At 38.2% G+C, this 72,089-nt stretch overlaps 1 protein-coding gene and 1 pseudogene across 1 annotated transcript; one reads left to right on the top strand and one right to left on the bottom strand.

Annotated features, from left to right (window-relative positions):
* Positions 1-28,661: 28,661 nt before the first annotated feature.
* Positions 28,662-29,650, bottom strand: LOC147918261 (uncharacterized; annotated as a pseudogene).
* Positions 28,877-46,664, top strand: GPR37 (G protein-coupled receptor 37). Its single transcript, XM_004418736.3, has 2 exons — positions 28,877-30,994; positions 45,390-46,664. Exons 1-2 carry the CDS (start codon positions 29,969-29,971, stop codon positions 46,206-46,208), a joined length of 1,845 nt encoding a protein of 614 aa, XP_004418793.1. The 5' UTR covers positions 28,877-29,968; the 3' UTR covers positions 46,209-46,664.
* Positions 46,665-72,089: the final 25,425 nt, after the last annotated feature.

Genomic DNA, 72,089 nt, shown 5'->3' with positions numbered 1-72,089 from the left:
GGTCAGGAAGACCACTGTGGATATTGTGAGGTAATCCCCGTGAGAGGTAATGGTGGTGTGAGCTGGGGTGATGACCACAGGATAGAGAGAAGAGTGCAGATTCCTAAAACACTTAAATGGTAGAATTGCAGGACTTGGAAGCTAAGAGAAGGGTCATTGGGATCTAAACTGAGTTATAAAGGATGTGACTATCAAAAGGAGTTCAGAGGAGTGGTTTCAAGAGAACTGAGATCACTATGAAGTAAAACATAATGTTTAACGGAAGTAACAGAGTGAGGGACCTGGAAGAGTGAGAATTTGTGCACAGAGTGGGACTTTCAAGTTAAGGTTTCAGAGGTGGAGAAATGTCAGATGATGATAAAGCCTAGGATGTGGTATTGGGAGAGTGTGACTGAAGTTGAGGAGGGGGAGGTGAAGCTCACGGGAGAGAGAAAGCCAAGGAGGCAGCAGGCAGCGCACTGCATAAGAGTTCCACATTGTTTTGAATTTTGAGATGAAACTTGAGGCTGAGATGAAAACCGTGAGTCAGACACTAAGGTGTCAGTGAATGAGCAGGAGTCACCAGGAAGTCAGTAGATGACGGAGGTAAGGAGAGTAGAGGTTAGTCTATACCAAATGACATCACGGTAAATGAACCTGTCTGTATTACTCAGAAGAAACAGGCAGAGAAAAATTTCCTTCAGTGACATGTTTCTCTAGCTTGCCAAGTCTCCCAGACGGAAGCTGATGGGCGCAGTAACTTAAATTTCTGACATCTCTACCTCAGTTAACCTCTGCTGATTCACCATCTTATGATCCCTTTGAATCCCAGTTCTCCTGCTGTCTTACTCCTGTGGTTTCCCTGATTCTAACATTTACAGCTCCTCGGACCAAGCATGTGTGCCTCTGTGTGTGTGTGTTGCGGGCAGGTGATGGTCATTCTCCTGTAGTTCTTGTGTCCCATTTTTGGCTCATATAAATGATGATCCTTTGGGTCCAGAAGAGAAAAAAAAAGTCACGTGCTGAGACGTCAGCTACATATACAAACATAGTCAGGAGTATACAAGGGACATAGACAAGCACTAAAGACTGAGAATGTGAGAAGTTAGAGAATCGCAAAGAGCATCGCGGAGAAGAGAGACATTCAGTGTCTACCGTTTTATTTAGGCGGCTGTGCTTGAGGTTCTGGATTCATAGGATTTCACCGGAACCAGAATGAAATAGGTCTGCAGGAATCAATCTTTCTGTTAATGGGGAGGTGGGAAAAATGAAAGTGGGATGGAGGGACAAAAAGGGTTTATAGAAACAATTTTCATGAAGGCCTCTTGTTCCAAAAGTAGCTGCTGTAAAACGGGGAAGGTAAGGCCCTTTACATGTCTCCAGACAGACCGTTGAGAACAACAGCTGTGGCTTATTAGCTCTTCTTTGCCTTTAGGGGTCCCTACAATTTTATTATAATGTTTTGAGGTGTGAATTTATTTATTGTTTTCTGCTTGAGATTCATTGAGCTTCCTGAATTTATAGTGACGTCGTTTAACGGTTCTGGAAAATCTTTAGCCATCATTTCTTCAAATATCTCTGATATTTATTCTTTCTGGAATTTGAACGGCTGCATATTCCTTTTACTCTGTCTTTCCCTCTTCTTACTCTTGCTTGCACTTTCTGGATAATTTCTTTTCCCTACAGATGCAATCATTCTCTCTTCAGCTATGCAAGTCGGCTGTATAATCCTTTCATTGGGTTTCTCAACTTTAATGTTTGTCTTTTCAGTTTCTTTAAGTTCTATTTTTTAAAAAAATTAAAGCCAGGACTACTTTAAATTAAAATTTCTACTCTTTCTTCAGACCACAAAAGTGGTGATAATTTGGACTAGAGACTCAGGTGAAAGAGTGCTAATGGTTACAAATCCTCAGAGGAGGCATCAAGTTCTAGACAGATGAGGTTCTTCGTTATTCTCTTCTAAAGAGAGGATTCATTTCTCATTCACCTTCACTCTGAGGGTTTCATGTACTGGGTCCAAGCTGTATTCAGGCTTTTGGCTTTATCTCCTGCCTCCTTCCACCCAGTCCTGCCGTGGGGTTGTCAGAAACCAGTGATATTAAGGCTAATTTTGTCACTTACCTCCCCATGTTCTTGCTTTCTCTTCAGATTAGGACTCTCTATTCCTCAATTTTGTGCCAGATCAGCTAGGCATTTTAAAAGATTTTTTGATGTTACATGTAGCATGTTTGTTGTTTCAGAAGAAGGAGATTTCAGGATGTCTAACTTGAAAGCTATTTAGCTTACCATGAAGCAGGAGAAAGTCAACTTCTGAGAGAGAAAAGATACGAGGACTTCCTCGTGGATGGTGAAAGTTACTGGTAGTAATGGGAACAGAGTGTTACCTAGTCCACTGAAGTCCCACAGGATGAGGCAGAATCTAGTCTTTGCTGAGCATGGAGGTTTGATCAAGAACTAAGACAATGGTGCTAAGAGAAGACTGGCTTGTGTTAAGGAAGCATGAAATGTGCCTCAGAGGAAGAGTGCATTTTATATTATAATGGAGAAAAAAATTGCTTCTCATTAGCAATTGATTGGAAGAGCTATTCTAGAACATATGAATTGAATGCATTTTACATGGTTAAATAAAATATCCTTCTTTTATTAAAAAATCATAAAAATATGCCAAGCATTATTAATATGAAAACAAATGATAAACTTGAATCTTGTCTATGAGTTCAATGTGTGTTCTTTTTTATTCTTTGGAAAGGAAAAAAGAACTATAAAAGCAAAAGAGTGGAAATGAAACTTATCATGGGAGGCAAAGTAAAATGACAGTACTACTTCATCTTTGTGGGAAAAAAGGAGAGGAATAAAGAGAGCGGTTGAGGTTATAGAGGAGAAATGGGGAATGTGGATGATAAGGATAGAAGACAGAAACGGCAGGTGATATCACGAGCAAGAAAAAAAACAAAAGGATAAACGTCAGATCATATAAAAGGGAAGGAAGACTAGGAGAAAAACACACAATGAAAATGCTTGAAAAACTGAGCGACTACCTGAAGAAAAAAACTGAATACACCAAAGAAATATATAGAGACGAGGAGCAGAAAATTCAAAAAGGAAAAGAGTTCCAAGGAGACATGAAAGATGGAAATCCTGAGAAGTGAAAGAAAGTGAATCAGTGAGTGTGTGTCCGTGTCTTTGGATTAGCTGTGAGAATTTTTATGCACTTCTCCAAAAAACATGATTTCCAGCCTTTGGAGGAATGTACTGTGGATTATATCCATCCAGAGGGAGCATAAGTGTTTCTTTCTTAGGAGGATACAACAAAAGGATAGAAAAGGAATAGTAACTTTCCTGTGAGCAGTGAAACCAACTTGCATAAATATTTGCTGGAACTTTTTAGTTTTTATAGGATTTGACTTCCTTCTTAAAATAAATGATTTTTTAAAAAGAATCCTTTAAGTAACACGTAATTTGAATAAATATCTAAAGGAAAAAATATTTTTCATACTCTTTCATAGACACTCCAACCAGATATTGAGGACCCGCTATGTTTAGATCCCTACTTAGGCAGACCCCATAAGATTTTAGTCCAATTTGACACATAATTATAAGCCAGACAAAAACATTAGATCCATTTATTTGAAGGCAAATAAAACATTTACAATTTAATTCTTGCATTAGTACAATGCACTTAAAAGTACTTTGAGATATACTCCAGGTTTGCAAATATGCAAAAAAATAATTTATTGGAGGAATTCCCACATACATCTGTTAGTTTTTTGAATTCCACTTCAAAACTTTCACTTTAAAATTTCACTTCATTAAAAGTGTATGAAGATGGTCCCTTCAAAAGGGATTTATATTTCTAAGATGGCAACATTACCACATGTCCAACTCCCTGTATGCAAATTACCATTAAATGACTAATAGATTATTTAACAACAAAAAAAGAAACTAAAGAAAAAAAATTAAAGAAAAAAAAGAAAGAAACCCTTCACCTGTGCAGTTAAATACAAAATAGTGTTTTGTATTTAACAGAAACTGAGAGATTTCTACTCCATGTGGAGCAGGCAGAAGAAAAATGAAGGGCAAACTTAAGCTGCCCTCTCATAGCAAAGCGTACCTGTGAATAAGTGGAGATCTCAAAGAAACCCTTGGTGCTCACCATCTGGAGGATCTGGGACCTTATTTGGTGTTAAAGCCACAATGAGTATGATGCATTCTCCCGATTTAACGTGTCCTGACTTATCATACACACAAAGATAGTGCCCTATCCTAGTTAATTTCCTATTGCCAATCAAAACAAAGAAAATAATATCTTCAAAGAAAAAGTATGCTCCTCTTCACTTCTTCTAGTCTGTTGGATCTCTTAGCCGGTCAGGTAAATGTACAGCCCAGATTTATCCCTTTCCTCTTCCTCTGGACCCAAAAGATTCAGACAGGGGTCTATACTGATGTCTGATAGAGTCCATTTCAAGTATAGACCTTCCTTTAAAAGATCAAGTAAACGAAAGCAAAAAAGGTCATTATCAGACATAAAAATACATTCCAATTCACAACAAGAAAAGCACAAATATTTTCTTCTTAAAAAGAATGCAACAAACAGAAAATTTTCAAAAATGCTTTTTTCCATTTCTTTCAATAAAGATGTACAATTGTTACAATTAGAAATAACATGCAGGGCCGGCCCTGTGGCTTAGCGGTTAAGTGCTCGCGCTCGGCTACCGGCGGCCCGGGTTCTGATCCCGGGAGCTCACCGACACACCGCTTCTCCGGCCATGCTGAGGCCGTGTCCCACATACAGCAACTAGAAGGATGTGCAACTATGACATACAACTATCTACTGGGGCTTTGGGGAAAAAAAAGGGGGAGGATTGGCAATAGATGTTAGCTCAGAGCCAGTCTTCCTCAGCAAAAAGAAGAGGATTAGCATGGATGTTAGCTCAGGGCTGATCTTCCTCAAAAAAAAAAAAAAAGAAATAACATGCAGAAGATTTCCAATTTAGCAATCAAATGATATCTATTCAAAATCATGTAAAACATCTCTCTTTATTAACTCTCTTCCTCCTCGTGCTTGAACATATGTCGGCATTTGGAATCAAAGGGCATGGGTTCAAATCTTGGCTCTTTAAATTCTGTCAGCTAAGTGTTCTCTCTCTCAACATTGTCTCGAAGTGTTGTTTAGTACTTTCATCTATAAAAAAGAGGAAAAAATATTCTAAGGTATTTTGTGCTTGGAGCAGTTAATATGAAAATTAAATGGAGTGAAACATATAAAAAATGCCTATTCTGTGGGGGATTCTAAATAGATTTTAGTTTCTTTTCCTTCATCTCACTGTCTCCTTTCTATCTTCCTTCCTTGCATCAACTCTTTCCAATTACAGGTTCATTTTTCTTCTCCACTTCATAACGACATTTCTTTAATATACATTTTACATTTGTCCTTCTGCATTTTCTTACACCCATTCGGTTCTTGACTTTATACCTTGCTATCTCACTGAAGCCCTATCATCTGTTAAATTAATCTCTACCCAGATCCTGACCAAAGCCACTTTTCTTCTTTCTCGTTATCCTCTTTTGACTTCCTGTTGTCTCTCACACCAAAAGCTAGTGTTACTCCTTCCTGAACACTTTCTTGGCATTGTAGGTGCCATCTTAGATTTTTTAACTCTAACTTCCGTTCCACACCAAACTCATTAGCCCATACTGTACCCAGGAAATGGCAAAGCATTGTGGGAGAAAACATAGTTGTTAGTAAATTATTTAGTCTGAAATGTACAATGTAGTGGTTAAGCACGTGGAGTCTGGAACCAGACCTTGGTTGAAAACACAGCTCCACCACTTCCTGGCAGTGTGAGCTTGGTTAAGTTATTTAATTCCCTTGGCCTCAGTTTGCTTGAATTTCCTTGAATTCTCGAGGTTTAAAGGGGATGGTGAATGTAATGCAATTAGCACAATGCCTAGTACATAATAGTAGCTAACATTTATAGAACACTCAGTAAGTATTAATTCATGCTAATTTAAGGATCTTCCAAATGAGTGGTGAGAATTAAGTAAAGCACAGATGTGTGACATTACTTAAAATTTATTACTTTTGTGTTTATCTTTTAATCTCATACTTTTTCATAGCAATTCCTTTTATTTTTTGTGAGGAAGACTGGCTCTGAGCTAACATCCATTGCCAATCCTCCTCTTTTTGCTGAGGAATATTAGTTCTGAGCTAACATCTGTGGCCATCTTCCTCTATTTTGTCTATGGGATGCCACCACAGCATGGCTTGATGAGTGGTGCATGGGTCCACACCTGGGATTCAAACCTGTGAACCCCGGGCGGCCGAAGGGGAGCACCCGAACTTAACCACTACACCACCGGGCCGGGCCCATCAATTCCTTTCTTTTATTTAGAATCTTGTAAAGTTTCTAACAAAAGTTGAACTTTTGTGATTGAGATTCAGAAACCGTAGTACATTTTCAAATATTTACGAACAGAGAAAAAGAATTCTATCTCAGAATGGTCGCTTAAATGTATTATTTTAATTGTGAAGATATCTAAAAACTCAACTTACTGGAGTGAATATTATAACAATGTGTTGTGATGGAGGTGATGGGTGAGGTTTTGAGTACATTCAAGAATTTTTTCTTACTGCCAGCATTTTGAGTGTTTATATTTCATATTTTACTTGCCATCAGCAAGTGAAAAATTACCTGGAAAATATTAATTAAAACTCTCTTGACCTTCAGTACTTCTGTAGGTAAGGCAGATCTTTCTGTGGTTTGTGTCATTTTCATTACAAACCTAAAGATTTAAATTTTAATATTTGGCATTTGTACATCTGTCAAAATTCATTTTAACTCGTTTATAAACATGTCATTTGCATGTTGATTAACTGCCACGATCTCAGATTGAAACTGCACATAAATCACGACTGAACAGATTTCTGTTAATTCCAAAACCTCATATGAAATAATTGTTGTTTTTCTGATGAAAATCTGTAGCCAATGTGCAAATTATACATTTTGTTTATACAGGCTATCTATAGTTGATGTTTTAATTATACATTTGTTTATGCATAAAACTTTGATTTCCAAATCAAGGACTATAAATATAGAAAAGATCTAGCCAAACTAAAGTGCAAACTTTGCATGATCAGATTAAACAGTTTGGCTGTGGGAGGCTGTCAAGGAACCCACCCTGGCAATCGCCCGCAGTGGCATTATCTTCTGCAAGCCAGGCGAGGGAGCTCTTCCCCACAGTATTCCGGTCTAATCCTCCAGGAGAGGATCAGGTGTGGGAAGGCAGCCCAGTCAGAGGAAACACCCCACAAGTTTAAGGAGCATCATGGCTTGGTTGGAGACCTTGAGAAACATAATTAGACCTATCATGGCTGGGGGCAGGAGGATCTTTCTCAATTCTGTTGACGTTCTCACAGATTCCGAATGGTTTTGGAGGAATACTGAAGTTACAGTGTCCACTCAGAACTAAAAAAGGAGGGCTTTCAACCCACTAAGCTCGTCCAAGTGTAATCCTTGTCTACAATCTTGGGTGTACTAGAACTATGCTAACTGGGCAAGTGCCTTCTGACCAGATTTCCCTGGTAATTAAGGCTGCCGGGTTAGAGCAGTCTTTACTCCTGGGTAAGGTTCTAGAAGGTGGAGGATGCCACAACTCTGAATATGCAGTGCACCTTGCCTTTGGATTCTGGATCCTTCCTTCACATATCCTTTAAGAGTTCTGAAATACAAACTAGAAGTTCATGATCTTTGGAAGGCTGAAGCTTTGAATTGCCTCTGCCCTCTTTAAAGAATGGTTTTGACTACATATTTTGGGAACTCAACAGTTAAAATCCTCCTGCCTTCTTTTTATTCTGCTTTACAATGTGCCATGATTGTCATGAGCCTCATTTCTTTACTTAAAATATTATTGCTAGCATGGAAACATTTATTTATTCCAGTTAACAGTGAGAGGGAGCATTGCATACTTCCCAGCCTTAAGACTGAGTATCTACAGAGTGACTATATAGATAAAATCTATTTTTAATAAAACTATTTTCTTTAATTCTGTCTTTCTGGGTTAGTGTGTACATTATAGAGGATTTGAGGTGCTCATCTTATTATCCCAGTCACTGTCATTAATGCCCAAAGTAGAAACATTATGTTCTTGATTTTAGCAAATCAATGAGCATTTGTTAGTTTTAGCAATAGGCTGAAAATAAAAACAGGGTTGATACTGAATTGTAATAGGATTAATTAAATAGTTCACATTAAATTTGTTCTCAGAAATAAATAACAAACTTCACCTGTAAACATAGGTTATCATGTTGAAATGATGGCACCTTTCAATAGGTTTCTAGCATTCAGAAAATAATGGGGGGGGGGCGGTATGTGTGTATTTTAGGAAAAGTGAGAAAAATGGAACCCAAATGGCATTTGATTGGCAAATTGACATCTAGCTATTCTTCAACTAAAGTCTTCAGCTAGGGAGGCAATTTGGGGCCTAGAGGAAAAAGCAGGAGAGTGAGAACATCTGGGTCCTGGGTCTACTATTAACTAGATGTATCATTGCAGTGTTTACTTCCTACTCAGCGTCTCAAGCTACAGAGTTGTCAGATGAGCAGGATGGGGCCTAGCAGACGGAAAAGTCATGTGAGGAGTTAAAATTATTCCCAGTGATATGGTATTTATTAGAAAAAAATAAAAGCATATATTTTATATATATGTATCTATATCTATAAATATAGGTATAAAGAAATGAATACCTATATGATAGACATAGATATGGATATAGCTAGATATAGACATGCACACACACAGCCAGTAAGGCACTGTGGTGAACTAGGAAGTAAAGGGGAAGAAAGGAAGGAGAAAAACAGTTTGTGGGTGATGGGCCAGTAACACTTCTATTTTTCTCATGGCAAAGTTGCTTCCAAGTTTCTTGAGTTAAAAGGAAAAAAAATTATGTAAGAAATACTTCTGTCTCATGGAAATAAGTTTTGTTTCATTTCCAAATTGAATGAATTACTTTGACTTAATTGCTTAAGCCAAAATGTCAAGGATTGTTTTTCAAAAACTAATACATTAAATTTTACTAAGCATTTTTTTCCCCAATATCTTTTTGAGTTTAACGTGCTGCAGCTTTGCCTACGGTCCAGCTTTGCACAGCTCCTAACAACTGGCCCATTTACTCCTCAAGTCCAAGGATGTCTTATGCCTCTCCCTCCCGACCTCCTTCCCCCTCCCCATCCTTTCCCCTCCCCTCCCCTCCCCCTTAGCCTCCCCTTCCACTCTCCCTCATCCTCCAGCTCTCATTGCCACACTCGCTCCCCCCACCAACCATCTCTCCCTAGGCCTGCACTGTTCTTTCTTGCCTGGAAGTTAGTGCCTTGATCCATTAATCTCCTCTATCCTCTTTCTTAAGCTGCTTCTTGGTTTGTCTCTCTTCCTTTCATATCCCTTTTTTTTTTTCCTCTCACTTATCCTTTGTCTATCTCCTTTCTTCCTTTTTCATTGAGGGAAATATAAAATGGACCTATAGATTTAAAATATTTGGTGTATAAATTAATAAAAATTTGTGTTTCCTGTTCTCATTCCAAAATAGGGTAATTTAAACTGTTTCTATGTTTCTTTTAAAACAACAAACTACAGTAATTAAAGTCAGGAGACGTGTGATGTGTGGATGCGCACGCATATGTGGAGGTGTGAGTGTACACTGCACGTGTGTGTTGTTAATCAGTTAGCTGCTCAGGAGATCAGTGTCCGGCTAAGACAACGATGCCAGCTGGCTCTGTTTGCCCTTTCGGATCCTCTCTCCACCCTTCCCTCCACTGGTCACTGCCCCTTGAAGCTAATCTGAATTCCATCAACAGAGATCCTGCGCCCTCAAGTCTGCATGTAGTAAAAGGGGGTGCTGGGCGGATGCAGGAGGAGGACCACTGCTCTCAGCAGGTTCACCCACTCTTTCTGAGTTTCTGTAACCTCTACTCCCAATAACCCTTTAGGGTGGGTCCCTGAACTGTCACTTTCACTTCCCCAACGTCTCACTTATACCTTCTAATTAGATTTTTGGTAAATAAATCCTCCTCAAATTATCCTAGTTCAGGTATGTCAAATGTAGCCTATTGGAAACCTGGTGGAGACAGCAGCATTCATTCATTTATTCATTCGTTTCACAAGTATTTCTTCAGTGCCCACTAAGTGCCAGACATGGAACGAGGCTTCAGGGATATGTGTAGTTGTCAAAAAACAATCACAGCCTCTGACCACACGGAGATTAAAATTCAGTAGGGAAAATCTTCTCCATCTCTGTGTGTGGCCAAAATTGATTGAATTTATCATTTTTTAATTTGCCATTTGACATCATCTAGTTCAAATTCAATATAAATGTCACACTCCAAGCATTGTAAGCCGTTGCTGTTTCTCCTTAGCATCCTTCCTAATAGATACTCTGCTGGAGAACATGTGGGAGGAGCAGGCGCAGGTGTTTCCAGACAGAAGTTTACTAATTAGCTGCCAGTATGTTCCACCTGGCTAGAGGCACTGACATGGCTGCGTGTGTCCATTCCTCTAAAAGCCTTTCCTAGATAGGCAAGTCCAAGTATGAATAAACATCATCCCGTGGACTGAGAGAGCACTTTTTCTTGGTGGAGGTATTGTGTTTAACTTGGTCACTTTACTCCACAGAGAGTAATCTAAAATGATCATAATTTATTTGCAGGGAGTTTGTGTCATTTCAGTGTGTGGACACCTAATAGAATGGTGTCATCAGAGAATAAAATCCATGTGAATATTTTTTTTAACTTAGAGAGCACTATTTATCTATGCTGTGGCTTTAAAATCATCCTACCCACAGCCTTCATGATGGCTCTCTACCAAGATTGCTTTTCAAGGTCTCTTTTTGTTGCTGTTTAGTACAGCGAATGCCTTTCTATATACATGATATAATAATTCTTCCTTCACATGTAATGTCTTACCTCACACCATCAGGATGGCTACTATCAAAAAATAATAATAATAACATGTCTTGGCTAGAATGTGGAGAAATTGGAACACTTATGTACGGTTGGTGAGTGGTAATCATTTCTTAATATAGATGTGCATTAAACCATCATGTTATATGCCTTTAACTTACACAATATGTTAATTATATCTTATATAAAGCTGGAAAAAAACCCAAATGTCCCTGTAAATTATTTCTCTATGCTCTTCTACTCCTAGGTTAAATTATCCCTCCTTCTACTGTATTCCCTTAATAACTATCATTTCTGAAGTGTCTATTACATGTCACAATTGTGCTTCTGACCTTATAAACATTAATTCTAACAACAACCCTTTGAGGATATCTCATCACCCTTATTTTATAGATTAGAACACCGTGGCTCAGAGAGGCCAAGTAATTTGTCCAAGGTCTCCTGGGCAAGTCTCTCCTGCCTCAGGGCCTTTGCACTTGCTGTTTCCTCTGTCTGAGATGCTCTGCCTCCAGATCTTGGCATGGCAGCTCTTTATTTCCGTAGTTTTCCACTCAAAAGTTACCTCCTCAGAGAAGCCTTTCATAATCACCCAATCTAAAGAACTCTCTATCATATCTGCCCATTTTGTTTTCCCTTAATATTGTTGTTATTTTTTGAAAGTAGCTTTGATCATTTACTTATTTACTTAAATATGTCCATCTGTTCTACTAGAATGGAAGGTCAAAAGTGGAAGGAGCTTGTCAACCCCATGCTCCTGGAACAGTGCCTGGGTGGTTATCATAGATGCTCAGGAAGTATTTGATGAATGAATGAATAAAGGGAAAAATCTTAGACATGACACCATAACTTTTCTACTCGATGTTCTGTCCAACCCACTGTAACAGTCTGTGCACAATTCGAGATTATATGTACTGAAACATTTATATGCTAACAAAGTTATGCTAATACTGACTGTATTAGTTAGGGTTCTTTAGAGAAACAGAACCAATAGAATGTGTGTGTGTGTGTATGGGTGTGTGTGTGTGTATATATATATATATATACACGAAGAGATTTATTGGTGAATTGGTTCACACAATTATAGAGGCTGGCAAGTTCAAAATTTGCAGGGTGGGCTGAGGCTCACAGGCTGGAGACAGAAAAGAGCTGATATCGCAGTTGAAATCTGAAGGCAGTCTGCTAGCAAAATTCTCTCTTCTCAGGGGAGGTCAGTCTTTTGTTCTATTCAGGCCTTCAACTGATTGAATGGGACCCACCCGCACTATGGAGGGCAATCTGCTTTACTCAAAGTCTACCAATTTAAATGTAAATCTCATCCAAAAACACCCTCACAGAAACATCACTTATAATAAATCCCCACAATAACCAAACTGCATCTTTTCACTTTAATTCAATAATGAAATAATTCAGATCAAAGGCATTTTGAATATTTAAAAATTTAAGTATTTACGAAGAGGCTATTCCATGCATGGCTCTTTGCTTGATGCTGGCCTTACAGAGGTGAATGAAATAGATAGATTTCCCATATTCATAAAACTTACAGTTTGATGGTAAAACAAACACATTCATAATGTCAGATTATGATTTTCATGTTTGACATGAAAAGAAACAACCTAAACTTTCTGCACTCAGTGACACAGTTACACATCTATGGAACTGGTTTCTTTTTCTCTTCACGGTGCTCACCCTGTAACTGTTCCGTCAGCCTCCCTGACCTTTCCTAACAGCTCCATCCACAGAGGCTGCCGCTGTGTTGATCAGGACCTCAACACTCTTGCTTGTTAATTTGTCTGAGTTACTGTAAAGCTCAGAGCCTCAGTGTCTTTGTTTCTAAAATGAGCCTAATAATTTCTACATTGTCACACTGGGATGGTCATGCAGCTGACAGAAAGATATAAGGTTGTAGCGGTCAATGATTAGGAAGTTTACGGAGACAGGAAAAACAGAGAACAGTTACATTAACACAGTGAGGTCTCAGAGGCTGGCCTGGCTTCTCCTATGCCCCCCGCATTCCAGTGGAATTACGAAGCTTCGGATGATACTGTCTGAATGGAGTGAGCATCTTGCTAGGTGGGAGAATCTTCATTTGCCGTTTTCAAGGTTTTTTTTTAATACCCTACTTCTGGTATCAGCCAGGCTGTTCTGGAGACTCTGGTGCAAATAACTAGTGCAAAACAAAATTAGCACCTTCCTGAGTGTTTCCATAGAGGTGGGACGAAGCAATGTTCCATTATCCACGATCAGGCTTCAGCAGGCCTGGGCTTCAAGCTCTGAGGGTCCCTCCTGCAAACAACTAGCTCACAAAGATTCGCTATGGAAGTGTTTAAAGCACCTGGCCCCTAACAGGCACTCAATCAATTAAAAACTAGGATTCTGTGACATGTATAATATTGTCCATAATTCTTTAGGTACATTACTATATTACTAAATTGACTAGAAAAGATAATATTCTATGAGCTGGGTTCTCTTTATTGCTAAAGTCACTCATAATAGCAAGTTATTATTATTCTGTATATTATCATTCTGTATACTATCCTTGAGTACATACAGACTTTTCATATTCCCAACCTCTTGTGCATTTACTATATCCTAAGTTTCCAAAAAAAAAAAGGAACACTATTCACCTTTGAATGTAACCAATACCAGTGATTCTATAATATTTTATTCATTATTTTGCTCAGGAATAACAGTGTATATACTTAAAGGTGATTATTCAAATATTTAATTGTTTTACGAAGAAACTGTTAACAAGGACAATCATCTGTTGGTAAAAGTAAGAGGTGATTATAGAGTGTAAAAGCAAACTTGATCATGCCACGCCACTCAAATAGCATGACACCCTGACCACCAGCAGACACACGCCATGCAGGTACATGCACGCACACACACATACACACACCTGAAATACTCCATTGACTTTATCTCTCTCAGGATAGAGGCAAAACCCTTTACCAGGCCTGAGAGGTCCTTCACAATCAGGCTCTCTCTTCAGCCCCATCACGTGTCACAGAGCCTCTGTAATCTCTGCTTTACCCACAATGACATCCTTTCAGTCCATCAACAGGTCACACCCTCTCCTGCCACCATGCCTTAGGACTTGGATGTTTTCTCTGCCTGTCCAGTAGTTAACATCTAAGAATCCTTCAGAACTTCTTTATAGTCTCGCCGTTGTCCAGTTAACATCTGAGAATCTTTCAGAACTTCTTTATAGAAGTCATCTTTGACCTGGATTAGATTAAGTTACTCCAATCATAGATTCTAAGCATCCCATAGCTCTCCATCAAATTTGCTCCACTGCTATTTCACATTTGCTGTGTGAACACTTAATTACTAGGCCTGCCTCCCCATCCCCATTTAACTGTGGGCTTGTTGAGGGAGAGTCCTTGTTGGTTTCTTCTCACCATTACAATCCTCTAATGCCCAGCACTGTGCCTTGGAGTAGTAGAAGCTTGATAAATACTTGTAGAAAGAGTGAAACATGAGTATGGGCAGTATTGGAAAGCATGTAATGTTGGCCAAGTTTCAAGCTCATATGTTTGTGCAATTGAATATCAGAAGACATAATAGATGGTCTAATTTATCTCTTTGGAATACTGAAATCAAAAGATTTCAGTGAATGAAGTGCTATTTGTTTCTGCCCTTGCTTTTGATTCCTTACGGCACCCACTAATTTGCCAAATGCCTTTGATGAAAGTGTTTGCATTTTGTTTAATTTTTATTTGTTTTCTTGTCATCCTCAGCAAGCAGAATGCCTGTCTGACTCACCCTGACACATCAGATCAGCTATGGGAGGTCTGCTGCTATAGAAAATTCTCCACCCCAAAGGCTGTAGCTCTCCTGCAGGGAAGGCTCATGAGCAAATGCTGTCATTAGCAACCATGCATTGCTGAAGACATACAGTGAGAAAATATGTCAGGCATTGCTTCAGTGTGCAGGTTTTAGAAGAAAACTATGAAGAATTTTCCGGATATTGAATACAGATTAAAACAACAATAATCTTTAACCTAAATCCTGAGAGTTTCTCTTGTCATTTTTTCTTATTTTTCTTGCCCATCTTTTTAAAATTAATTCATTTGCTCTCATATTTTTCAGAGAAAGATGCTTTCATTAGAGAACTTTTTAGCTGTACTATTGGATTTCACCCCACTTTTTACATAGTCTATTTCATACTTGGTTTAAAATCAACAAAAGAAAGCTTCTCTAAAGCTAGGAAAATAGGCATATCAAGCTTCCTTATAAAAGACTTTTTTCCTTTTTTTTGTATACATACACTACACTGCACACTACACTGTCTTGTGAATAACAGATAGTAAGTGAATATTTGTTGAATTAATAAGTACTTAGCATAGTTATGTATCTGTATATTTCTCCCTTCACAAATCACTCTGGGAAAAAGTAACACTTCATCTCATTTGGTCAAGACAAACTGTTTGTTTTTTAACATTCAAAACTATTAATCCCGGGCCGGCCCGTGGCTTAGCGGTTAAGTGCTCGCACTCCGCTATTGGCGGCCCAGGTTCCGGTCCGGGCGACTGACGCACCGCTTGTCCCGCCATGCTGAGGCAGCATCCCACACACAGCAACTAGAAGGATGTGCAACTATGACATACAACTATCTACTGGGGCTTTGGGTGGGGGGGAAGGAGGAGGCTTGGCAATAGATGTTAGCTCAGGGCCAGTCTTCCTCAGCAAAAAGAGGAGGATTAGCACGGATGTTAGCTCAAGGCTGATCTTCCTCACAAAAACAAACAAAAAAAACTATTAATCCTTTGCTCTTCAGGGGACGACAAAGTTGGGTGAAAGGACTGGTTTGACCAAAAAGTGAATTCCCTTAAAAAGAGCAGTGAGTAGAATAATAGTCAGGATTAAAAGCAGATTGTTAATGGGTGCTTCTGAGATCATTGTGTTCAGGCTGTTTTCTTTCATGTTGTTATAGTTCAGAGTGTATCGACGCTTTGTTGATAATTAAAAGATTTGAAAAGAAACGAAGGGTCTGAGGTTCACGTGTAAGGCATAGTAGGAAAGCAGCCACAAAATGATTATTTAACATACAGGTGTTTAATGAATAGTTATAATAGGAATTCTCTTATCTATCTCAAGTAGAACCTATAACTGGTTACATCATTAAAAAGCAGTGAATGTGAGGAACCGTTAAAAAGGGATTAACACACACCTTAACTATTTCCTTTTAATCTAAAACATATAAATTTATTGTTTTTCCACCAATTTATGAGATGAGGCCAAAAATTTGAGTGTGTCTTCTGATGGAAGGTCCTCATCTTTTTTCTTACACAAACTACATCCATTACGCATCATTTACATTTCCAGTTTGAGTTTCCTTAAAGTAGAAAAAGAATTTAACACTCGTAAAGCAATCTAAAAGTATAAACGTTTTAAGTTTTTATCGTAATATTTTACAGTTGTCTCACTCGCCCCTAATTTAACAGCATTTTAATCAATTTTTTATAAGATAGTCAAAGAAACAACTCTTTATTTTCATAATCATCTCATTAGTTTTTATATAATGTTAATTGATTTACATAATTACAGTGACAAGTACAACTGGCTTTCACAGGTAAACAAACAAACACAATTGATTTTGACTTTGGTAAACAACACAGTTCAAGGAGCAGGGAGGGAGCAGAAGTGTCCGGGTCTGCTGAAGAACAGTCATCAGTGATCCGACAGGCCGTTGGCAGTCCGTGTTGTACAGGTGGAAGGTCAGTTTGACAATTTGGTTAATTCTAACCGAACAGTTTTCTTTTAGAAATTTAATTTTTCCTTATTTTAAGGATAACATGTTTATTATAGAAATTTGAAAAAATATATACATAAAGATAAAAACCATACACATACAATGTACCATCTGGAAAATCACTATACATACATTGCAATTCCAAAATGGCACCTGAAGTTAAAAGAATTTCAGAACTTGTTGGAAATAAAAATGCTGTGCTATTGCCTCCAAAGTCCTGCATGTACATAATTTTGAAGCCCAGTTTTAGGTTGTAAACAGCTGAAAATTAAGAATTGCCTTGGCTTGGTTCACTTTCTCAGGCACCTAGCACAGTGCCACGTAAAGACGGTGCATAATGGATACTTGTTGGTTAACTTACTGCCTCCAATCATTTTTCTTTCTTTACTATGATCTCCAGATCTTTTTCTCTTTTCCCACATCTTTCATGAATATTGTAGTTGCTTCTTTTCACCTTGACTCTGGAGAAGAGAAATGCTTTCTCCACCCACCTCTTGTATTCTGTGCTCGAGTCAGGTAAAACTGATCTCCTGAGCTAAAGGCCTAGGTTACAGGCCCCCCTCATTTTGTGTGTGTCCTCAAGGGCACCCAGGGAAGAAAAGGGGCGAATATGAGTCAGCTTTTCCTCACAGCTTCACAGCAGGGCTGTGCTTCAAGCCGACCTCTGATAATTAGCGGGTAGGGGTGTGAAAGGGATCTGACTCTTTCCCTTCTTTGTTCCCCTCCTTTACAGGCCTACAGAGGAAATCTTTCTACATATAAAAACCCTATGTTGTGGACAAAACATATTCTTGTTTATTCTTAAAAGTAAGAAAAAGGCTTTATTTACAGATTAAAAAACCCAAAATCTAGAAAAGCTAACAATTTTGTACAAAATTCTGCTATTGATTAAGGTTCTACCTATAGTTATTTTACTAGGTGTAAAATGTGCATTATAAGTCTTGGTAGTGATGATACTTAAGAGTTTTTTCTTAAAGGTTGGGCAATTTGAGTAGATAAAAGTGCATTAAGGTGTTTAGGGATAGGGAATGAGTATTAGCAATGACAAATTTGATTGCAAGAAATTGAACCATGATTCAACATAACTTAGTGAAACACCACTGGAGTATCTCGTGGACTCCCAGACAGAGTGACAGCTGGATTTCAGGAACAGAACCCCACTCTGGAGTTCTGGTGCGTTCCTCTCTCTGAGCCTCCTTCATTTGTCTTCCTAGCTACAGATTGCTTTTCTATGTGCCTTTATCCTCATTGGAAACATGGCTACCAACAGCTCTTGTGTTCAATCTAAAGTAGAGCTACTCTCCACATCATCCTTCTGTTTCTTTCCCAGTTGGAAAAGTTCCAGGCATGGGACTAATTGGCCAAATTTGATGGTCAATTTGACAGAGCCAGCACTAGGACAATAAACTGTGTGAGTGTACTTCCCAGAAAAGGGTGTGTGGCTGCTAAGACAAAAAGGGGTCCTTGTAAAAACGTCAATCTCTTAATTGATAGCCAAGCAACTAAAACAAATCAGTTAAATAGCAGTTACTTACCTGCTGCACGTCAAGGTATGCTTTGAATTTACATACATTACCTTTGCAATCCTTACAACAATTTGCGAGCCAATGAAGTGAACACCTGTGACATTTCCTGTTCAGAATCCCTTCTCATACTGGGAAAAGCCCCCACAATTCTTTGAACACATTTTTGTGCATAACATAACTTTGAGGTGTCTGTGGAAGCTGTCCCCGGAAGCTGTCTACTATTTCAATTTGCACATGCCCTCTGGCCACCTTTGAGAGATCGGGTATGCTCACCTGACCATGTCAGGTCCTTCATTTCCTGGGATATTGGAACTAAAAGAGGGAAATCAGTATCTTTCCTTCTCTAATGACTGAATCTTTAACGCATAAATAAAGAAGGTGTTGGCAGGCATATTTTCTCATATATTTGAGGCGTAAAAGAAGCTGGGATATGCAGGAAGAAAGAAAAAAGTCAACTGGCAAAAACGCAGCGACAAAGGATAGGTCATGGTTCAAATTAGTCTCCTGAACCTCCATGCACTCCCATCGCTCCCTCAGGGCACTCTGTAAGGCCTCCTTGTAGAGGGATGCTCTCTGAAAATCACTGGCTCTTAAGTCCATTCATAATGCGTCCCTTTATTGCCTCTCTGACCTGTCTCTCCCCACTTCTACTTTCCACTTCTATTCTCAGCCACACTCTACTACTGCCACGATTGTAAGTCTATCATGTTAAATTTCAGCGCTGCCCTAACTTCTTCTGGATGTCCAACTCTCCCCTCCTCCCCATCCCTCCCCCGCTCTCCAGGTCTGGTTTAAAACTGTCCTCTTCAAGGACATCTACTTTGACCCCTCCCCAAGTCTGTGTAAGATACCTCTTTCTATTTTCGTAAGCAACCCCCACTCTCCCTATTCTAGAGCTAACTTTGTTGTGGTATAGTCTAATTAAATGCCCACTTACCTGATTGTCTATTACAGTGTAAGCTCCTTGAGGATATGGGCCATAACTATTTTGTTCACCACTGTACATCTAGCACACATAGCACAGTACCTGGCACCACGGAGGTAGGCAATAAGTATTGTTGAATTAGTAAAAGATTAATATATATTTAAACAGTACTAGACTCAGAATAAGTAGATCTCTAAGTCAAATAACACCTGAGTATTATATTAAGTACTTTTTAAAAAATAAAATTGACAGTCAGCTTTTCTTTTGAGAACAAAAATTCTCACACATGATTCTTAGCAACCCTAAACTACTTGTAATTCCATACATTTCATCCTTTTTCACTTCTCCCAGTCTTTGCTAGAGTTGATCCCTCTGCTTGCAATATGGATTCTTCTCCTGCTTTAATAACTAACTCCTACCCTCGTACCCTTTTACCACCCACCTCGTTCAAGAAGCCTTTCTAAACCACTGGCTGGTTGATCCTCCCCTTCACTCTCAGAGAACTTGGTTTTTAGTCCAAGACCTATTTCTACTGCACTGCAGGATATAGGGCAAATAACCACACTCTCTTTGGTCATAGTGGATTATTGACCTGTAATTTGTTTTTAGCAGCCCAATTCTCTTCTTTTATAAATAAAATTCTTTTATAAAGTCCAATATATACATTAATGGAAGGCTTGTCATTGAGCAAGCCTTTTTTTTTCCTTCAGTGGGCTAAAAACCATCTTGGAATCATGGAAGCTTGATTTTATTTATCCACCCTATACCACCTAAAGATGCCGCCTTTGTGGACAACTTGCAATCACCAGAGCCCACCTCTTTTGGAAGGTAGACTACTGCAAGAGGCCTCAGCCATATTATCATATATGTGTCCTCTCGCTAATACCAGAGAAGATAATCAGCTTCTTCGTTATCTGAGAGTCGAAATGAAAGGTTTCCCTACTCCTAAAGGTGGACGCTCAGGGAAGGGTATTGAGTTCATGAGGGGTAAACATGAAGCTAGACCTGAAAAAACACTCCTTAGACCAGCTGGGGCCTGAAGTCGCTGCATATGGGAACCTGAAAACGCAAACACTAAAGAACTAGTGATCTCAAGTATCCAAATTTAATCGCCTTGGGCCAAATCTCAACATTTTATGAATTAACCATTCAAAATTTCTGTTATCAGATCAATTTATTATAGTGTTAATAACCCAATCACAACCTCTCCACATACTAAGTTAAAAATGAATATAAAGCAGATCTCATTCCTACCACAAGCAACAATTTTTTTTTTCTTTCTGGACCTCAATCCCAATCGAGGAAATATTCTCCGTAGGAGATTCTGAAAAGCGAACACAAACAAATCAGAAAGATTATACTGGAAAAGTTTATTTTTTCCTTTTTGTTGACCAATCTTTAGCGTAGAGTTTTATGACTCTCACAAAGAAAACCTTGTTTTGGCATCATTTATATTTCAACTACTAATCAAGAATATAATTGCTAACAAGTGCCAAGACTCAAGGCTTAGTTGTGTCCATTGAATTAATTTCTTTGCTGGAGCTAAAATTTAATAGGTTGCCAAGAGGCCCAAATCAATGATGTATTCTTTTTTAAAATCCTTCTATCCCAACTTTTCACTTTTCCTATAGAAATCCGTGATCTTCCTTACTGGCTCTGTATAGAAAAATTACTTTCTAGTCAGGTTGCTAAAAATTCAAATTTACTAGCATTTTAAATTTTTAAGCAAAGACAATACATCTTGGATCCAAATAATAGAAGGAAGTAGAATATGTGTCTTTATAATATCACATTTTCTTTGGATAACTGTTGGAAAGTTCTGCTTACTGTGATTATTTACAGGATTTAAAACTAAATATAATTGCTAGGGAACATATATCTTTTGAGAGTCACGGGGGACTAAAGCCTGAGGTGCTCTCATTTCCTGCAATATCATTATTTGCTCAGCACCAACTAAATATCTTTTTTTCTTCCAGTTTTACTGAGAAATAACTGACATACATGGCTGTATAAGTTTAAGGTGTACAGCATGATAGTCTGATTTACATGTATGGTGAAATAATTACCACAATAGGTTCAGCTAACATCCTTCTTCTCCTACAGATACAATAAAAAGAAAAGAAAGAAGAAAAGAAAAAAGGGGAAAAAATTTCTCCTTGTGATGAGAACTCTTAGGATTTACTCTCTTAACAACTTTCCTAGATATCATCCAGCAGTGTAAACTATAGTCATCGTGTTGTACATTACATCCCTAGTATTTATTTATCTTATAACTGGAAGTTTGTACCTTTGACCACCTTCCTCCAATTCTCCCTCCCCCCATCCTCTGTCTGTGGTAACCACATGTCTGGTCTCTTTTTCTATGAGTTTAGTTTTCTGGATTTTTTCATATAAGTGAGATCATATCGTATATGTCTTTCTCTGTCTGACTCATTTCATTAAACATAATGTCTTCAAGGTCCATCCACGTTGTTGCAAATGGTAAGATTTCCTTATTTTTCATGGCTGAATAATATTCCATTGCATATATATATATGATATATATATATCACAATTTCTTTATCCATTCATCCACTGATGGATGCTTAGGTTGTTTTCATGTCTTGGCAATTGTAAGTAATGCTGCTATGAATGTGGGAGTGCAGATATTTTTTCAAGTTAGTGTTTTCATTTCCTTTGGATTTATTCCCAGAAGTGGAATTGCTGGATCATATGGTAGTTCCACTTTTAATTTTTTGAGGACCTTCCATACCGTTTTCCATAGTGGCCGCACCAATTTACAATCCCACCAACAGCGCACAAGTGTTCCCTTTTCTCCACATCCATGCTGGCATTTGTTATCTCTTGTCTTTCTACTGATGGCCATTCTGACAGATGAGAGGTGATATCTCACTGTGGTTTTAATTTGCATTTCCCCAATGACTAGAGATGTTGAGTATCTTTTCATGTACCTGTTGGCCTTTGATATATCTCCCCTGAAGAAATGTCTCTTTGGGTCCTTTGCCCATTTTTTAATTGGGTTGTTCATTTTTTTGCTGTTGAGTTATATGAGTTCTTATGTATTTTTTCCCATTCTGTAGGTTGTCTTTTCACTTTGTTGATGGTTTGTTTTGCTGTGCAGAAGCTTTTTAGTTTTATGTAGTCCTACTTGTTTATTTTTGATTTTGCTCTTGTGCTTTAGGTGTCATATCCAAAAAATCATTACCAGGACCCATGTCAAGAAGCTTCATTACTGTTTTCTTCTAGGATTTTAATGGTTTCAGGTCTTACACTTAAGTCTTTAATCCATTTCCAGTTAATTTTTGTGAGTGGTGTAAGATATGGGTCCAGTTTCGTTCTTTGATGTGAATCTCCAATTATCCCAGCACCATTTATTGAAGAGGCTGTCTTTTCTCCATTGAGTATTCTTGGCTCCCTTGTCAAATATTAGTTGACTATATATGCTTGGGTTTATTTCTGGGCTTTCGATTCTGTTCCATTGGTCTATTTGTTTTTATGCCAGTACCATGCTGTTTTGATGACTATAGCTTTACAGTATGGCTTGAAATCAGGAAATGTGATGTCTCCTGCATTGTTCTTCTTTCTCAGAATTTCTTTGACTATTTGAGGTCTTTTGTGGTTCTAAAAATTTTAGGAGTTTTTTTTCTACTTCTGTAAAAGATGCCATTGGAATCTTGATAGGGATTGCATTGAATCTATAGATGGCTTTTGGTTGTATTGACATTTTAACAATATTAATTCTCCCAATCCAGGGACACAGGATACCTTTCCATTTATTAGTGTCTTCTTTCATTTCTTTCATCAATGTCTCGTAGTTTTCAGAGCAGAGATCTTTAACCTCCTTACTTAAATTTATTCCTAAATATTTTATTGTTTTTGATGCTATTGTAAATGGGATCAATTTCTTTTTTGGAAAATTCTTCAGTAGTGTATAGAAATGCTACTGATTTTTGTATGTTAATTTTATATACTGCAACTTGACTGAATTCATTGATTAGATCTAATAGCAACTAAGTATCTTTGCTTCTCAATGGATTTTCATCAAAAGGTGGGGCTGCAATTCACAAAGAATTTTCCTCTCTACAGAGCTCTGAGAGGTTAGAATGTTTGATTGTATATGTGTTAATTCATCTTTAATTTTACCCTTTTTTGCATTCAAGTTTCTTTCCAATTAAAAAAAAAAGACAGCTACAATATAGTATAGTGGTGCAAACATATTTTATGCAGCCCAACAGCCCCACTTTTTTTCTGTCATAAATAAAGGACTATTTTAATTATTGTTGTTTCATTTTAAATACTTTAATATTGATATTTGATTTTTAAGATAGACACAATCATATTGATGTCTTAACCCAAACAGTACTATTGTTTCCTGGTAATTTTAATTAGGCTGTCATGTGTGGCGAAGGGGAGGGATGGAATAGGTAGTCAATAGAAGCTTCCAAACTAACAATTAGTAATTGAGGGACAGAGAGAGTTTGCAACCACAAACTGTTTATAAAAAAGACATATTTTGAATCTTAGAAAATAATAATTTATTTGTTGCATGATACAATTTCTTTTAGAGAAATAATCCTTTCAAATTCTCTGAAGCCAAAAGGAAAGAAAAATTATTTGAGAAGCGAATTGGGTGCTGCGTAAAACTTCTCCTATTCAATGATGTACCTTAAAACTTGAAATAGTCGTTTCTCTTATTTGGTAATGTGTCTCATTTTAGCACACAAAACACTAAATGAAGTGTAATAGAATGTATAGAAATACCAAGACGGGTAATAATTTACATGTTCTCTTTCGTATATTAGAAAATCAATATTATACATTATGAACTCTGTGGAATGCTCACACGGAAAAATCCATGTGCAAACAGTTCTTGTTCAGATAAATGACCTCTGATGTAAACCAGACAATGATTAGCTAACATCTTTTCTGATCTATATTTCTAAAGTAAAAACTACAGAAATAGATGAGTGTGACTATTCCCATTTAAAAAATTATAGTTACAGATGAGATAAGTTTTGGGATAAGATTTGAAAGACATTTGTTTTTCTTTTTACAGTGAATGCTTTCTAACTTTTCTTATAAAAGAAACCTATTATTTAGACTTTTATTTATAAAGCATGATCTCATTCAAGATTATGTGTTCTTGATGGCATTTAAATTTTGCCAATAGCAACAAATAGTTGAACTACTAAAATCAACAACAAATATTGTGCAATTTATGAAGTCTTTTCTTATCTGCCTAATCATCATATCCACTTGAGTGGGCAGAACTGAGAGCATGTATGAGTATCCTTGTTTTATAGGTAAGCAAATTGGGTTTCCCAAAAGATAAATGACTGACATTGTCCCAGGCTCCAACAGGGCGGCTAGAGCTCTCTGTGGTTTTATTCATGGTCACAATAAGTCTTAACTTATGGGGCCTGAGCATGGCAGCCATCCAAGTAGGAAGGCATTGTTGTTCAGTTTAAGGAGGGGGCTACTTATGAATAAGGAGGTATCATCTCAGACAAGCAAAGCCCTTCCTCCAGGATTTTCCTAAGTCACTCTCTAAGCTAGATACCTCAGTTCTGCAGCTTACAACTTTGAAAATGATGCCCAACTCAGAGTAAGCATGTGTCAATTACAGTGGAGTTTCTAGGAAGTGTGTGTTTTTCCCTGTTGTGCTTGGGTTCCTTTCCGAGTAAAGGTGGAAATTAGTGACACATTAATGTGATCTAGAGTGAGAAGGATATAAAAATAGTTTATATGTATAACCCAAACTTCAAATTAATGAGGTGAGCGGGGAGACAATATCCCTGGTTTTACTTTGGCAACTTTTTTTCTTGTTCTGCAATTAAACCAGATTATCCCCTCCAGAAAATTTTTTAAGGAAATGAAATACCACAGTTAGAGTACCAGCTCTCTCCCATCCCATTCCCCTCCTTCTGTCTCCAGAGGTGACTAATATCTGAAGGTGATGTGTATTTTTTCCATCCATGTATTTTATACTTTTATGATATATCATAAATAATTTATCATACTATTTTGTGTGCCTTTTAAGAGTTACACAAATGGTAGCACAGTACAGTTAAGACATTGAATCTTGCTTTCTTCCCCTTACAGTTATATTTTTGATATTCAGGCTTGCTGGTACATATAGTCTAGTTTGTTCTTTTTATGAATATATTATAATGAATTTTTTCCATTTCTATATTGATCAACATTTGCATTGTCTCCATTCTTTTTATTCTTAAAACAAGTGCAGAGGTTTCCTTATGCCCACATGCAAGAGCTCCTCTAGGGTTGATACTTAGCGGTAGTATTCCAGGTTCACAGGGGATAAACACCAACTTTTTAAGGGATTGACAAATTACTGTCTCCTCCAAGAGCCAGATATGAGAGCTCTCATTTCTTCCTATCCTCTCAAACAGCTGGATATTGTCATTCTCCTTCATTCATGCCAGTCTAATGGAGCTGGAATAGCATTTCACTGTTATTATAATTTGTAGTTCTCTAATTATTAGTGAAGTTGGGCATCTTTCCACATTTTTATTGCTCATTTGGATTTCCTCTTTTGTGAAATTTTTTTCAATTAGCCTTTTTTTCCTTATCAATTTGTAGGTATTTTTGTAGATATTGGATATCAGCCCTTTCGTCTGAGTTGCAGGACGAAAAGAAAATTCCAAAGATCTCTATAGAGTGTAGTTTGAGAGAAAATGATAAAACAGTAGTAAAGAACCTGAAGATTACAGCATGCTTGGGTGTTCCCATGATGTCTGCTCCTCTCAGTCCAGAACAAAAGTTCAATTAAGTGTGTCCCAAATCAAGGATACTGCCAGGGGGACCACCTTGGAAAGCCTCCTCAAAAGGTTTATCAATATGCATGCAAATTAATAGAAATTATATCATTATATCAAATTAATAGAAATTATATCATATATAGAGAGCAATAATTCAGCGCTGAGCAAGTGCTCTGGGTGCCTATTTTATAAGATATTTCTAGTGGGAAGATGTAAACCTGCACCATAATATTGCTTTGTGTCTTTCAAAGACCAACTGGAGTCACACTTTTCTCTCACTAGTAGGTGGCACTAGATCTCACTACTCCTTCTATATCATAGTCTGCTTCTAACTTGTGGCTTGATTATAAGTTTGCCATTGGTGTCCTTATTGGTTCAGAAATGTAAAACTTTAAGATAGATATATTTATCATTATTGTCTTTTATACTTTTGCTTCTTGAATCTTATGAAATCTTTCCTACTCTGATGTCATAATGACATTTTCCTAAATTTCCTTCTCAAAGTTTTAGATTCTTAGTTTCATATTTAGGTCTTTAATCTGAAATATATTTTATATATAGTATGAAGAAGGAAATATAATTTTATTTTTCTGTATATGGATAGTCAATTTTTTTCAGTACTCTTTATTGACTAGCCCAACCATTCCTACCATTTGTAATGGCAGTTCTCTTATTTTATCAAATTCCCACATAAGTTTATGCACACTTCCCTGTTTACTATTCTATTTCATTGGTCTTTTGGCTATCCCTGAACCAACATCATGCTATTTTTATTATTGTAGTTATATAAGTCTTAATCTCTTAAGGTACATCTGATAGCTCTGAAAGTTTCTTGATCCCTTTAAATTTTGTATGTAGACTTATGTAAGTGACAAATAACACCAATTTTATTTCTTTACAACAACAATTTGTTTTTCTTGTCTTATTTCATTGGTAAGTACTTCCAGTATAGTGATGATTATAAGATGTGATCCATGTCTTGTTTTGATTTTAAAGGGAATATTTTTGATATTTTGACATTAATGTTTGCTGTATTTTATTAGTTAAGATTTATTATACTAAGGAAGCTTCTTCTCCATTTCTATTTTGCTGACAGTTTTAATAATGAATGATGACTGCATTTAACCAAATGTTTCTCCCGCATCTATTGAGATAAATATACCTTTGTCCTTAAATATCTTAATTTCATAAATTATTAAAAAAATGTTCTAAATGCTAAGCTATCCTAGCATTCCTGGGATAGCTCTTATTACATGTTATATTTTAAAAAAATGGGATGTTGAATTCAATTGTCAGGATTTTCTTTGGGATTATTGGACATATGTTTGTAAGTACTCAAAAATCACCTCATTAGAAAGGCTTTCACTGACCATCCTTATAAAAGGAGAGCTTTTCCTCATCCATTATTCTATTCTCTTACTGTCCAGTGTTTTCTCGGGAACACTCATCATGATCTGACATATTATATATTTACTTGTTTAATTTTTATTGCCTCTCTCCCACAAGAGAATGTAAATTCAGCGAGAGCAGACCTTTATTTTGTTCTCTGTTATACCCTAAATCACTTGAGCAGAATGTTTGTTTAATGAATTAATGCATTTGATACAATTAGTGTATATAAATGAATAAGTTAATGTATAAGTGAATAAATGCTATTAGCCTATAATTTTTTTTCTTTTTCTGTCATTGTCCAATTTTGATATTAAGATTAGTCTGGCTTCATCAAATGAAGTGAGTAGCTATCAAACATTTCATATAAATGTATATTTATTCCTTAGGATTTGTTAAGGTCTGTTGCTTTCTTGGGGGTAGATCATGATGAATGATTTGATCTCTTTAATGTTATAGTTCTACTTAGGTTTCTAAAAAATTTCTTTTTGAGCTGTTTTTGGTAGTTTATATTTTTCTATAAAATTGTTCTTGTTGTCTACGTTTTCAGATTAATTTGTATATTGCTGCTGCAACAAATTACCACAAACTTAGTAGTTTAAAGTAACACCTATTCATTATCTTATAGTTCTAGAGATCAGAAGTCTAAAATGATCAGGCAGGGCCTCTTCCTTTCCTTTTTCAGCTTCTAGAGATTGCCAACATTACTTGGCTCATGGCCCCACTTCACTCTGACTTTCCTGCCTCCCTCTTGTGAGGACCCTTGTAATTTCAATGGACCCACCTGGATAATCCATGATACATTCCCCATCTCAAGATTTTTAACTAAATCATATCTGCGAAGTCCCTCTTGCCATTTTCACAGGTATTAGGAATTAGGACGGGGACATCTTTTGGAGGGTCATTATTCTATCTAGCACAATTGGCATCATATTTTTCATTGTATTTTCTCCTGCCTCTCTAGATGTTGCCTTTTTATGTCTCAAAATGTGTTTATTTCTTCCTCTATCACTTTCTCTCTTACTCAATTTGTCTGATATTTGTCTATTTTATTAGCTATGCCCTGACAGCTGGGGCAGGAGTGTGGGGTTTAGTAGGAAGGTTGGAAAGGCATGGTCAGCCATGCTGGGAATTTTGTTCAAGTCCATTTTCCCCCACCTGTCATTTCCCACTACTTCATCAAACAAAACTACTTCCATTACGCTCTGGGCGTTCTAGGCAACCCCTGGTTGCTTTCTAACTCAGCGTTAAAGGTAATGTGCATCCTAAGCATTCTCACTCTGCATCCCACTCCCAGAACTGTTCATTCTCCTCATTCTCGACGATTGAAACCTCTGAGCTTCCTTTCTCTCCTATCTCAGCTCTTGGGAATGTCTAAGGAGGTGAGAGCCTCGCCTAACTGCTCCCGGGGGGCCGCAGCGGATTGGAAGCGATCACACCGGTCTCTCCTCCTTCTTGCCCACCCCGCTCCGGGACCGGTCAGGCTGGTTCTGACATCTGGGGAATTAACGTGTCCCGCCCATCCCCAGCCTCGAGCCGCGCAGGCTCCGCGCCTCCGCCCTTGTTCCCTTGTCGTTTCCAGCCCTTACGAGTGAAAGCCGCTACAAAGGGCTTGAATGAAACGTGTGTGGGTTTAGTGAGTCGTAAACCACCAGAGGATCCCGTCTGCCCACAAACCAGCATCTCTCGGAGGAGGCAGAGGAGGGGGAGGAGGCAAGGAGCTGAGTGCTCGGTCTGGCTGGCGCGCGCAGCGGCTGGAGCGGCGGGGAGAGGCCGGGCCTCCTCCCCCTTCCCGGCCATGCACCGCCTCGCCCGCGGCGGTTCCAGGCACCACACTCTCCGCCCGGGCTGCGCCCGCTGTCGCAGCAACAAGCTCCTGCGGCCGCGGGCACCGTCGACCGAGGAGCGGCGCCCGCCCTCCCCACCCCCGCCACCGATTCCCGTCTCCGCCGGGACACGCCGCCCAGCAGCCCGCGCCGCCCCCTGGTCAACTTTGGGCAGGAGGAGAAACAACTTTGACAGTGGCCGCGGATTTCGAATCCCGCTTGTCCTCGGCAGCAGCGGCCTCGCGGGTCGCTGGGGTTAGGTGGGACAAGAGTTTGCCGGGCGCATCTGCGCTGCGTCTGGCCGTTTGCAACCTGTTTCCAGCGAGCAGGGCGGGATTGTGGCTACTAGTCACCTGAAGGAGGGGAACGTATTTTTCTTTCCCTTTGGCGACCTCGGCTTCTACTGGATGAAGCAATATCGAAGGGATGTAAATAGGAAAGCAACTATTACCAAGAAGGCAGCTACCCAAAGGCAGGCAAGAGCGCGGGGCTTCGTCTGGGCTTCTCCCAGTCGCAACATTAATCAATAGTCAGGTGTTGGTTGCAACTTTTCAAGGTCAGCCACCGGGAGCAGCGATTCCCACCCTGAACCTTGGGGATACGCGGCGCTCGAGTTGGATTTGGCTGAGAAATGCACAGGACGCCAAACGAGGAAGGATTGTAGAGGGGGAGGGTTGTGACCCCAAGACCCATCCCCCAACGTCCCCGTAATCTCCCGTCCCCCGCTGCCGGGGCGGGGGTGAGTATGTGACATGTGTCTAACTCTCAGCAGCAACTTAGGCAGCAGGTGTCGGTCCTAAGCGGGAGCCGCGGCTGCCGGGTGCGTCCTCATCGAGCCATGCGGGCCCCGGGCGCGCCTCTCGCCCGCACCTCGCGGCTGCTGCTTATGCTACTGCTCAAGGTTTCTGCCTCTCCTGCGCTCGGGTCCGCCCCTGCGCCCAGGAACGAAACTTGTCTGGGGGAGAGCTGTTCACCTATACTGATCCAGCGTCGCGGCAGGGACGCTTGGGGACCAGGAAATTCTGCAGGAGACCTTCTGCCAACCCGTGCGTCCAGGGAGGAGGAGCAGAAGGCAGCGGTGCGCGCGGCGTCCTCGTGGGACCTACCGGTGGCCCGGGGCGGTGACCCAGGTGCAGGCAGAGGGGCGGAGGCGTCCGCAGCCGAGCCCTCGGGACCGCCAGCCAAGCCGCCTGGCGCCTGGAGGTGGAAAGGTGCCCGGGGTCAGGAGCCCCCTGGAACTTTGGGGAGAGGGAACCCCACGGCTCTCCAGCTCTTTCTTCAGACCGCAGAGGAGAAGGAGAAGGGTCCCAGAGGAGCTGGCATTTCTGGGCGCAGCCAGGAGCAGAGTGTGAGGGCAGAATCCGGAGCCAGAGACCTATATTACTGGCCAAAGAGAGCCGGGAAACGCCAGGGTTCCCATCACGACTCCCCACCCAAAACGGTCAATGGACCGTCGGGGCACGAAGGGCAGACGATTGCACCGCCCGGCAGGGCGCTGGCCCAGAATGGGTCCTCGGGTGAAGGGGTCCACGAACGCGGGGGTCCCCGCCGGGGGAACAGCACAAACCGGCGCTTGCGGCTGAAGAACCCCTTCTACCCGCTGACCCAGGAGTCATACGGAGCCTATGCGGTCATGTGTTTGTCGGTGGTGATCTTCGGGACCGGCATCATTGGCAACCTGGCGGTGATGTGCATCGTGTGTCATAACTACTACATGAGGAGCATCTCCAACTCCCTCTTGGCCAACCTGGCCTTCTGGGACTTTCTCATCATCTTCTTCTGCCTTCCGCTTGTCATCTTTCATGAGCTAACGAAGAAGTGGCTGCTGGAGGACTTCTCCTGCAAGATTGTGCCCTATATCGAGGTAATGCCTTCCAGGGGGTCTCAAGCTACTGGTTTTACCCATTTCCGGGATTTATAGCATCAGAACTGCTGCTCCATGCACCTACCTGGCTGCTGAATCCCTTCCCCTTTTCTCTGGGTCCCTCCTCCATTTCTCTTGTCAATCATTTATGCATACACACACACACACACACACACACACACACATATGTATAGACAGAGATCCAGCTTTGTTCACTCACCTTCAAACTCATCTGCTCCTAGATTGTGAAATAATTATGATCTCATAATGTATAGAATTGTTTAGAATTTAAATTTATCTCTCTGAATATGGTGTTACATATATTTCTGATTTGGCACCTATCAGAGATTCTAGGGTTAATAAATGGCCAGTCCATGGGTGTCATTATTAGAACCCAGCAAGAACAAAAACTTGTGTTGTTTATCTACTAGATTTCTAGTGCTCCAACATGATTTGTTTCCCCAAGAAGATTATTGCCCAAGAAGAAAAAAAGATATTTTTTCATAAATATCAAAATTGGAGTAGTATGTTATTTAACAAAGGAAATCTGCCTTTCTTTGTCAGTTGGCCTCATGATATATTAATAACCTCCCAAATTAGTTTGTGTCTTTGGCTGTCTGCCATGCTATCCCATCTAAATTCTTATGACATTTCTTGTTTCTCTTTTTTCCTTCTCAATTTCTTAACAATTTTATTTATTTTGTATGAATGAGCTTAAGCACAAATAACACTTTGGCCATCATGGCACAGACTTTATTTGACATTTTCAAAGTATATAATATATATATCTTTGTCATTTGTTAGGGTGTAAAGATTGGCTATTTTAGCGATTGACTCTAAGACTAGAAAGTTTCTTAAGAAGACAGGGCATATAATAGGTTCCAAACTTTGGAAATGAAAATCTTCTTGAGTAAAATTTTACTGTTTCATCCTATAGCTAGTGTCCTGAACCGTTATTATGAGAGTTGGAATTTTCTCTTTAAATGGCCTCTCTCTAAACACCAGCTCTTGGAAGGAGCCCAAGTGCTTTGTTGCCAGTTGTGTTTTTAGCCAGCTGGCCCTTGATTTCCTCCATTCAGACTGCCCATTTCATTTATGGAAGACGAAGAAGGGAAACTGTAAATATTCCAGAGCCCCTGATCCTGTCTGGCACCAGGGCCAGCGACACTATGTTCAACATTGTTCCAGGGCCTAAAGCTAGGGGATAAGTAAACAGAAAACAGTACCTACTTAGAAGGACCAAGGCAAGAGACAGTAAATAAAACCCTATGTTATCCTGGCAAGGATCAGATACTGAATCGTTACATGCTTGCTAAATCAGCTGTTGCTACTTTACCAAGATCTAGGATTTCTCTTGTTGCCAAGCTCCAAGTAGCTCTGAAACATCTAATTTATTTGGTAGACAGTTCATTTTTGAATTGCAGAGGAGGTGGTTGAATTTATGTAAGAGAATATGTGTCTACCAGTTGCCTTTTCAAGGTGAATTTCACTTTAAGATTTCTCTGATTGTTTGCTTGAATAATGCAGAAGAAATTGACACATGCAAGAAAGAGACAAAAGTAAACTATAAAGTAAACTGGGGAGTCACTCCCGATAAGAGAGAAGTGTATCGGCTTGTCTTCAATATTTATGGACACGATGATACCTTTATAAATTAGAGAGAAAAACAATAAGGAGAATAGAAAAAAGAAACTGGGGAAAGAAAAAAAATTACCAAAGTTCTTGAAAAAAACTTTAAAAGAATCCCATCCAAATTCAGAAAAGAATATAAAAACTTTGGTTAGTTTAATGAGACCTGTGAGTTTTGAGTGATGGTATTTATTATGTATCTGTTTTAATTTTCTTTCTCTCTAGTTAAGATTTTTAAAAACGTGTATTTTCTTTCATTTGTATTTCATTTTTCAATTTAATTCCTAGCTCCTTAAGAATATTTTGTTTTTACCTCTTCTCTTATTATTATTATTAAAACAATTATTGTTATTTTTTGCTCCCTGTATTTTTTCCCCCTTCTTCATAGCCTTCTCTGTTTTTCAGTTATTGGTGGTACTGGGCTTCATTTTCCCAAGAGAAGCAAAAGCTTGGGAAAGAAGACTTACTCCTTTTTTTTCCTCAAAAAATTAGACTGTAATATACATTTTTACTCTTAGAGTAATGAATGAAAATCTTAAGATTTAGTGTTTCTAAATTCCTACCTAATCCTATTCTTCTGAAATAATTTTATAATGTTTGAGCATGCTTTGTGAAAATAATTATTGAGCAGTAGTATCAGCTCCACATTTCCTGATTATAAGAACAAGAAATACAGTCCAAATCTCAAAATAAAGCATTTCTGCCTCCAGGAGGCACTGCTATTTTCACAGAAGAGAGATTTATTGCCTGTTCTGTGTCAGGTTCCTGAAAAAACAGACTCTAATGTGGAGATTTGCTTGCAGGAAGTTTATTGGGGCATGTGCTCAGATTCAACACCTGGTAGGGGATGAAGGAAGCAGGATTGGACAGGAGGAGAAGTTGAACTGTGATGCAGATGCCACAAAGACCTCAGCTGACATGACAGGGAGCTCTAGGCCTGGGGTGGTCCTGCAGGGATGTCCTGAGTAGAGGCAAGAGGGCCCAGCCGGTATATCGTCTAACAGACCAGTCATCAGATGCAATTTGCTCCCAGGAAGGGGGCATAACTGTGAGCTGGGTGGATCTCTTTGGTCAAGGGCAATTCCTAGTGAAGGATGCAGCTAAGAGCCATCAATCACCAATAGCCCCAGCAGTTGGGGGAAATTAGCACTTCATTCCTGAAGGACTTTAGGGAGAGGCAATCTGGGTGAGGAACCATAGCATCCACTACAGTGGTTTTTAAATTATCATGTTAAATTAGAACCAGAAGACAGCCGAATCCAACTCCCTCAATTTAAGGGTGAAACCTGAGGCTCAGAGAAGAAAAATGACCATCTCGAGCATATATACTAGTCAGTGGCAATCAAACTCTTAGTCTCAATGCTTCATGTTGATGTTTGCTTATTAGGCAAACATCTATGAGGCAAATGGTGTCCAGCGAGTGTCTCCTTTTTCATTCTGCTCCTTGGCGTTTTTTAAAAAAGATTTATGTATCCACTAGATAGGAAAAAATAGTAAAGATAGAGAACATAATTTGTTGTATGTTGAAATTTTTATCTTCTTATATTCTTAAGTTTCATCTTGTTTCTCATAAATTGACAGTGCCACAGTTGGTAGCTCATTACATTTTTAAAAATTGCAATAATCTGAGACAACTGCACTTTTTTAGTGTGGCAAATATGATTATTTTAATGATTAAATAAAGTTATATAGGTTACATTTTATGTTCTTAAAATCACAAAGTGTTTTAGATTGGTAAAGGACATTACAAATATATTACATTTGTTTGAACTTTTTTTTTAAATCTGACCCCCCCATCTTTTCCCTCTTCACCACAAGATTTCTAAAAATTATTTGATATTTTATCTCCTTTTATTATCTAGATTTTGCTTTTTTTCACTTTTTACTTTCTTATGTTTGTTTTGTTTGTTGGCTATTCTTCCTTTTTTTTCATCACACACCCTCTTATTGATTTATAACGTATGAGTATTTTTCTAGTAATCTATTTTTCCTTTTACAATGTTTTTATTTTTTAATTTTTCACAGTTATTTAAAAATTTATCCACAATTGATTTTTATTGATCTTTATAAACTTTCTCTCCCATCTCTCTTTTGCCTTCTTTTCCTTTTCTACCACAGTTCTTTTTTTCCTACTGCTTGAATATTAGCATAATCTTAAGGATGTACTGGAATTTTGGGGAGAGTTGTGTTTGTGCAGAAAAATAGGAGATATTTCTTCAGCAGAAATTACAGATCTTTTCAATTTGCACTCAACTCTTCTTTTTATTTCAATTTGTTCACATAGGTCTTGAGAGGACCTAGCTTCCAGAGTCTATCTCTAGAAAGGGAGTTTTATCATGTTTAATATTGCTATGAGTGGGAATATACTGGGAACTGTTGTAGTTGATGACTTCTCTCTTTCTATTCCAGGATTATGATGTCTTTGTGGCCCAGTGATAAGTCCTATAAGGACCAAGGACAGATTGACTGGGAGGAAAGGGGGATAGGAGAGAAGGGAATCTGAGTGAATGGTGACCATCCTAACAGACACATCATTTTAAACTGGTTTATCAGATAGTCACCAGAAAAAAACTATACTCAAACCAATAGCCGAATGTAGAGAGAGAGTGTGTGTATGTGTTGGATATGGAGATCTGGGTATAGATTGCAATAGGAGAATGGCGGAGGAGTTCCTTACCAAACCATTCCCTTAAGGATCCAACAAATAGGTAAAACCAAATAATTCAAGCACTGAATTATTTGGTAACTGGAACACTCTTTGCTCATTACTTGATGGAAGCCAACCAGAGTCAGTGTATCAGCTGATCCAGATCCATTGCTAAATATTTATTTCTGTTTGGATGTTAATTGGAGGTTTTGAATAATATAGGCTTCTCAGTTTAAAGAACTCATACCTTCATGGTGTGTGGTAGGGAAGACACCTTCAAAGCGTTCTAAGATAATCCTAGATCTAACTGTATTTTTATTTTTGTTGGGGTACAGTTTCTTACATGAAGGTGGAGGGTGGATAAAGGGAACACATCTCACCAGGGCTTCTGGATTAGGGATGATTTGTAAAAAGTCTAGAATCTTTTGTGATGAAAAGAGCCAGATTCTCCAATGTCTTTAGAAATACTGGTTTTAAACTGAATGAAGCAAATGACTCTTTCATTGCCTTAGATTGTACTTAGCACTGACAGGTGAGAAAGGAAGGGTACTGGAAGGTGAAGACGGTATTACTATATGGGTGTGTGGTTCTACACAGATTTCCCTAGATCCCTTACATTCAAGTAATAGCACATTTATCACAGCAGATGGTAAATTTGCTTGAGTAGTGGATTAGCCATTAGGTATTCTGATGGACTTTTAAGTGGAAACATACAGTTTTATGGGCAATTTGAAAGTTACTAATAATATTCTCAGGAAAAATAGACTTGCTATATCAGAATGGTGCTTAATAAATATTTTATGACTTCTCATTTACCTCTTTAGACTCATTTTCTGCATTCCCATGCAAGTGAAATATTTAGCTGATAACTCCAGCAGAAAAGGAAAAAAAGTTGTAGAGTGTGCTTTTATTTATAACTCAATTCATGAACAGTGTAGGGTAAAGTTTACTGAATTGGGTTCCACATAAGAAATAAAAGCTTTATGATATACCAATGTGAAATTCAAATAATTTCCTATTACAAACTATTGATTGTAATAAGAATGTCATCCTTTTCTAAAGCTTGCCAATGAAATATAAACAGTAACATGGATTTTTTCTTACTTCTCTTCTAGAAGTATCAGTTGGCATTCAGCTTTTAAGGATTATATATAAAACAGCAGCACCCAATAACTGATTAGAGAACAGTTGATTAATTCATTATTTTCTATAATCCTTTTCCATATATGTCATGATTCATTTATTTATTCACTGTCCATTCATTCATCAAACATTTATAGGCCTTTTCTTCTGTGCTAGACATTATGTTAGGAAGGGGGATGAGAGTAGAGAAGTGAGGGAATAAGGGGAAAAGTTTCCAGAGATGAGTAAGATAGATGGGTTACTGCTATTAAAGTTATAGAAAAGTAAAATAATGTTCTACAATGTGATGAATACTATAAAAGAGGTTTAAACAAAGTATTATGGAAGTTCTGGAATGGCCCTGGAATGAGTCAGCTCACAACTGTACTCAGTTATGACCAAAGATGGAGAAATTCAAGTGAAAACTATGCTCCCTCTAATTTTTTTTCAATCATGTTCTTACTATTAGTCTTCATAAATGCTGGACAGCCTAGATCCAGGGTGAAAAGTTACAATTACGAAAATCTTTAAATTTTTGCTTCCTTGTCTTCTCAATCTTTCCTGGGATAGGAGGCCCGTAAGAATAATTGGCAAGATAACTGGGCAGATAGGGCAGTCCTAGAAATTCATTTAGAATACAGAATTATTATAAATATTATTAAATATTAAATTGTGATTTAGAATACAATGCCTGAGATAACCATCTCTACTTTGGAAATATTAGTCCTTATCAACCATAAGGGCATTAAATAAATACAGTTTTAAAATTTTACTTAAACGAATGGTTTATTTAGCAATGTAACAACAGTAAATTAAATTGAGTCCTTTGCTTCTGAAAATCTCAAAGACATATATGTTTTCAACTTGACCTTAGAGAACCTGGGAAAAAAGGCTGACAAGGGAGATACTTTAGACCCTATTATATAATAGGGGAAAGGGAAGCATAAATGGACTTTCCCAAGAATGGGATTAATCTCCCAAACACACAGCATGAGGACTTATCCTGAGTTCCTGAGGGCTGCCAAGGTATCTGGTTATGTCAACAAAGCATCCTTCAACAGAGAAAAGGAAGCAAATATGTCTGCAAAAGCAAAATAGATATGAGCTTCTGAGCCTATTCAAGGCTGAGTAGGTGAGGGTCTGCCTTGTGCCTCACTCTTATGCTACACGGACCTTGATAGAATTTTTCCACCTTTAATAGCTCTTCCTATGTGCCGCAACTAGATTTAATAGTGTCACATTGGAAGCACAGGGATCTGTGTCTGAGATGGGGAGAGAGGGATGGACAGCCTTCAGTGCCATGCAGTTTGTCTCTGGCTCTGTACTTCTGCTCATATCCTCCAGGGATCCTCTTGTGATTTTACTTCCCAAGAATTGACCTGCCAAGGTGCCATAACTTACTCAACCTTGTTGCCAAGATTGACTCTTAAATCTCCTTAGGAGAATGGGATTCTTTGTGCCAGAAGAGATGATCTCATCTAAAATTTCAAAATGGAGTGGAGAATGGGATTGCTGCAACCTCAAATATGGGGTCTTTCTATTTGCAAAGTAGGTATAGATACTTCCCATAAAACTTCAAAACACAGGATATAAACACAGTTCCTGGCTTATTCTTGAGACAGAATACTTTCAGTTTGTGAATTTATGATAGTTTTCAAAGTTATCTGTTGGCACTCTTGAACGGTTCACAGCATTAATGAGGCCAAGGTCACTGATTTCATCCAGCCTGGAATGAGTCATTTTCATTAGGTCTATGACTGTACTCAGGGCTGCCATTTTTTATTCTCTCCTCATCACTCTCTACCTTCAGGGCCTTTCCTCCTACCTTTACTGTCTTCTCCTTGGTTCAAATCTCTCCTGTATAGGAAAAGCATCCCATTAACTAATTCACAGCAAGATGTGGGATTTAGAGATATTTGCCTTTTATAAGAGGATTGAATGAGAAAGAGTACTTCCTTTACAGACTACCAAAGGTGGAATTTTGGTTAAAGGCAGAGAAACTTTGTCTTAAAATGTGGTTTCTCAATGTCATTCAATTCATAATTACCCAACCACAAATGGATGAGGCCAACTCTAATTTTGTTTTTAGTTTAGGCTCACCAGCATGCAAATCAATGTCATTAGTCACAATGGAAAATAGGTGAAAATTTGTTACTATTCCTTGGAAACTCATCAGAACCTCTAAGTGAACAACAGAAATTCTAAAGATTAAAAACTGGACTGTGGGCTTAGGGGAAATATTACATTTTGAAAAGAATTTCTAATTATTAAGAATAAATATGGAATATATAAATTCCTTTAAGACATGTTGATTCCAGTAGATGGCTTCCATCGTAGGACAAAGACGTTAATCTTGCTTCATTTGCAGTTTTTATACTAATGAGCATTGACACATTTATAATTAAACTATAACATTTTAGACAAGTTGTAGTCAAACGATTTGTTTTTTTTTACTACAAAAGGAATGTACTGTGCTACAGAAGTCAAAAGTTGCAATTAGTAGGAAACCTTATGTCAAGGTGGGACTATAAAGGTAAAGAAAGATTTATAGGATAAAGACAAGTTTTGGAATGATATGTTAGCTTTTAAATAGTCTTCATTGTTTTTAAAATAAGTAAGGACATGTTATGAAGCTTAAGCAAGAGGGAGGAAGGTGGAGAATGAGGCAATACTGACAGTTGATGCCTTCAAAATATTTTTTTTTTTCCGCAACATGGGGAATCACGTATAGATGAAGTAGGCTAGGTATAATTGAAATAAATTGATACTTATGATATGTGGGCAGATCTGATTAAATCTCAGTGATATTGATAAAGATAAGAAGGTTCTTTTTGACCGTGCAGAGTGGCTGTGAAGAGCTCTATTTCATTTGAGAGATATGTGCGTGTTGTAAGGGGTGAGGCAAATCTCCTTCTCACTCTGTTTTGGTTTGGAAACATCAGTGGAAGTGTGTCACTGCCATAGTTTCATGACTTGCATGCCCTCTGAAATGAAGACCTTTTGATAAAGGCCATCTCATTCACAGCAGTCTGATAAACAGTGGCTCTGATAAACATGCTCGCCCCACTGGTGCTCAAAGAAGTGTCTCTTCTGTGGGAAAGTTGCCCTGCAGTGCTGCTGAGGACAAGGATTCTGGAAAATGCAAGAGGAAGCCAAAGGCATACAAGCTCAAGCCATTTAGAGTTTCAAAGGCAACTGCCCTGTGCTCCTCCTGCTGTTTTCCTGACTGATTGTTAGGCCTGTAACCACGGACTTAGAATAGATTATCATTCATGGCCCAAATGAATGGGTTTTCTTAACAATAATGCCCTTGTTTTGAGAGTTACTTGTATACAAAGGACAGCACGTAAATAGATGTACTTAGATGTCTTTTTGAGGTAGAATATAAGTTAGGCTAGAGTACAGTCATCATGACTTTGGTTAGAAATTTCCCTATTTTATAAAAGTCAGTGTATTCCAGTCGCTTCACTGTATTTAAGCATTGAATTGAATTGATGGATAACATTGAAAATGAATAAGATTCAATTTCATATGAAAGAAATTTTGCTTGGAAGTACACTGGTCTTTTTTGTCCCCATCAGGGTTATCATTGATTTACCTCAGAAGGGTTAGCAAAACTTACTATCGGTATGAGTTGTACCTTCATAGCTTACTCTTACTCATAATAGTTCCTTATTGTCTGTTTGCGATAAGCTTCTGAGAAACGGAGCAATAGCTAAGACAGGATTTCCAAACATTACAGTTTTTCATAAAGTATCCATATGCTTTTTCTTCATATCATTTTGAATGAACAGGGGTTTAACGTGGTACAAAGTGAGGATGGTTGCACAGGTTTCCTTATGGCTTGATGTACGTATTAAATTAGAAGCTTGAACAGTGTGGGGAACATTTTGGCATCAGAGCTGGCACTTCCCGCAAGGATGCTTAGGTCTTGACTTTTCCCCTGCCTGTCTGGTGCCTTGAGGCTACGCTGCAGGTGGCTGCTGCTGCCCGAAGCCGGCTGCTCGGGATTCTGACTGGGCAGGGCTGAAGGAGCCTTACTGTTGTTACTCTGGGATACAAAGAGGAGCAGAACATTACTAGAAGTTTGAAGGAAAGACTGTAGAGTTGTTTATTTGACTCTCTTGCTTCTGTATTTTGATGCCAACCCCCTCAAAATGCTCAATATCTTATTTTCCCAAATAGTTAAAAATTTCTGCTTCCAGCTTTTCTTTGCTCTTGACTCTCAGAAAGTCTTGTCTATTAAAGTGTTTACAGTTCTGCTTTTGTTGATGTTAATTATTACTCCCATTGCATTATCTTAATTAATAAGAGATTGCATCTTACTCAGTCCATCTCTCAGGATGTTGCTTCAAAGAACTAACCATCTAAGCTAATGCTTAACAGCTTTACTCCCAAGAGCATATTTCATTGTGATATTGAATTTTAGCAATCAGATATGGTCATTAAACGCAGAAGATCCAGCATTCATGATACAGTTTTATAATTGCATCTAATTGCACCATTCATCTCGGTAGAATTTCTAATGAGATGTATGTAAATAAATATATTTAAAAATTGTGATAGAAATCTTTTCATGTTACTCCAATATTTAGCAATTTTAATTACATGGATAGATTCCATATCTGAGTAAGTAGAAATTAGCCCACCATCCATCATCCAGATGATTTTTATCAATTAATTTCTGAGGTATGCAGTTAATTCTTTACAAATGTTTGAAGCCTTCTATAAATAATTTGGGAAAGTACTGAGCAGGTGGGGACTTTGTACCTTTTTTGCTCTTTCACATCATAAAATCGAGGGCGTAAGTGAATTTACAGGAAAATATCTGAAGTAATAACACTGCAGGCAGTGGCAGCAGGAGGGAGTAGGTATCCGGGACTGGCGTTTGGGCTGCTCTGGCGGTTGGCAACCGCGTTGTAAGCGCTGTCTGCATTTGGGGCAGTGTTTTCCTCAGAGGCTCCTTTAACAACTCTCTCTGTAGCTCTTGTGACCTTCTTGTACAGTTCACCCTGTTTCAGCTGGATCCTAATTGCAGAGAATACTATCAGAGAGAAGTACAATTTGACAACTAGAAGCTGGATGCGAGAGCTTCCTGAAATTTGTGTATGAAAACTTGGGCAATTTCTCTCAGTTCATGGTTCATCAAGAGGACTACAGATCAAATGTTTTTGAGGTTCTGACTCAGTACAAAAGCTTTTGAGAATATGGCTGGAGAACTGATCATCTTCAAATAAAATACAGTGTAGAAGAATTTGTGAGTGAAAAGTTGGAGCACACGTGAATCTTGCTTAAAATTTGTCCTGACTTTTGTTATCTTGTGAGATGAAATAGAATCTAGAAAACACTTTTTTGCTTTTTGAAGTAGTGAACATCTTCTAATTAAGAGTGGCTGTGCAGCACAGTTTATGATATCTAAGGAGTGGCAATCTTAACGCACGTCTCTGCCCACATTCATTTGTTATTACCTCTCCTGAAATGCTTTGTAACAGACTTGGAGTTAGGTATGCAAATACTAGCTCTTGTGATAATTGGTCCAGATTTTAAGTTCTAGATTTATAATTAGGGAGATTAATAGGGGAGAAGATGCTAGCTCTTGTGTGTTGTGTGTTCTTTGTAAGCAATGATAGAAAACTACCAAGAAAATAGATGGTCCCAGCCTCCAAGAGATTGCCTCTCCTCAGTCTCTAGCACTTTTATATTACCAAGCTATCCTTTTAATAGAAATGTTATTCCTAATTTAAAAAGAAGGCGCAGCATAAACCTTTGTAGCTTTGTGTTTGTGGACTGACTCAGGATGCATGGTGACAGGGAAACCTGCACAAAGATTTGCCTTAGTGAAGACTGCACAGAAAGCCTTGCTGAGCAGTTGTGTATATTTGATATTTTGAGAATTTTTTTGTTTTGTATTCTTATAGAGAATGAATCAAAACATTTGAAAAACTAATATATAAATGTAAAGTTTAAAAATCCAGGGCCGGCCCCGTGGCTTAGCGGTTAAGTGCGCCCGCTCCGCTGCTGGCGGCCCGGGTTCAGATCTCGGGCGTGCACCGACGCACTGCTTCTCTGGCCATGCTGAGGCCGCGTCCCACATACAGCAACTAGAAGGATGTGCAGCTATGACATACAACTATCTATTGGGGCTTTGGGGGAAAAAATAAATAAATAAATAAAATTAAAAATCCATCAAATAAAATCCTGCAATTTCCAATACTACTCTTTGATGTAGACCTTTGGAAAGTGGCAAGTCCTTCAGAGATTTCCATTCACAGTGTGGCAATTACTAACATTAAAAAAAAAAATCTGATCTTAAGACAGTTGCAAGTGTGGACCTCAATTTTAGAATTATCTCGAGTCTCCAGCATAGATGCAAAATAAAGTTCCATCAAGGTGAACAACTCATTAATTTAAAAGTTAATTTTAAAAAGGTAAATGTAGAGATGACTCTTTTTTTTTTTTTTATGGCAGTCAGATTGATATTTCTTACACTGGTGTTTATGGGAAACTTTTTGAAGATTTCTTAGAACAAGAACTATGGTTATAAGTTCAACCATGACCTTTTGATGTGCACTGATCTAGACCTTTGTTAGTCATATTTTTTCATCATTTTTGCTTTTCATACAGTTAATCCCTCATTATATCTCACTTTCAGACTGTCTCCACTAATAGTCATGAGAATAGTTAAGGCATGAATGCAATGTCTTTATCTTTCATATAAGAACTAGTAGACAGTGACTAATGTGTAGTGTGTAAGAAGAGGAGAAAACATTTGTTGTTGGAACTCTCATAGAATCCACCAGGCAAGTTGCCATCATTCTGGGGAGAGTGACAGCTTGAATGTAGTAGATAAACAACTAACGTTTTGAGTGCTAAAATTATTATGACAAATGTTTTTCCTTTTGTCAACATGATCCCTTCGAGTTCTAAAAAATTAGACATTGACGTTATGTATATATTTTTTCCTTGACCCTTTGCCAAGCCATGACCTATAGCTGTGCTTCTTAAACCTCCCCACTAGCAGGCAGAGGAAATTAAATGTACGTATCCGGGTGCCTGGAATACAGCTCAAAGCATCCCACCCACCTAGGGAGTTTTCTTTTAGTCTCCTGTTTTCTGTTAAACCTCATGAACATTTTACCTTCTATTCACTGTCCTTGTTTAAATAGATAAATAATGACTACATTTATTAATCATTAAATTACTTCAATTTTCCTCAAAATAGTTGAGTAAATTTGACGCTTCCACATGATTACTGTGTTTATCTTGTGACTTTGAGAGCCACCTTCCCCCTCTTGGTTGACTTTGACCTCCTTGAGGGAAGGAACTGCTTCTTGTTCCTCTCTCTATCCCCAATATGTAGCAGAGTGCTTGGGGTAGAGTTGAGATTAATAGATGTGTACGTGTGTTGAATATGTCGGTGTGCCCCATTAGAGTGTATATATATGATGCTCAATAAATATTTTATAGATTATTGAATGATAGTATGTTTACATTAGGAACATGCATTTTTATTCCTGGAAAAGCCTCTGTGTGAAAAAATATGTTTATATTTTTGGTTCTTCACCTCTAATTGTTGATTTATGTAGATGCCTGGACCGTGTGCTTTTAAGAGCAGTTCCTCTTTGAATACAGAGCTCTATGTGGTCCATGTCAAAGGGTTTTCTGATCTGAAATTTTCTAATGGCTGAAATGTCTAGACATTCTATTTGCTCTTTTTTGCATATTTTCATGGTTATTTTTTGTATTTCCTATTTTCTTTGACGTCTCATTATCTCACATTTCTCTAAATTTGATGAACATACTTATTTCATGATAAATGTACTTATTTTGTGTCTGATTCTGTGACTTGTTTCTCTTGGCACATAAGTTCATAGTGGCGGATTGTCTCTTGCATATTGTGATTTTTAATTGTGAATCCACGTTTCCTGGAATTTTATCTGTGGGGGTTCTCTGAGGCTCGTTGTAAAATGCATTCTTCCAGGGAGTTTTGTGTTTGCATCTATCAGGTGCCTGGGATGATTTTAAACTGCATTTTGGGGTTTTCTGAGCCACACAGATGGCATGAATTCTGGCCCTAGGCCACTGCAAATTCGGACTCCTGGTTAGAATTTGCTCTTCTTTTTTTTTCCTTTCCCCCCAGTTTACCGAAATGCAAATCCTGTAATGCAGACAAGTTTCTTCACTATCTCGTTCTATTTTTTTCTCTTTATCCCATGAAGATGTCACTGTCTGGGGAGTTCCAATGTCATAAGGAGATCTTGGATGTAATGCCCACTCACATTGGCCCCAGCTTTGTTTCCTGCCTCTGTGTGCCTCGACACCTGGCCCCATCTTTCTGGCTAAAACCAATTTGCACTCTCATCAGGACTGGCAGATGCCCCCGGGGGCAAATATGCAGCATGGAGGGGGAGGCATCACTGACCTGTTTGTTTCTCATTGATTTTGATCCCTGGAGATTTTCCCTTTCCTGTTTTCCATAAGTGTATGCATTTGAAAATAATATTAAAATACTTTATTTTGCCTTTAGGAGAAATTGGAGGCAATCTCTGCTCATCTAGTTTGTTGGAAACAATAAGCTCTTGAATGTTTGCTGTGTGTGAGGCATGCTACTGACTCACACACTGGAAAACAGGACCATCCTTTTGAGTAATGAAAGTGGGATGCACTTAACTATGCTTACTCCTTGTCTAGATGGCTGGTGGCAGGCATTTTCATGGTGACTGAAATTTTTGGTGTCTCTGGTATTGGACTAGCTGATCTTTATGGATCCTTCCAGCTCTAAAACTTTTTTACTCCATGACCCTGAACCATTACTTTTTTTTTCCTATTATTATCCGGACAATGATTCAGCTGAAGTCACAAACCCTGTTACCCATGTCTCATTCCAGGAAATTGTTCTCTTGTTTCTTTCACTCATCACCAATCTGTATTTATTGCCTAGTACTTTGATCTTTCAGAGACCACCCAGAATGAATGTGTTCTATGTTCCTCCCACAGGTTGCCTCTCTCGGAGTCACTACCTTCACATTATGCGCTCTCTGTATAGACCGCTTCCGAGCCGCCACCAACGTACAGATGTACTATGAAATGATCGAAAACTGTTCTTCAACAACTGCCAAACTTGCTGTTATATGGGTTGGCGCTCTATTGTTAGCACTTCCAGAAGTTGTTCTCCGCCAGCTGAGCAAGGAGGATTTGGGGTTGAGTGGCCGAGGTCCTGCGGAGCGCTGCGTTATCAAGATTTCTCCCGATTTACCGGACACCATCTATGTTTTAGCCCTGACCTACGACAGTGCCAGACTCTGGTGGTATTTTGGCTGTTATTTCTGTTTGCCTACACTTTTCACCATCACCTGCTCTTTAGTGACTGCAAGGAAAATCCGCAAAGCGGAGAAAGCCTGTACCCGAGGGAATAAGCGGCAGATTCAGCTAGAAAGCCAGATGAACTGTACAGTGGTGGCTTTGACCATTTTATATGGATTTTGCATTATTCCTGAAAATATCTGCAACATTGTTACTGCCTACATGGCCACAGGGGTTTCCCAGCAGACGATGGATCTTCTTAATATCATTAGCCAGTTCCTTTTGTTCTTTAAGTCCTGTGTCACCCCCGTCCTCCTTTTCTGTCTGTGCAAACCCTTCAGTCGGGCATTTATGGAGTGCTGCTGCTGTTGCTGTGACGAGTGCATTCAGAAGTCTTCAACAGTGACCAGCGACGACAATGACAACGAATACACCACAGAACTGGAACTCTCACCGTTTAGTACCATACGCCGTGAAATGTCCACTTTTGCTTCTGTTGGAACTCATTGCTGAAGGGCAGCCTTTGGATTGGTTAGATTTGTTTATTTGCTTGATTTTCATATCCTGTGAAAGTTTTTACTTCATATTTTTCCTTACTGGGAAAAAAATGCAAAAAAAGAGAAATATTAACTACTGTAGAACTGATTTTGCAAATTAATATTTGTGCTTTGAAAAAAATGTTTATATTTAGTTATTTAAGAAGTATGAGAAGGCCAATAGTTTTAGATCATTTTATCTGGTATGGTGCTAATATTTTATTTGAAAAAAGTTACTGCACCTTAACTTAATTAATTGCTAATTTTCTTTTAAAAATATAATCGCTGTATATTGATTATAGCCAAGTGATTTTTGTAGGTTATTTTATGTTTGAGTTGTGATTGAAAGTATATTGTATATGGAATCGTGAGATGATTTGTGGTTAAGAAGCATTCACAAAGTAGTACCAAATAAATTCCACTTTATTCTTTACTGCTATTGTCAATCTACTTTTAACCAAGATTCAATAAATCTTTTAATTGCCTTAAATACACAATTACTGGCTCTACGCACAATTTAAAATTGGCCTTATTGTTTTATAATTCTATTTCCCTTTAAGGCAGCTAATCACTATGTTATAAAGAAGTTTTCCTAATAGTACTATTTTATATGCATAATTCGTAAAACTATATTGTCTGTTAAAACAAAATTGTATTTTAAATATTCAGATATAGATGTAAACTTATTTCCAGATATTTATGAAATATGAATAAATAGACAGCAGAGTAGGAAGAAACTATCTTTTTTTTTTTTTTAATTCACCTCTGAACTAGCATGTAGAGCTACAGGTTTTCCCATGAGGAATTTTGAGGAGAATGAAGGACTAAAAAACAATGCACTTGTCATCTGATTTCCTCTGAATACTGACCTTGGAAGCACTGTGAATCCTGTGTGAAGCACTCTGACTTCTAATTTTCCTCCTTTTAAAAAATGAACTTGATTAACTCTTTATGACTTAGATTTTTAAAGTAGAATGGAAATAAAGTAGGGGAATAATAAAATATTTATATATATTGATTAGAACACTTGAATATTCAAATACTACTTTTAAACTGATATTCCATAAACTCCCAACAAAACACTCACCCTCTCCATTTGAATTATTTGAATCACTTAAGGGGTTCAAGTCGCAGCGGTTGTGTGGGACACACGTCTTAATCAGATGGCAGAGACAGTGACCTAGTGACACAGTGTAGTTATAATGTCTCTGTCTTCAGAAAAAGCATATAGAAGAACCCAATTTTCTGACTGGAAACTGTGCTACGTATTTTCTGCTCGTCAACTTTTGTACTATTTAGCATAACTGAGTAGTATCTTCTTTTTTCCAGATTATAACATGATGTTATTTAAATCATTAAACTTTAGTGCTAGAAAAATTAAAGATACTTAATCCAGACCATTCATCTTCCACATGAACCCAGATTAACTAAATGACAGTGCCCAGAATATCTCCTTTTTCCCAGTCCAATACTCTTCAAAGGGAATTTTTCCCTACTGTCTGTATTCTAAGGGATTTGAGAGAGAATACAGACAAGGCACCATTGCCTTCTTACAGGTCCCTGTAACGGATCTTTGGAAAACTTCTCGAGGACGTGTGGACTAAGTTTGGGCTGCCGAGCAGATCAACAACTGTGACTCCACAGTGTCTCTCAATATTTAGTCAACTTTATAAATCAAGAAATATCGATTGAGCACATGGTATAGAAAAGGTTTTATGCTATTACGTTTAGTAAATAAAAGTAAATAGAGCTTAAAGTCAGACTTTACAAAACCAGGAAGAGGTGGGATGAGAAGGAAGGAGTAAGACAAATACATAAACAACTATGACATAAGCTGGAATTTGTTAGGAAGGTGTGAAGTTCTATGATAGTTCAGAGAGAGCACATCAGATTGGAGGAAATCATGGAAGGCTTTATGAGATAACTGGAAGGAAAGGCCTTCAGAAGAAGAATGAAAGGTAGTGTGAGAAATGGACACTCTAGAAGGAGACAGCTAATTAAACCAGGAAATATAGGAAGGAATCATGGGCTGTGATTGAAGAATAAACAAATAGTCTAATTTGGTTCCTATGCTATGTGCGCATAGAAGCCTAATGGAAAATACTGATGAAAATACGCATTTAGATCATATTGTAGAAGGGTATAGCTTTATGTCTTTGGCATTTTATAAATGTTCTGTGTTCATGTGAGAGGCCTGCCCTCTCCCTACGCCATACTCTCATACTACGTGTTCATTAGAAGCGGGTATAGCAACTTCTTCCTTCCTACATTTGGACCTGGTCCTGAGCAGAACAATGTTTGGTAGGTAGCTTGATTCCTCTGAGAAATATTTAAGATACTTCTATTCAAGATATTTTCTTCTCCAATCCTTCCCCTTCATTTTAAAAATAGATGGACTTTTGCTAGTTGTCAAGGATTCTCCAAGATAATGGGTTAAGATTTCTTCCTGAAATTTTGAATTCATCTTGCCTTTTAGAGTACTCTTCACTTTCTATTGGTTTGGCTTTCTATGTTCTCTTTCTAGGCAACATATTCCCAGTATAGCTGGTTGTGGCTGACTTTTCTCATAAAGAAAGAGCAAGGAAAAGCATACATATTAAAAGTTTCTGCAGTTTCACTGTCATGTGTTATGAGTGTTCTCTCCCTCTTTCTGGGGAGTAGAGAAATAGATGCTGTATTTTCTTTGTCCTTGTCTTTCAGTGAATGCCACTGAAGAGTATTTACTGAACTCCAGTCTTACTTTGCTACTTATATTGTCAGTTTTTGAATTAGAAATCATTCAACATAGGGCCTATATAATAGACTGGAATTACATTAGTTTAGAACTTAAGGTGATTAAAAGTCTTCCAATATTACCCCACTCTTTCTTTACATCTACAGAACTGATTTGCTTTCTTTTTTTTTTTTCTGAGGAAGATCAGCCCTGAGCTAACATCCATGCTAATCCTCCTCTTTTTACTGAGGAAGACCGGCTCTGAGCTAACATCTATTGCCAATCCTCCTCCTTTTTTTTCCCCAAAGCCCCAGTAGATAGTTGTACATCATAGTTGCACATCCTTCTAGTTGCTGTATGTGGGACTCGGCCTCAGCATGGCCGGAGAAGCAGCGCGTCGGTGTGTGCCCGGGATCCGAACCCAGGCCACCAGTAGCGGAGCGTGCGCACTTAACCGCTAAGCCATGGGGCCGGCCCCAGAACTGATTTTCTGAGAAGTTAACTGACTTACACAAAGTCACATAATTTGACCCTGGGTGAATATTGATTTAGCTTAAGAATTCTAAGAATAGAAGCTCTCCTTCCAAGGATTATAAATAATACTTCTTTTCTACTTAACCAGTACACTCACAGCAATCTATGAAATACTGTCTTGATTCAGATAGCACATAGTAGGTGTTCAATAAATATTTGCCCAGTGAAAGAATAAACAAATCTTTAAACTGAAAGAACATGCAGAAAACACAGTTTAGCAAAATATAGATGGAAAACCAAGACTGTGAGTTAAGAATCAGAGACAAAAGAAAAAGTAAGAAAGTATAGTTCTCTTGTAACAGTGTCCAGACCATAAAATTTGCTAATTTTATGGAAGTTTTATGGTCTGGCAGTCAGGCATTAACCAAATGATGTACACATCTATGGCCATATACATGGTACACGTTCTAGGCAAATTATAACATCTGGGTGCCACAGTTGAATCTTCAAACTTCTCTATCCCAAAGTTATTAAGTCCAGGTATCCTAAAAGCCACTTGAGTACTTTGCCCATTTTCTTCCTTCCTTCACTCACCCCATTCATTCCATTAAACATTCTATGTGCCAGAGACTGTGTTAAATCCTAGGGTATAACAGTTTATGAATTGGAGGCAATTCAGCCTCCTTTGGAGGTTACATTACGGCAGTGCCTACCAATATTAAACATTATTTCCTCAATCAAATATTTAGTGAAAACATGAGTAGTGCTGAGAATGAAAAGTTCAGAAAGAAAAGTGTTCTGAGAGTATGTAATAGGGAACCTGACCAAGTGATAGTGTCAGAGAAATCTCCCTTGAGGAAGTACTAGGAAAGGAGTGAAGGTGGCAAGGGAGATGAGCCTAGGTAGAGGGAGGTACTGTCTTAAGGCTCTGTGTGGAGACCAGAGTAAGTTCAGGAACCAAGAACGTCCAAGGATGGCTGGCCTGCAGAAAGCCAAGGCAAGCATAGAGTAGCGTGAGACCAGAGTTTGTATTAAACAAATTGCTGCTCATCCGCAATGGGTTTCTGTTATACGTAGGTAGAATAACTTCACTTTATCAATGTTAAACCACCCTTCTACGGTTCATGGGAGACCACTCACCACTGTTATTAGAAAACTGACTTCCTATATGTTTGAACGTAACAGCCTCGCAATTCTCGGTCTTGATTTTTCATTATATTTCACCGAGTTGTGTTTCCACACTTGCACCCCAAATATAGCAATCTGAAATAAGATAATAATTCATTGACTGAAGCGATTGTATTGGTATAAGTAGAAGATAATTATTATTTACTCTGTTGTGAGATCTCTGATTCCTAGAACTCTGGTGCTAAATCAATTTTCCATTGCATTCTATGAATTTTAGAGGATTAGAAGTCTTTTGGCTCAAGTGCTCAGAATTTAAAGATTGATTTTTTTAAGAAAAGTAGTATAGCTTAATCCATCTGAAAGTGATCATTCTCTTGAACTAATAATACTTTAATCAATCACATGGCTGTTAAATGATATTTCCATTTCCTGTTAGTCCAACTGTTGTCAATTCTACAAACTGGATTCAATATTTTTCTTCCATTTTTAAGAGATATGAATAATTTATATGTAATACATTCTGTGAAATCCATAGAAACCTTCTGAGTTGAATGCCTTGTTATATAGACAGGTATGTGATTGGTTTGTTTTACTCTTTTTATATCCACTAAATTTAAGTATAATCATAGACATTTAAAAAGTTCCTATTTAATCATAATTTATTTTCCTGAGTTTTAAGAGAAAAGGTCTTTGTAATTTTATTCATCTTATTTGTATTCGTATTGATAATTTATTGAGAAATTTATGTCTATTAGGATTTCTTTTGCCGTAATCAAAGTTTTTTGAACTTGATAAAATTTGAAAGTTTTCCTCAGACAGAATTTGGAAGTTTAAGGGAACAGTGTCTCTGAGGAGAAAGAGAAACAGAGAGAAGACAGGGAGAGGGAACATTTGTGGTGTCTGAAAGAGATTGTGATGGTTGCGAGTGAAGCTTTCAAAGGAGTTCATAAAATGACATTATCATATTTTTGTTATTACCTCTTCTTCCACTAATGACTTTTATTCCTGAACATCTTATTGTTTCTAATTCTGTTGCTAAGAAAGTGGGTTCTGATCACCAGTGCTTTCAAGGCAATGGAACAATTACCTAAGTCATGAAGCATTTTGGTAATGGGGAAGCTGTGTTGGGATGTGCATTATGTGCTTTAGTCATTCTAAAAACACATCCATGTTTTTGTTTAAAAACATGTTTTAAACATGCAGACATATTTTAAAACTCTCCATAGCTTGTTTCTATCACCGTGACATTTCAAGTTTAAAGACTTTAAGAACTGTTTGTAAAAATGAATATGTTCTTTTGTGAATTATCAATGTGTGGATGGGGGACCACATGACTCACATTGAAGTCCCTGAAAGTCACATGGGTCATGTTTTCTTTCATTTTGAAAATATGTTCTTGTACCATGTAGTTAGGCTAATGTGGGCAGAGTTTAGTTCTGTTAAGTTTTAATCTTGCTTTCACTACTCCTGGAAAGAAGACTGTTTTTTTGTTTTTCTACGTTTGATTAGCCTTAGTGACTTGGTGTTAGGGCAGCATTCTATCCTGATTTACTCTAATTTGAATTCCAAATTGATCGAACAAGCCCCACATTAACAGGTTGGTATTATTCTGTGGGCATAATACAGTGATTGTTGGAGAAGTGTGGCTTCAAAGTCCACCCAGGGTGTCAGATAGTAAATGGGCCTTTTGTTGGCTATGGGGGTTGGAATGTTTTTCTTTGTCTTGTTGATTTTGAGATTGTTGGACAGAAATTTAACTTTTTCTTTTTTTTTGTTTTGGCAAGAGATTAAAAAATCTGAATACTGTTTCTTTAAAGGCTTCATTGACTTCCATAGAACTTTGTTTCTGAATTAACTTTTATCTCCTGAAAACTTTTGGGCAGGACAAGCCAGGCATTTACAGGGCATTTGCAACAATTAGAAAGTTCACTGGTTGGGACCGATCTTTGGTCACCGAGTTTAAAGAGATTGAATGCTGTAATGCCAACTGATGTGTGATTGTTTAAACCTCTCTCATAAAGGATTTTAGCTGAAGAGTCTTTGTCTAGGGCAGGCCTGTGAGACCCAGCTGCATCGGTCCCTGGAATGAATGCCTTTGTGTAAATGGTCTGCCCCTCTCTGATCAGCCCCTATTTGTATCTCAACCTATGTCTACATCAGCAAAGTGTACACGTAATGTTGGGCTTTGTAATCTGGTTGAGAAAATGCATGGGTGTTCAGAGGTTCCCCCATACTGTCACCTTTGGATGATTAAGTCTCGTGGAAAGAAGCATTATGTGAATAACTAAAAACACACAATGACTGATCCGCACCAAGCTGAGTGAGGACCATGACTTTGTTTCCGTAGCTGCAATTCCCTGTCACCAAGGTGAGCTATCTGACTTGGCTTCTTTGACTGATCAAATTAACTAGAATGTTTACAAGGTCTTTATTTCATTTCCTACAGACCCAAGAACTATGTCATCAGCCTTCAGTCGCTGAAAAAGGAGAGAAAATATTTTTTATTGTTAGAGCCTTTTGAAGAGTAAAGAAACTCACACAAAGCCAACTGCACCCCCCCACACACAGCTCTATACAGTGATATGGAAATGGAAAGTTAAACTGGTAATACAATTTCCTGATTTAGCAGCAGGAAATGCACTTAGACCTCCAGTATCATTCTGTTTTACATCATAATCTCAGAAAGTCACAACCAATCCTTACATCATAAGAAACTAGGAGCAATGTTTCTCAACAGAACTATAATTGGCATTTGGGCAAGACAGTTCTTTGTTGTTCTTTGCTGTGTGTGACTTTCCCTACATTGCAGCATGTTTGCTAAACCTGACCCCCCAAGACCTACATACCAGCAACATCTTCTAGTAGTTGTGACAGGAGAAAGCCCTTTCCTTTTCACCCCCACCTCCCATATTTCCAAATGTCTCTGGGAGACTGTGGAGTGGTACCAGACCAAGCAGACTGAGAACCATGGTAAGGTAATAGCTAGTGACATATTTTGAAAAATACAGATGCATAGCCACCGTTCATAGTTTACCATGTTTTATAAAAATTAGAATATGAAAAGAAATAGTCAGCCCTAAAATTATAGAATACAGGTAGGCAACTCTTGGCTTTTAAAATATTATTCCAAGAGGGTTTTAATTTTTTTAAATTAGTTATTTGTAATTTTACACACACTTTTCCATAGAAACTGTTAGGCTATATCTCCAAGATTTATTTAACAAGTTGTAGACTTTTTTAAGTAGAAAGGCCAAAGGCTTGGTGAGGTGTGGGGGTGCCATCAGACAAGAGACCCTACAGAGCTGAGTTTGCCAAAGTCCCAAATCTGTTTCTTGGCCTTGAACTCTTTCAGTATAACCCAAGGATGATGTAACTGGGTTGACAGACTCACTGACTCAGATGTGATGAGAAATCAATTAATTGTATATTTTGGGATACATAAGCATATGCTCACATCCTCTATCCATGGTTCTGTGTCCTGATATCAAAGAGCCTGAAGATTTGCATTAGTAACCACATAGGTTGCTTGGTGGGTGAAGGGAAATGACAGATCTATTGGGCTAGTTTGTTTAGGCCATGATGACACCTGGGCCAATGTCCCTTCATGAATTGCCCATGTCCTTCAGATTCTGAGTCTCTCTCCTTTGGGACAGAAGTAGATAAGCTGCAAGAATTTGCTTCTGTCTACTTCTGTGTCATTTCCCTGATTAAACTGAATGTTGTTTCTAGCCAAGTTTACTGTCCCTACGTATCTACAAAATGATCTGTTGCTTCCTATTTGGGGTTGACATTAATTTTACCTTCAGAGGGAAATAGTCTTCCTCAGATCTCAGGGTTATTCTGGAAGAAACCCTGAGTCATCTCATACACTGCAGATACTCATTATACAGATAAAATAGCATTAATGACAGCAAATATTTTATAGCATTTCCTGTATGCCAGCAATAGAAATAAGTATAAAAAGTTAGAAAACAGGTTTTCATTAATACACAAACATTTCAAGAACTATTGACAGACCTCAGTAAACTAAGGATTATATAGTAAATTTAAAACAGGATGCTGCAAGATTTTTTCAGGAGTTTATAATCCTATATGGTTCTCTCTAGGTAATGAAAACATTGTACCCCCATAAACAGTTGGTCATACTTGCGTCTTAGCCTCATTTTTTCCCCACTGAGTCATTCTTTCCTCAATTAGGCAGTGAGCAAGCAGTCTCCAAGCATTAAACATCATTTACCTCACTTCAGACAAGCTCTGTGACAAATCACAGCCTCCTCAGACATTAAAAATATATTGATCAAGAGAAGTTGTAAGACATGGAAGAAAAATTAGTCCATATCCCTCTTAGAAAGAAAATAAGAAACCACTTTTCTGAGTAAACTTTGAGCTGAACAGACCATGGAGTCTTAAAAGTATCTGCCAGTTTCGTGTCTCATCTGAGGTAAGTGTACTACAGTACACACTGTACACTGCCCACCCACATTCTATTCTCCATGGTGGGCAGACATGGATCGTGTGGATTGCCCCCCCCCAGCTCCAAAGGTAGGCTCATTGATTCTTATCCCATCTTTCTTTCCAGAATAATTTGTTTGGTTACTTAACTCATGCCTCAGCCAATCAGCTGGTGACATTTCCCTTGCCACTGTGATACGTTCAGCAGTGGGTCTGAATTTGTCCCATCTATGTGAAACTCAGTATATTAGTATTCTATGGCTGTCATACAAATTACCACAAATCTAGTGGCTTAAACAACATGTATTTATTCTCTTACAGTTCTGTAGGTCAGAACTCTGACACCTGTCTCTTTGGACTAAGATCAAGGTGTTGGCAAGGTTGAATTCCTTTCTCGAGGTTCTAGGGGTGAATCTATTTCCTGGTCTTTTTCAGTTTCTAGAGGCAGACCACATTCCTTGGCTCATGACTCCTTCCTCGATCTCCAAAGCCAGGAACTCTGTATCTCTCTGACCATTCTTCTGTGGTCACATCTTCCTCTGATAACAGCCAGGAAAGTTCCTCTGCTTTTAAGGACCCATGGTATTAGATTGGACCTATTTAATGATCCAGGATAATTTACCCATTTCAACATCCTTAACCCTAATCACATCTGCAAAGTTCCTTTGCCATGTAAGGTAACATATTCACAGTTTCTAAAGACCACACCATAGACATGCTTGACAGGGAGATATTATTTTACCCATTGCACTCAGAGTTTTGTTCAGTTGTGGGGAAACTGACTTTATTCTGGACAGTTTTGTTTGTGAATATGACCTGGGCCTGCTGCAAACATTTTGCTCTCCTAAGGAAGGCCAACCTGAGCAGAAAGCCCACAAGAGACAGTAGCAGACCTGGGATAAAAAGCAGAGAAATCATATGACACCCATTTAAGTACACACCCTATCTCTAGACTTTTCAGTAATGTGAGCCAATATACTTCCCTTCATGTTTAAGCTGGTTTTAGTTGAGTTTTCTATTATTTTCACCTGAAGAATCCTAACATATATATACTCCAAGTGGTTCATTTTAGTATAAGTTATACCATATAGGGAAATAAATGACAGATTTATTTTTTGAAACATGTAGAGAATAAATTAGTTCAACTATCTAGGCATCAACCTAAGGATTGTCACAAAGGCAAACCTAACCAGTACACTGTTGATGCAACAGAAGTACATCACCACTGAATTGGCCTAGCATAAACTTTCCCAGGAAGGACAACCCAGGATTGAATAGGGCAACCTGGACCCATCACATCTTCCCTTTGGGCTATATGCTTGCTGGGTAAACAAATGGAAGGCAGATCTCTTGAGCTCAGCTCATTGCACAAGCCTGCTGTCCTTTCTAGTCTTAAAAGTTTTGCAAATATCAGGACCCAGAAAAATTCTAGGCTGATGAGGCTCTTCTATCTTACTGCAGAACAGGGCATGCAATCCATTTCCATCGTTGTATGTGATCTAACTGCATTTTCTTACCTGTGAGTGTAAGGAATCTCACTAACACACTCAAGGCTTTTCATGTTGGTTGGTAAAAATGAACCGTAGCTCTTGGGCCACACTAAGTGTTCACACTTCTCTATTTCAAAGGGATTCATTGTCTCTCTTTTTTTTTTTTTTTTATTAGAGTAGGGGCACTTAAGTTGATTCCTGTAACATAACAAAGTTTACATAATGACGATGGCTAATGATTATGACTGCTATTTATAAAACTGGTTTTTAGATGAGGTGGTGAAGTTCTGGTAAAAATGTTTAACCACACTTACTATCCTATCCAGCTTCTCCTATTTTATTATCTGCAACTTTAAAATGTATAAAGCTTTAAAATTTTAAAATGCAGATACTTCCAGAAGAGGTTAATATATAGGATTTAAGATTATAGATCTTTCTCAGAAACAGATTTGAATAGGAGGAGAAATAAAAAATAAAAAGACACTGAAAGACACATGCACCCTTATGTTCATCGCAGCATTATCCATAATAGCCAAGACTTGGAAGCAACCCAAGTGCCCAACAACAGATGAATGGATAGAGGTGTTATATATATATACAATGGAATATTAGTCAGCAATAAAAAAAAGACAAAATTGTACCATTTGCAACAACATGGATGGACCTTGAGGGTACTATGCTAAGTGAAACAAGTCAGACACAGAAAGACAAATACCATATGATTTTACTCATATGTGGAAGATGAACAAACAAAGAAACCCATAGATAAGGAGAACAGACTGGTGGGTACCAGTGGGGCAGGGTATGGAGAGGAGGAAAGGAGTAAAGGGGCACATACGTGTGGTGATGGATAAAAACTAGACTATTGGTGGTGAGCACAATGCAGTCTATACAGAAGCAGAAATATGATAATGTACACCTGAAATTTACACAATGTTATAAGCCAACATGACCTCAATAAAATAATAATAAAAAAAAGACACTGAATTCCCAGATTAAGATACTAGGAGAAGTTTATTTCCAAATGTAAGGAAATGGCACAAAACACAAAATAAGCTTTGTTTAAATCAAAATTCATCCAGGACCAACTCAGGAGAATGAGAGTCGATTAAAATAACACCAGTGGTGTTTGTCATATGGTACAGCCTCAGAGGTAGAAGGAGATTCTTTTCACTCCTAGCGTGAGAAAACCAGATCCCCAGAGAGAATACATTGCTAAACTCAACGGAGAAAAAAATGGACACCAAATAAAAGATATTGACATATCTTTTTTGTGTGTGTGTGAGGAAGATCAGCCCTGAGCTAACATCTGCCAATCCTCCTCTTTTTGCTGAGGAAGACTGGCCCTGGGCTAACATCCGTGCCCATCTTCCTTCACTTTATATGGGACACCGCCACAGCATGGTTTGACAAGCAGTGTGTCGGTGTGCGCCCAGGATCCAAATCCGTGAACCCCGGGCAGCGAGCACTTAACCGCTTGCGCCACTGGGCCGGCCCCAACATAGACCTTTTCTAAGAATGGTGATTATGTTTTTTCTCATACAGCCATTTTTAATAAATTCAGTTTAATTAAAATTATAAATAAATTGAGTATATAGATATAACATATGGAGAACATATAGCGCCATAAACTGAGCAGTATCAGTACACTTCCTTCTGTTATTTCAGATGACTGAGAAATTAGGTTTTGTTGTAATTTGCAGAGTGGGTATCATAAAATCAGGTCAGCATTGTTTGAAAAAAGAAAAATAAAGAATTATACTTTCAAGCTAAATTCTTCCTCCTCTTTGTTTTATTATCCTTAGGGAAAAAACTTTTAAACCATAAAAAGCTTATAATTACCAAAGCTATGAAAGGAAATGATGAGAAGAAAACATTACTTAGGAGTAAAAGTGATTATTATTAACATCAGAGATCACTGGTTTTCAACTGTTTTTAATCAAACTAGAGAATAGAACTGTAATGGTATATTTAAAAGAGTAGAAGTGCAGGTACTTTTAAAATCTTCAATAATAAAAGTGTATAATCAACTCCAACAGATTTCAGAAAACACACCAGTAAAATATTGCAAAAAAAAAAAACCTCACTAGTTTCTGTAGTTTTTGTTCCCTCAATGCAAATTGTTTCTTCATCTAAGATCTTCCAATGATTTTCTGTTGACCATGATTTTAAGCTTAATTTTAAACTATTTTTACTACTTATAATGTTTTTTTCTGAGCTAGCTGAGGAGGATTTTAAAAACAATTATCAGAAGTCCTACTGACAGGAGTCTTACCATATGATTCAAACAAAATCCTCAAAAGTTTTAAGTCAGATAATGCTTATAGTTAAACTGGTGTTACCACATTATTTTAAAATTTATGCTTTTTTCCTCTTAATAAGGAGTTAAGGATATGCTGGTTTAAAAATGAATATTTTGAAAATAATGATCACAAAAGCAGACATTTAAGCCTTGAATTTGTCATTTAGGAAGATACAATTTTTATATTCTCTTAGAAGAATATGTATGCTTTTAATTAAACATCAGAGAAAAATTGTGTATTGTTTTGATTTATTAACAAGAAGGTAAACCTTGCCACTATAGTCAATATCAATTATATAGAAAAAAATACCAAGCATCTCAAACTGAATAAAAATATTTTTTTTTCCATTGGAATTCAACATGTTGCCTTAAAAAAAAAAAAACATAAAGGTGTAGCAGGTCACCCTCAATGTAGAATTTTTATTAAGTTTGAGTAAGTTTAAAAGTCTAGGCTCAAATCAAAATTGTATGAAAGAGTTCAATTTCATCCTAATTCTCTAGAAATACTCTTGTCAGTCATGGGGGCGATTTCTTTTATTGGGCACCCTAAAATTCTGCTTGGCTTCCTTGCATAGCTGCTACCAGAAAAACTCCTGGCCTGAAGGAACTCCATGAGGAGTCCATAGAGACAATGAGCTTCAATAGGTAATTTCCAAGTTGTCTTTCCTTTTCTAGCATTCTTATTGCTATTGGCAACTGCAATGGAGTGAGGCAGCATAAGTTTTTGTTTGAAATGGGTATCAGAAAAGCCAGGAAAAGAGTTACAAATCAGAGCAACGTGATGCTTCCAAAGGCTTAGTATCAGGGCTCACCTTAAGTTTGAAATTAATTTCTCTGTATTTGTTTTAACGTGGCTTGCCTTTGCTCCAGGACATCTGAAGCTTCAGCTGGAAGACTCAAAGGGTGGGGGCTGAGGTCATCTGAAGGATTACTTATGTCTGGTGGTTGATGCTGGCTGGCTATTGGCTAAAACATTAGCGAGGGCTGTGGGCTGGAACACCTACTTGTGACCTCTTCACATGATGAGCTTCCTCACAATGTGGAGGCTGGGCTCTGAGGGCCAGTGTCTTGAGGGATAGCCAGACAGAAGCTATATCTTTTTTACAACTTATCCTCAGAAATCTTATAGGGTAACTTTCACTCTACTCTATTGGTTAGAGCAGTCACGAGCCTGCTCAAGTTCAAGGATCAAGGAAATAGACTCCACTTCCTGATGGGGAGTGGCAAGGTTTTGGAGAGTATATGAGGCCAGAAATATTACTGTGGTCAGTTTGGGAAATATAATCTTTCACATCTTGTAGGAAGGCAGCTCTAATCACTAAATCACTTTGTCATAGAAAAGCTAAATCTGCTTTATAGGTGCCATTCATTCTAACCCTACTCTCTGGGACCACATACCAATACTGTAAATAGTGTATTACGTGATAGCTCTTTAAATACTCAAATCCTGTCACTTCTAAGCCGTCTTTTCCATATTTAAATATCTCCATTTCCTTTTAAAATCTCTATGGATACACTCTGACTTATCAGTGTTCCTGAAATGTGATTTCCCAAAGCGAACACAATATCCCAAAACTTCAGGCAAGGTTTTAGTAAGGAACAAAATAAATTGTGGGCCTCCTTGTTCAGGTAGTATACCTTAGATGATGTAATCTAAGGTAAATTTAGCTTTTTTAGTAACATCACACTATTATCTTAAATTGGCTACATTGCTAGCTAAAACTGATATTTTCTCCTGTTGAGCAAGTTCCAGCTCGAGTTATTTCTTTTTTATTCTTCTCTTCTTTTCTTCCTTCCTCCCTGTCCCCTCTTTCCCTCCCTCACTCCCTCTCTCCCTTCTCTCCTTCCTTCCTCCCTTGTCTTCCCTCTTTATTTTCCTTTCCCCGAGTTGAGCATGCGAACAAGCTATTTTCTCCTCTAAATATTCTTCATATCAAATTTAGAACAAAATTTATGCGAATTAAGCCTATCGATTTCTTTATGAAATTATAACACTTAACTGCTCTACTCTCAATAAACCAGTCTCTCAGATCATATCCTTACTGGTCAGTTCTTTATCTATGGCAAATACAAAACTCCCTTTTCCCATGACCATGAAAATTAGAAAGGAGAAAAGAAAAAAAAGAACTTTTCTGTCACTCAAGGAGGAAAATATAATATAAAATATGAGTAGTAAGGACTAATTTTCAATAGATGTTATGCACCCTGAGGTAGAATCAGCCAAACATACTTTTGTGATGGCTTTTCTGAAATAACATTTGGGTCGTAGAAATCCCTTTGAAAAGCTTGCCAGGACTTGGCCTATTTGAATGAATCTTTGAATAACAAAAGTAATGATAATAACAAAAATAAAAACAACTAATTCTATAGTCATTTTAAAATACTTATCATGTATGTATTATATAAATAATTTCTTACAACAATCTTGAAAGATAAGCATTACACTATTATTATTCCCATTTTACGACTAACAAAACTGAGCTTTAGGGAAATAAAATAACTTGTTCAGAATCAAAACAGTAAGTGGCTGAACTTGGAATTCAACTATTGAGAGGTCTAATTCTATATTGTATGCTTTTTCCGTTATGTCATGGGTTTGCCCTTCTGAAGAATGTAATTGATTTTTTTGAAATCAGTTGTCTCATAATAGCACAACGAGTTATAGGAATGGGAGATTTCTCTAGCTAATTTAAGTGACAAAATAAATTTATTGCAAAGATAGGGGAAAATACAAGAACCATGTAGCTCTGGGATGCAGATATAAGATCTTTTCCCAGCAGCACCATGGAGATCAATCTGACCAAATCCTTTTCTGTGCTAGCACCACTCTGCTCAATTTTCAAATCTTCAAGAGAGTTTGATTGGCCTTGGTTGGGTTATATGCCCACCCTGTGGCTTATGGAACAGTACTGTGACTGAAAGCCTGCCATAATGGGATTTGGAAGGTAGTGGGTAATTCTCTTAAGTGAAGTAGGGAAATTATTACCAAGACAAGGCAGAAAGGACCCTGGGCAGCTAAAAACAAGAGTCATTCACTGTGCTACCTTCCAGAGTTGTGGGCCAAATTAAATAAGAAGTATGAGATGGCTGGGATATAGTGCTCAAAAAATAGTAGTTGTTATTATTATAATCTTCACTTAAGTGAAACCCAAGAGTCAGTGCTTGTCACATCAAACATGGAATTTGAGAAAAATCAATAACATTAATCAGATTTTCTATCTGGGAGAAAAATTTACCCCCAGGGAGCGTCATGCACATACTCCTGAACATTCAGAGTTGTCCAGCAGGAAGCCAACCAGCTAAGCACTCAAAGTATAGAAACACCAAAGATTGTCTCTCTTGTTTCTTCCCAAGCCCATGCCTAGACTAGGGCAACCTCCAGCGTTGGGGAAGCTGGCCCAGGCATGTAGCTTCTATACTTTAAGAGCCAGTGTTGCTTTGGAGACACCTGAGCAGGACAGTTGGTGCGCCGGATGATGCTCAAAGTCACATAAGTATGGTCTAATTGAGGGGCTTAATCTCAAACACTTACAGGTGTTAGAAAAGTGATGCTTGGTCGCGGAGCTGATAAGAGGGATGAATTGGCAGCAATCTGGAGATAACATATTCGATCTAAGAGGGCACCTGCTGCTCTGTTCCAGTCCATGTGATGAGGTAGGGAAATGCAGGCCCAGGGTTGTCAGATCACTTGCCTTTCAAAAGAAGTAGAAATTCTGATTTTTAGGTGAAGTTAGTTGGGAGTGAATTCAAAAAGTATTAAAAATACTTTGTAACCTAACACTGTATAGGACAAATAAAACCCATTTGTCAGTTAAATTTGTCCCATGGGTGGTCTGTTTGTCATCTCTGTTCCAGAAAAGGCCATCAGCCCATAACCTCATTGCCAGTAAATAAGTTCCCTTTACTCACAGTTGTGCACTCCACGAATGGCTGCATTTTCTACATTATTTTCCCACTTATGCTGCCATTTGTTGCTATTTATTTTAGCGTGAATGTAGTTATAGATGGGAGGTGTCAGGGAGAAGGTGAGAGAAGCCCTGGGGGGGATTTTTCTCAGGCGATGACTCCCACTGCTGTACTTATTCCTCGGCCTTAGACTATAAGCTGAACTATCTCCAGCAACGCAGGCTGAACAGGTGGCTGCACATGGTTCTTGGAAAAAGGAGGAAAACAGAATTCTCTCCCCACCCCTCAAATCTCATCAAACACTTACTCTGCAAAATACCTGCGGAGTTGGGATTTAGGGTAAAAAAACATTATTCTGTCATTTTGTAACATTTCCTTCCTTCCTTCTTTGTTGGGCTTCTCTATGCAAAGCTATTCTGGGGAACTTCTGCTTTCTGGATAGGATGTCTGCTGGATTTCTATACAGTGCTTAACACCAAGGGCTCCCATTATACTCTGGTTAGATTTTTGTAAGCTGCAAGTTCTGGCCTCCAGGCAACTTCCTTCCAGCAGCTGGGCATTCCCAAATGACACTGTGATATCTAGAAGGATCAAAGAAAATCAGATATTTTTCTGCAAAGCTTTATCTTATGGTGTAATGCTCTACAACACCTAGCTTAGTGCTGGGCACAGAATAAATGCTGCTTGATTGATTTATGACAGGAGTGACCTTACATAAGGCAGAAATATAGGACCATGTCAATAAGGTGCTTTGAAAATTCCTCAAAATATCTACCAGTAAATATCTTCTCCTATCAGCTTATTAAGATACTTAAAATTCATGTCATTTGTCACTCATTTGGACTTTCTCATGAAGATAAAATGTAATTATTACCAAGAAAAGTGTGCATTATTCTATTAGCTACCATGATTATAAGCTATAAAATAATTATGAAATAATCTGTAAAATTAACAAAAGGGAACTAAAGCAACCCATTTTGGACAATGGCTGCTTAAGGCATGAGAATGACCCTGGGACTCTAGGAAGTAGGCAAAGCTGGAGGACAAGAGGAGGCTATCTGAGGGGAAATTATGTCAATGAATCTTTGTCTTCTCTTAAAATTTGGTCAAAATTTTTGGTCTAAGCATAGTTTCGAATGGATCTTGAAACTTCAGAAAATACACCAAGGTTCAGGTTACATCTCCAGTTATTTCCAGGAGAACAGTCTGAAACTTATGGAAAAGGCAAAAATGAAAGAGTAATAAAATATTTAACATCCTCTAGTCTGCCATCAGTGTATGATTGACACTGTTGAAGTTTACAGCCTTTTTCACTGACGTCACCTTCAGTAAACGCCACACATAAAGGAGAATGGAGAAGTGTACTTCTGACTTTAAGTGGTTTTCTTGAGTGTTCTTAATTTAATAGAGTATCTAAAAAACATTTTGAGAACTCTGAGTAGGAGGTGCATTGCAACCACATACCACTTGCCATATTCCAGTGGGAGCTAACTGTCTTAAGTGGTTTAATAGTAATTATAAACATTATCAGCAAGTCTGTCACATCTCATTATTAATGATGGATTACGCTTTGTTTCTTCAGTTCTAAAACTACCCATTAGGGGTTCCTTAATAACTCTAGAGACTTAGTGCACATTTTCTGTTGTCATGCTTCTAGCCTCTCCCTGTATGAACCCTCAACTCTTACCTTGGGTTTACTCAATCTTAAGACATATCAAATGGGTAACTGACCAAAATCCTCAGATTTTTTATACTATAAAAATATGCACTCAGCTAAAGAGTTACATAACTTTATGAATGTGTATTGTTTTAAAGCAAATGTCTTCTGTGTATTTCAGAGCTGCTCTACTGGGCTTTACTGGAGCTGAATGAGTGTGTAAGATACAGATCCCATTTCAATTAATAATGGAGGCTGCTCCACACCTGGAGGCTTGCTTATGGAGATAGGAGTCACAAGTGAGGTCACTGCAACATCCTCATGGTATCATTAAATTCACTTTACAAACGCAAGCTAACCTGGAATAAGACAGGTATCAAATTTATGTATTAAGACTATATCGGGGGAACATGTCATTGGACAAAACATGTCCAACCTGACTATTGCAAACGCTCTACCAGTGACGAAGTAAACTTTAGGATCTCAGGACCACAGAGTATACACATGACTGAATAAATTGTTCTATAAAGCAATTTATATTTCTTTAATGACAAATATTAAATTATCAATTATTAATTCACCTATATAAATCAATTAGCTAAGATAATGAATTGCAACTATTATTAAATAATACTGTCTAATCAAGAATTCTTCTTAGAGGAAGTAAAAAAAATTATAAATGCACTTATATGGTACCTATAAGTTTATAGAAACGTTTCATTTAATCACAGCCACAGAACCTTGTAGCCACAGATGATGAATCATGAAATTGTCAGTTTTGTAGATTAAAAACAGTCGAACATTGGCAGTTTCATATAGCTCAACCTAACAATTGAGAAAGCTAGAACTTTGAATGATTAAATAATTTGCACAAGCTCATATAGCATGCAGTGGCAGAGCCAGCTTTGATCCAAAGTCTGTGTGCACATCTCTTGGCCCCTCTGCTTTCAGTGTTTGTCCTGCTTAGTCTCAGTGGCATCTCCAGCAACTTGGCAGTTTCTCAGCAGTCAAAGTGACTTGAACATAGAAGCACTTCCACATTTTGTTGGGACATAGGGACACATTACAATCTATTTCTTGCCTGAACCATTCCAGTGAGCATCAATCTATTTTCCTTTCAAGAAGGTCTTGTCCTTGTTTATATGCTGAGTGAGCAATGAAGCAGTCAAGAGAACTTAGCCCAGATTTTTTAGAAACCAACTGACTAGTATACTCAGGGGTATATACAGGAACGAAGTACCCAAGCACATTGAAAGACAAAGTTCATACATATACCTTTCAGAAGCCAATAAAATTGATTTTAACTAGTGTTCTAGATGTGCTCACGGAGACACTGTACTACTGTATGATACATACATCTTTACTCCCATACCTGTGCTATTTGAAGTAGGAAGCAAAAATAGCCTTGGATCTTATCATAATTTGTTGCTTTACATAACTATGTGCTTGAATTCATTTGCCATAGCTGCCTTCCTTGTTTGCTTCTTTGCCTCATTAATTCAAAATACATTGCATGTGGGCCGGCCCGGTGGCTTAGCGGTTAAGTGCGCGCGTCCTACTGCTGGCGGCCCGGGTTCAGATCCCGGGCGCACACAGACGCACCGCTTCTCCCGCCATGCTGAGGCCGCGTCCCACATACAGCAACTAGAAGGATGTGCAGCTATGACATCAAATTGCAACTATCTACTGGGGCTTTGGTGGAAAAATAAATAAATAAATAAAAAATTAAAAAAAAAAATACATTGCATGAAAAGAAATCAATTTGAGATTGAAATTAAAAAGAGTAAAATAGTTTTGTTTCCCTTCTAGGAGATTCAGGTATACATGCATATATTTTTTTCTTTCTCCTCCTTTCCCCTTCTTTCCAATAGTCTCTGGTGTATGTGGCTATTTCAGAGATATTTTATTTTGAACTAATAAACACAGACCTAGTTTGGCATGGGCTAGTGTTTTTCTGATGGAGAGATGTTAGATCGTGTCAGTCATGATTTCATTTTCTGAAAACAATTTTACAGATCCATTTCTGTTCTGTAGTGGCTACTATTATCTCTTTCTTTCCTTTATCTTGCCGAGATTTTTATCTCTTGATATTTGTAGGGAACAAAAAAATAAATGTTTCCATTAAAAAAAGTCCATTTAAAATATAGTATCAGGGAAAAATGGGCTTTTGAATATCCTACAAAGATATAACATTTATTTTAGTTTCTTCTTTTTTTATATCTAGCCCCACAGAACTAGTATTATGAGACATTATTTTTTAAAAAAGGATATTAAGTCCAGAGCATAAATAGGCTATGTATTTTATTTCATGATTATAGAAAGCATCAGATAGGTTGTCAGATAGAATGGTGATTTAATTAATATAGTCCCAAAATATGCTATAATGCTAGCTGATAACACGGAATTACATGAATGTGACTTAAACTAGAAATAATAACTAAAGCAAGATTTGGAAAACTATGGCCCAGGGGCTAAAACCCCTGGGCTAAAGCCTGCTGCTTACTTTTGTAAATAGACACACTCATTTGTTTACGGATTGTCTATGGAAGCTTTCCTGCTAAAACGACAGAATTGAGAAATTGCAACAGAGATCATATGACCCACAAAGCTGAAAAAATATACTATTTTTCCCATTTCTCTTTTTGACCCCAGATCTGTGAAATGAATGCAAGGTGGAAGATGAAGATACAGTGGTATTTTACATCTAAATTAAAGGGTAGGGAAGAAATCTTAGTCTTAGGCTAAATTGATATTACTTTAAAAGATTGGCAATTCAAAGAAAAACTAGCAAAAGGAGGTGATTGGGTATATGAAATGACAGAGAGGGTAGTTTTTTTTGTATTTTGTATAAGTTTCAGGTGTACAGCTTTATAATTCGACGTCTGTATAGTAGGGTAGCCTTTTTTGTAACTAACTTTATTGGACACACAACTTTAAGTAAATAGTAGTCCCACTGAGTGCTATGCTTTATTAAAAATATTAAAATGTGGTCTTGTAAACTTCAGTGACAAAGTTGCAAATAAGCCGTCTAACATAAATCTCCCTGCCAACATAATTGCCCACCAGTTTTGACACCAAGGAATTCAAGTATTTGTTTATTCTGAGTCTTTGTGGAAGTGGGAGCTTGTATTAGTCAGGATAGGCTAGGTTATGGTGCAGCAATAAACAACCCCCAAGTGTCAGTGGCCTAAAACCAAAAGTTTAAATCTCATTCAAACAAAGTATACTGTATGTCTAGTGACCCTCCAGGCACCTGTCCTCTATGTGATGGCTTAGCTTTGCATCTCCTTATCAACACCCGCTTCCGTGATTGCAGCAGCCAAGGAAGAGAGTTCTGGAAAGTCTCCAATGGCAATGCTTCTGCCCGGAGGTGACACATACCACCTCTATTCACATTATCTTTGCCAAAAAGATACGGCCATTTCTAACCTCAAGGAGGTAAGGAAGGGTAATTACCCCATGTATCTAGAATGAAGATAGTAGGAATTTTTGAGGGGCAGCACAGGGCAATTGGACAATAGGCCAGCTCAACAGTAGTTTTCCATATCCTCCCTCAACCTCCTCTTACAGGCTCCCAAGGAGTGTCTTCAGAAGTTCTCATATATGGACTTTCATGAGTCAGAGAGAATCAGTGGAAAAAATGTTGGTACTCAAAGTATATTCAGGTAGGCAAGGGTATAGGTTGACAATTTTGTTGAAAGATCAACTAGATTTCTAATTCTTGGTTATTGTATATTTCATTCTCTGTCTGATTGGTCTGCTTTCCTTAGCTACCAGTGTTTGGTAGAAAATAGTTTTCTGACTGGGTTCCCAGGGTAAACACTGATGTAAAATAACACGATTATCTCTGCACCTACAAGCTCAGCTTCAATGAAAAGCAAAACAAAATAAAACTGAACTTGTTGCTCCTGACTCTGGATTCTACACGAAGAGCATGTTGTGAATCAGTTCTTTCCTTATCCTTCAGCTCAGGGTGAAACTCCAAAAACCCTTCCTCTAACAGCCCCTCCTCGGATGACTCAGTTCCTCCTCATCCCCTATACATAAGCATAAACAACATTCTTGCTCCGGTGGCTTTGTTCTGATTCACATTTTTTTACTCTGATTTTCTCTTTGGTTCTAACACAGCTTTTTCCCTGTGAGTCAACAGCTGTGTTACGGACTGAATGTGTGCATATGTTGAAATCTAATCCCCAAAATTCACAGGTTGAAATCTAATCCCCAATGTGACAGTGCTTGGAGGTGGCGCCTTTGAGAGATAATGAGGCCATGAGGGTGGAGTCCTCACCAATGGAATTTCTGCCCCTATAAGAAGAGGCCAGAGAGCTAGCTTACTTCTCCCACATGAGGGTACAAGAAGTTAGCCGTCTGCAACCCAGGTGAGAGCTCGCACCAGAACCTGACCTTGCTGGCACCGTGAGCTCAGATTCACAGCCTCCAGAACTGTGAGAAATAAATGTTTGTTGTTTAAGCCAACCAATCTATTGGCAATTTGTCATAGCAGTCCGAACTAAGGCTCTTCACCGCAAATGTATAACATCACATAGTATCATGAGTTAACTTCAGTCTCCTCCCACACAACTGGAGAAAAGTGTTATTCATGAGGCCGTTTTATTTACTGCATCAATTTTACTAAGATTTTGTTAGAACAACAGGTGATATTCTTTTTGGAGTTTTTTTCTATAGTGCAGATAGAAATGATGGGTGGTGGGACATGTGTTCCAAACTTTGTAACCACTTTATGCCTGTCTTCACCCACTCACACATATTTATTGTGTTCATCAAACATCCTTTTCCCCAATCTCGTATGTTTTTCTTTAACTTGAATTTTTATTTGGTTCTCTTAGTGTGTATACATTCTAAAATGGTCCTCAGATTCATTCACATTAAATATCTTTTCTAAAAATTGCAAATGAAAACACTTACTTTAAACAAAATTGGAATCATTGTTATGTACCAACTACAGATTAATTCTGGAAATTTCACAGTACGTGCGATTCCCTATCATTTAAGTTGAGATCCCTCACAAAGAAGATATTTGAGGGGTTGGCCCAGTGGTGTAGTGGTTAAGTTTGCACGTTCCACTTCGGCAGCCCGGGGTTTGCTGGTTCAGATCCTGGGCGAGGACCTACTCACTGCTCATTAAGCCATGATGAAGTGGTGTCCCACATAGAAGAGCTACAACTCTACAACTATGATATACAACTATGTACTGGGGCTTTGGGGAGAAAAAAGAAAAAGAAGAAAATTGGCAACAGATGTTAGCACAGGACCAATCTTCCTCAAAAAAAAAAAAAGGTCTACTGACATGCAAGATGTCATAAATTAAAAAAAAAAAAGAAGATATTTGAATTCTCTTGGTCACTGGGGTCCTCAAATATTAATAAATATTACTGTATTTTGTTTGTGTTTCTCACTTTAAGGATTTGACTTCCAACTTGAGATACAGCCCAAACTAACTGGATCCTGTCTCTGCTGTTTAGTTTTCAGCACTTCAATATCAACTTAGGTCCCTTATTAATCTTATATATCCCTTCCTAGTATCCAATTTGGAAAGGACTAACCATCTGAAACTAAAAATAGCTAGAGTTTGATAAATATATTGCAAGTGCATGAGGGGGCATCATGTAGAGACCTGCTTCAAAATGGTGCCTAGAATTCATGTGTCTTTTTCTTGCCATAAGAGCAGATCAATGGCCATCACCAGTGGGCAACTGAGCACAGGCCTGACAGTTTCCTATTAACACCGAGTATTATAGATGATGCCCTTTCACATCCAAATATTCACGTGATTCCAGTTGGCATCTTGCTGAAGATTAATGGCCCAATGTGAAATGATGAGTTTGTGATGGATTTCACTTATGATTGTTTTTTGACTACTTGGCTTAACATTCTTCTCTGGCTAGACATTTGCCAACTACAGTTATTGAACACAATCAATGCAACATTTTAAATTTGCACACATTTACCAGCCATATCTTTTTAAAATGTTCTTTTTGTAAACCTGTGAATCAAATACAATTGGTGATTTTTTTTCTCTTCTACTCAGTGGAAATTGTTCTTTTCTAGTGTAAATCACTGAGTGACTATTTCAAGTTTGGATTCATTATAGTGTATGCTTTATAATTTAAAAGAATTCATACAAACATATTAGTCACAGGCTAGTCATGAATTCCCATTCTTATTGTTTAAAGAAAGATAAAAGAAAGCAAAGCAATAATTGGAAAAAGATAAATATTTTGAAATTGTGATTGAGTATTCAATAAAAATGAAAATAGAAGTTTAAAATCACACCAGTTTAGTAACACTTGAAGATTTTAGCTGTGGCTCACTGTCTTTGGCAATGTTATTTCTTTTATGATTCTTGTTGACTGATTTCAGTATATCCATACATGACATTCTGGCCTCTCATTTCCTTGACTTCCTGTCTATTGTCCATCAATAACGTCCTTCACACAACCTCAGTCATGTACTCTCATACTTACACTGGACATTGAGTTCACTCTCTCTCTCCCCTAGATAACTATTTCTTATTATCACCTCTCTCCTCCCACGGCCAACTCTGCTTCTGCCACCCTCACTCTCCACTGAAAACTTTGCTTCCTATTTCATGAGTTAACAAGACCAAAAAGAAGCCAACTTTCCAAAACTACATGACTCCTTCCACTCACCCACATCATCACAGCCTATACCCTCTGTCTTCCCTTTATCACTATGGATTCGTTGTCTATGCTCCTAACTGAACAACTGTTCTGTTGTACACTAGCTCCCACCCTCTCTCATCCACTCAGTCGCTTTAGCAATTACGCCCTCTCTCTCCAATCAAGTTTCCCTCTCTACTATATCATTCCCATCAATATAAAAAAATGCCGTTATTTCTCTTTGTTAAAACAATCAACCTGCTCTTGACCCCTATTTCCTCTCCATCTACTGTCCTTTAAAGCAAAATTTTCCAAAGGTGTTGTCTATAATTTACGTCCAATTCCTTTCCTCCCCATCTCTCTTAAACCCACTGCAAACAGGCATTTGTCCCTTCCACGCCACTAAAATTCCTCTTGTTAAGGTCACCAATAACCTCCCCATTCACTCAGTCAGCAAATCCTGCTGGATCTAGCTTCACATTATAGCCCAAACAGCATCACTTTGTATCGCTTCTACTGCTTTCACCCTGGTCAAGGTCACGCGGATCATAACCCACCTGGATCACTGCAGTGGCCTCCCAGGCTGTCTCCCTGCTTCAACCCTCATTATGCCCCCTCCCCACACACCTATTTTTAGCACAACAATGTGATTTGCTAAAAGTAAGATCATGCTACTCACTGTTTAAAATGTCCCAGTGCTTTCTATCATCTTCAAAGTAGAAGTCAGTGTCCATATAATGGCTGGTGGGATTAAATCTCCATCCTTAACTTTTTGACCCTTTTCTCCTACTAATTTCCTCCTTGCTCACTTTACATCAGTCACCTGGGCCTCCTTGATGTTCTTTAACATTCCAGAACGCTCTGCCTCAGGGTTTTTGCTCTCATTGTTTCCTTTCTCTCTGCCTAGCGTGCTGTTCCCTGAGGTAGTTCACCAGGTTCACTAGCTCACTTTCTTCAGGTCATTGATCAAATATCACCTTCTCACTAAAGTCTTCCCTGACCATCCATTTACATTTGCACCCCCATTCTCCCTACCTCCCTCTCCTGTGTAATTTTCTCCTCAGCATTTATCATTGACTGAAATACTATATATTT

Source organism: Ceratotherium simum, chromosome 1 (genome assembly GCF_057802395.1).
Source record: "Ceratotherium simum simum isolate JZ-2026a chromosome 1, ASM5780239v1, whole genome shotgun sequence".
NCBI lineage: Eukaryota > Metazoa > Chordata > Mammalia > Perissodactyla > Rhinocerotidae > Ceratotherium > Ceratotherium simum.
The sequence above is the reverse complement of the archived record's forward strand: the minus strand, read 5'-3'. Positions and strand labels throughout refer to the sequence as shown.

Coding starts and splice junctions, on each gene's coding strand:
- GPR37 (XM_004418736.3), top strand. CDS start 29,969: ATGCGGGCCCCGGGCGCGCCTCTCGCCCGCACCTCGCGGCTGCTGCTT. Junction 30,995..45,389: donor AGATTGTGCCCTATATCGAG/GTAATGCCTTCC, acceptor TTCCTCCCACAG/GTTGCCTCTCTCGGAGTCAC.